Raw genomic sequence first — 72,089 nt, forward strand, 5'->3', positions numbered from 1 at the left:
TTTCAGAATTCGTTGAAACCATATTAACATTCTCATTCCGAGGATTTACTTCAGTATTACTCGGTAGCTTTCCTTGTTCCCTCTCACTCATCATGCTAGCAAGAGTACCTACGTGTTTTTCTAGATTCAAAATGGAAGCTTGTTGAGTTCTTAATGACTGATCAAATCTCTCGTTCGTTTGCGTTTGAGTTTCAATAAATTGTGTTTGAGATTCAACTAGCTTGAATACCACGTCTTCCATATTTGACTTTTTCTCTTCGGTTTGTTGTTGTGGTTTATATAAGCCAGGTCTTTGTTGATTGAAAGTGTTATTTTGAGTTGGTTGGTTATTCGGACCTTGTTGGTTATACCAGTTATTTTCGGGTCCTTTTGGATTGTAAAGAATGTTTTGATTTCGATTGAAGTTTAGCTTTGGCGGTTGATAATTATTTTGATAATTATTTCCAGGCCTTTGGTTCATATAGGAAACATTCTCTCGTTGTTCCAATGTTGGTTCAATGTGACAATCTTTCAATAAGTGTGGTCCACCGCATAGCTCACAACTGATTCGTATTGCGTGAATATCTTTATTCATCTTTTCCATTCGTCTTTCGAAAGCATCTATTTTTGCGAAAACGGAATCAAAGTCATGGCTAGAATCGGCTCTAGCCACTTTAGATGAACGAAAAATATCTTTTTCTTGGTGCCACTCATGCGAGTGGGAGGCTGTGTTATCAATAATTTTGTAAGCTTCAGTTGCGGTTTTCTTCATAATGGAACCACCAGCTGTTATGTCGATGTCTTTTCGTGTGGCGATGTCTACGCCTTTATAGAAGATTTGTACTATTTGAAAAGTATCTAATCCGTGTTGAGGACATCCTCTCAACATCCTTCCGAATCTTGTCCACGCCTCATATAATGTTTCATTTGGATTTTGCGCGAACGTAACAATTTCTCCTTGAAGTCTCACGGCTTTGGATGCCGGAAAGAATCGTTTAAGAAATTTTTCAACTAAAACATCCCATGTGTCAATCGCCCCTTCAGGTAACGATTCTAACCAATCTTTGGCTTCTCCCTTTAAAGTCCAGGGAAATAACATGAGATAGATCTGCTCATCTTCCACTTCTCGGATTTTGAATAGTGTACAAATTCTTTTAAACGTACGAAGGTGTTCGTTAGGATCTTCATTCGGTGCACCACTGAATTGGCATTGGTTAGTTACCATGTGTAGAATTTGTCCTTTGATTTCATAATCTGGCGCATTAACTTCTGGTTTAATAATGGCATGACCTTGGCCCGTGCCTGTGGCTCTCATTCGATCTTCCATACTTAGAGGTTCCGTTACTTCCATAATTGAATTTGTTGAATACGAATCACTAGAGGACTCTGATTTAACGGTTTGTGGTTCAGGAGGAATAATTAGTGGTTCAGGATCTTGGAATTGTCCTTGAATATGCTCCGGGTTCTTAATTGTGAAGTCGGGTTCAAAAGATGGATTATCGGAAATTTAAGTTAGAGTTCTTGGTCGACTAGATGATGATTCTAAAGAAAAATCAACGGCAGCTATATTTGTTAAACGATGTCTTGATCGAGTTACAGGTGGTGAACGTACAAAAGGTGGTGAACGTCTTGCTCGGTGCATTCACTGAATATCCTATTAGTTTTAAAAAGGAAAGAAAAATTATAATAAGTTATCCAACCAATAGACTTTTCTGATTTTGCCCACGTTTCGAATAGCCAAAAGATGCAGCAGAGGGGCAGGATTCGTTTGGTCTCAATATAATTGAGGACTGTTTGGCTCCAATAACCCGGTCCACGTACAAATCCAACTATTACTACGAACCAGAAAATTTTGATGTCTATCAATTTAACCACTTAAAATAAATTTTTGTAATTTTAAGAAATTTAGAGAAGAAGTAGAAAAAATTCTAAGTCCTAAAAACTAGAATGGCGAGAAATAAGAGAGAAAAAGATTGCGCGTCGAAAAGTGTCAAAAAATGAAAAAGACGAAGAGTGGTTTGTAAACACGCGGTTAATCCAACCTTATAACGATCACTATCTTAAAATTAAAACTACAAATAGAGATTACTAATTGGAATTGTAATTGATACATAGGTAAAAGGCGTCGAAAAATAAAAATAAGAAAATAACTATGGCAAAACTAAACTTAATACTAAAAGTTGCGACTATAGTCTAAAAATCTAAAGGTAATAAAACAAAAAAAAACATTTTTTTTTATAGACAAAATTTTAAAAATATATATATTTTTTTTTTAATAATTTTTTTTTTTTTTTTACGTTTTTTTTTTACGTTTTTGTTTTTTTTACGTTTTTTTTTTTTTTTTTTTTTTTTTTTAAATTTTAAAAAAAAAACGATTTTTTTTTTTTTTTTTTACAAATTTTTTTTTTTTTTAAAACGAATTTTTTTTCTTTTAAAAAAAAACGATTTTTTTTTTTACACAAATTTTTTTTTTTTTTTTTTTTTTTAAAAAAAACGATTTTTTTTTTTAATTCATTTACTATTCATGAATAGTAAATGAAAATAAATTAATTAATTTACTATTCACATGAAAGCGACATGATAGCAATTATTAATTATAAGTTACATAATATACCCCTGAAGTATTTAATAAATACGACTTTTTTTTTAAAATTTACGTATATTTTTGATTCATAAATATTATTATATTATTATATTCTATTTCAATATTATTATATTATTATATTCTATTTCAATATTATTATATTATTATATTTTATTTCAATATTATTATAATTAAAAATATAGCGTTTTAGCGCTCCCCGGCAGCGGCGCCAAAAACTTGGTGATGTAGCGTGAGGGTACGAAATAGTTATATTTTTAATACAAAATACTACAAAATATGACACAAGTTTTATTAATTTACGGATGGGATATACCTAAATCTTGCTACAACACTATAGGCAGTGTACCTAATCGTAGAGTAGTGTAGTTTTTAGTAAGTCCGGTTCGTTCCACAGGGAGCTGGTGATACTTACTATATTTTTAACTATATTTATACAAAATATATATAATTATATAAGTAGTAATATTATTATAAAAGGGGGGTTTTACCGTTTAATGACTGGTTTGTCGATTCTATATTTTAAGCGTAAAGATAAATGACGATAATTAAAGTGCGTAAAATAATGACAATAAATAAAATGACAGTAAATAAAATTGCGAGTAATAAAATGACAGTAAATAAAGATACGATGAGAAATATAATAAAAGAATTATGCTTATTTAAACTTCCGTAATCATGATGTTTGACGTGTTGATTTTAATTTATTACCATGGGTTAATTGTCCTTTGTCCTGGTTTATTTGATACGTCTATCTGGTTTTTGTCCATAATAGTCCATCGGTCATAAAAATAAAGTGCGAGTATCCTCGTCAAATTACCCTTATACCCGAAGTCAAATATTCCAACTGATTAAGGATTTAAACTGTGACGCAGTTATCACTTCTGTCAACAATTACACCAGTTATCACTGTATGTAATCCACCCCTGTTTTAATTAGTTTATGAATATTAATTCATCCACTTGATCAGAATGAATAATCAATTACCCAACCCAATTGATTAATTAAATGATTATAACAGATTCCATATGAACATCACTAAATAGGACAACCATAATCATTATTAATTATTAGGTTAATTAATTTGAAGATAGGTTCGACAGACTCCAATGAGTTGTCACTCAATTAGACAATACCCCCCATCTATTAATAGTCAATAGTTCAATTTCCACAAGTGTCGGTCTTTTGCCCAAACCTTAATTATGGTTCAAAGTTCAATAACCCCTTCTTAATATTTTAGCCCAACATCACGATTACTTCGGCTCAAATAAGCATAATAATAACTTAGTTACGGTACATTAATGTAAAAAGGTTGAACATAACTTACAATGATTAAAAATAGCGTAGCGTTACACGGACAGAATTTCGACTTACACACTCAAACGATCTCTATCATAAATCTTATTATTATCATAATTTAAAATTAAAATTAAGATTATTGTTATATCTTATTAAGTTAACATTATGATAGAGATATAGAATATAGATATTGATAATTGATATTGATAAATAAGAAAAAGATAGAAAAAGGTGTGTTTTTACATTACGATTACAAAGCCTTTTATAGGCGAATTTAGAAATTGAATTTTCACTTATGACCCCTGAACTATGCTCAATTAACAACTTTTTATTATTTAATATTATTCTTATTATGAATTATTTAAATATTATATTTTATTCTTGTGCATAGTTGACTCGTAATTTTTACACCGTTGCGTCGAGCGTTGAGAGTTGACTCTGGTCCCGGTTCCGGATTTTCGAACGTCCTTGCGTACAATTTTATATTTTGTACTTTGCGTTTTGTAACTTGTACTCTTGTCATTTTTAGACGTTCCTCATCAATAATTTGAACCTTTTTGATTGTATCTTGTACTTTTGAGCTTTTTGGACCTTTGTGTCTTCAATTCGTCGTTTTCGCCTTTTGTCTTCGCACTTATTTAAAATAAACGAATATTACTTGAAAATGGAACAATTGCAACTAAAATCTTGTCTTTCTTGGGGGATTTTGCTATGAAATATATGTTCCTTTTTAGCCTTATCAGTGGTCAATTGTCTATATGAAACCTATTTCAATTAATCAAGTCTTAACAAGTTTGATTGCTTAACACGTTGGAAACACTTAATCATGTAAATAACAATTTCATTTAATATATATATAAACATGGAAAAGTTCGGGTTACTACAGTACCTACCCGTTAAATAAATTTCGTCCCGAAATTTTAAGCAGTTGGAGGTGTTGACGTATCTTCTGGAAATAAATGCGGGTATTTCTTCTTCATCTGATCTTCACGCTCCCAGGTGAACTCGGGTCCTCTACGAGCATTCCATCGAACCTTAACAATCGGTATCTTGTTTTTTTAAGTCTCTTAACCTCACGATCCATTATTTCGACGGGTTCTTCAATGAATTGAAGTTTTTCATTGATTTGGATTTCGTCCAACGGAATAGTGAGATCTTCTTTAGCAAAACATTTTTTCAAATTTGAGACGTGGAAAGTGTTATGTACAGCCGCGAGTTGTTGAGGTAGCTCCAGTTGGTCAGCTACTGGTCCGACACGATCTATAATCTTGAATGGTCCAATGTACCTTGGATTTAGTTTCCCCCGTTTACCAAATCGAACAACGCCTTTCCAAGGTGAAACCTTAAGCATGACCATTTCTCCAATTTCAAACTCTATATCTTTTCTTTTACTGTCCGCGTAGCTCTTTTGTCGACTCTGGGCGGTTTTCAATCTTTGTTGAATTTGGATGATTTTCTCGGTAGTTTATTGTATTATCTCCGGACCCGTAATCTGTCTATCCCCCACTTCATTCCAACAAATTGGAGACCTGCACTTTCTACCATAAAGTGCCTCAAACGTCGCCATCTCAATACTAGAATGATAACTGTTGTTGTAGGAAAATTCTGCTAACGGTAGGTGTCGATCCCAACTGTTTCCGAAATCAATAACACATGCTCGTAGCATGTCTTCAAGCGTTTGTATCGTCCTTTCGCTCTGCCCATCAGTTTGTGGATGATAGGCAGTACTCATGTCTAGACGAGTTCTCAATGCTTGCTGTAATGTCTGCCAGAATCTTGAAATAAATCTGCCATCCCTATCAGAGATAATAGAGATTGGTATTCCATGTCTGGAGACGACTTCCTTCAAATACAGTCGTGCTAACTTCTCCATCTTGTCATCTTCTCTTATTGGCAGGAAGTGTGCTGACTTGGTGAGACGATCAACTATTACCCAAATAGTATCATAACCACTTGCAGTCCTTGGCAATTTAGTAATGAAATCCATGGTAATGTTTTCCCATTTCCATTCCGGGATTTCAGGTTGTTGTAGTAGACCTGATGGTTTCTGATGTTCAGCTTTGACCTTAGAACACGTCAAACATTCTCCTACATATTTAGCAATATCGGCTTTCATACCTGGCCACCAAAAATGTTTCTTAAGATCCTTGTACATCTTCCCCGTTCCAGGATGTATTGAGTATCTGGTTTTATGAGCTTCTCTAAGTACCATTTCTCTCATATCTCCAAATTTTGGTACCCAAATTCTTTCAGCCCTATACCGGGTTCCGTCTTCCCGAATATTAAGATGCTTCTCCGATCCTTTGGGTATTTTATCCTTTAAATTTCCCTCTTTTAAAACTCCTTGTTGCGCCTCCTTTATTTGAGTAGTAAGGTTATTGTGAATCATTATATTCATAGATTTTACTCGAATGGGTTCTCTGTCCTTCATGCTCAAGGCGTCGGCTACCACATTTGCCTTCCCCGGGTGGTAACGAATCTCAAAGTCGTAATCATTCAACAATTCAATCCACCTACGCTGCCTCATATTCAGTTGTTTCTGATTAAATATGTGTTGAAGACTTTTGTGGTCGGTATATATAATACTTTTGACCCCATATAAGTAGTGCCTCCAAGTCTTTAATGCAAAAACAACCTCGCCTAATTCCAAATCATGCGTCGTATAATTTTGCTCGTGAATCTTCAATTGTCTAGACGCATAAGCAATCACCTTCGTCCGTTGCATTAATACACAACCGAGACCTTGCTTTGATGCGTCACAATAAATCACAAAATCATCATTCCCTTCAGGCAATGACAATATAGGTGCCGTAGTTAGCTTTTTCTTCAATAATTGAAACGCCTTCTCTTGTTCATCCTTCCATTCAAATTTCTTCCCTTTATGCGTTAATGCAGTCAAGGTTTTGCTATTTTGGAGAAATCTTGGATGAATCTTCTGTAGTAACCAGCCAATCCTAAAAATTGACGTATATGCTTCGGAGTTTTTGGGGTTTTCCACTTTTCAACGGTTTCGATCTTTGCCGGGTCCACCTGGATACCTTCTTTGTTCACTATGTGACCGAGGAATTGAACTTCTTCCAACCAAAATGCACACTTTGAAAACTTAGCGTACAGTTTTTCTTTCCTCAATACTTCTAGCACTTTTCTCAAATGTTCTTCGTGCTCTTGATCATTCTTTGAGTAAATAAGTATGTCATCGATGAAAACAATGACAAACTTGCTAAGATATGGCCCACACACTCGGTTCATAAGTTCCATGAACACAGCTGGTGCGTTAGTCAATCCAAACGGCATAACCATAAACTCGTAGTGACCATAACGCGTCCTAAAAGCAGTTTTTGGAATATCATCCTCCTTTACTCGCATTTGATGATATCCAGAACGTAAATCGATCTTCGAATAAGCCGACGAGCCTTGTAGTTGATCAAATAAGTCGTCAATTCTCGGCAGTGGATAACGGTTTTTTTGATGGTAAGTTTGTTCAACTCTCTGTAGTCAATACACAACCTAAATGTACCATCCTTATTCTTGACAAACAAAACAGGAGCTCCACATGGTGATGTGCTTGGTCGAATGAAACCACGTTCTAATAGTTCTTGCAGTTGGCTTTGTAGTTCTTTCATCTCTGGGTGCGAGTCTTTAAGGAGCACGAGCTATTGGTGCAGCTCCTGGTACAAGATCTATTTGAAATTCAACAGATCGATGTGGAGGTAGTCCCGGTAATTCTTTCAGAAATATATCGGGAAATTCTTTTGCGACGGGAACATCATTGATGCTCTTTTCTTCAGTTTGTACTTTCTCGACATGTGCTAGAACAGCATAGCAACCTTTTCTTATTAGTTTTTATGCCTTCAAATTACTAATAAGATGTAGCTTCATGTTGCCCTTTTCTCCGTACACCATTAAGGGTTCTCCTTCTTCTCGTACAATGCGAATTGCATTTTTATAACATACGATCTCTGCTTTCACCTTCTTCAGCCAGTCCATGCCAACTATTACATCAAAACTCCCTAACTCTACTGGTATCAAATCAATCTTAAATATTTCGCTAACCAGTTTAATTTCTCGATTCCGACATATATTATCTGCTGAAATTAATTTACCATTTGCTAATTCGAGTAAAAATTTACTATCCAAATGCGTCAATGGACAACTTAATTTAGCACAAAAATCTCTACTCATATAGCTTCTATCCGCACCCGAATCAAATAAAACGTAAGCAGATTTATTGTCAATAAGAAACGTACCCGTAACAAGCTCCGGGTCTTCATGTGCCTCTGCCGCATTAATATTGAAAACTCTTCCACGGCCTTGTCCATTCGTGTTCTCCTGGTTCGGGCAATTTCTAATAATGTGGCCCGGTTTTCCACATTTATAACAAACTACATTAGCACTACTTGCTCCGCCATTACTCGTTCTGACACCATTTGTTCCTTTCGTTCTGTTAACCCCTGGTCCGTAGACCTCACACTTCGCCACGCTATGACCATTTCTTTTACACTTGTTGCAAAATTTGGTGCAGAACCCCGAGTGATACTTTTCACACCTTTGGCATAGCTGCTTCTGATTGTTGTTGTTGTTGCAGTTATTATTGTTGTTGGGATGATTGTTGTAGTTGCTGTTGTTGTAGTTACTGTTGTTGTTGTTGGGCCTTTTGTTGTAGTTGCGATTGATGTTGCGATTGTTGGGATAGTTGTTGCGATTATTGTTGTAATTACTGTTGTTGTTGTATTGGTGATTCTTATCACCGTTTTCCTCCCACTTTCTTTTGACTTGCTTCACATTGGCCTCTTCAGCAGTCTGTTCTTTAATTCTTTCTTCAATCTGGTTCACTAGTTTGTGAGCCATTCTACATGCCTGTTGTATGGAGGCGGGCTCGTGTGAACTTATATCTTCTTGGATTCTTTCCGGTAATCCTTTCACAAACGCGTCGATCTTCTATTCCTTATCTTCGAACGCTCCCGGACACAATAGGCATAATTCTGTGAATCGTCTTTCGTACGTGGTAATATCAAATCCTTGGGTTCGTAACCCTCTAAGTTCTGTCTTGAGCTTATTGACCTCGGTTCTGGGACGGTACTTCTCGTTCATCAAGTGCTTGAATGCTGACCACGGTAGTGCGTACGCATCATCTTGTCCCACTTGCTCTAGATAGGTATTCCACCATGTTAACGCAGAACCTGTGAAGGTATGCGTAGCGTACTTCACTTTGTCCTCTTCAGTACACTTACTTATGGCAAACACCGATTCGACCTTCTCGGTCCACCGTTTCAATCCGATCGGTCCTTCGGTTCCATCAAATTCCAAAGGTTTGCAGGCAGTGAATTCTTTGTAGGTGCATCCTACACTATTTCCTGTACTGCTAGATCCAAGGTTATTGTTGGTATGTAGCGCAGCCTGTACTGCGGCTATGTTTGAAGCTAGAAAAGTACGGAATTCCTCTTCATTCATATTCACGGTGTGTCGAGTAGTCGGTGCCATTTCCTTCAAAATAGTCAAATGGAACAAGTTAATCATACAGAATATTAAGAGTAGTTAATAGTATTTCGTAGCATAATATGAACTCATTTATAAAAGCTTTTTCTTCATATTAGCGTTTTATAAGTTTAAATTCGGGTAGTACCTACCCGTTAAGTTCATACTTAGTAGCTAATATACAATTCAACTACTACAATTCTATATGAAAAACTGATTATAATAATATTTCGCGTTCAAACTTTTATACAATATTTTACAAACTTACAATACCGCTTATTTTACATAAAGCATGAAATATAGCACACAATAACTTTGATACAAGATAGTTGTGAAGATAATTCTAGCTAGTACACAAGTCGTTCAGCAAAGGCAATAAAGACACGTAATTCATACGTCCAGAAACAAGTCATGCATTCTGGTTTTACTAGGACTACTTCCCATCCTTGGTCTTGTGGATCATAACCGTTATGGCCGTTGATAAGACAGTGTGTTGTAACGTCGTCAAAGGGACGAGGGTTACGTAATGACCAACAGTCTCGTAATAACCTAAAAACCTCATTTCTTACCCCAATTACTGACTCCGTCACTTGTGGGAACGTTTTGTGTAATAGTTGTAGCCCGATATTCTTTTTCTCACTTTGGTGAGAAGCGAACATTACTAACCTGTAAGCATAGCATGCTTCTTTATGTTGCATGTTAGCCGCTTTTTCTAAATCACGAAGTCCTATATTCGGATACATTGAGTCAAAATAATTTGTTAACCCGTTGCGTAAAATAGCATTTGGGTTCCCCGCAATATATGCGTCAAAGTAAACACATCGTAACTTATGGGTTTCCCAATGTGATATCCCCCATCTTTCAAACGAAAGTCTCTTATAAACCAAGACATTCTTGGAACGTTCTTCGAATGTCTTACAAACTGATTTCGCCGTAAATAGTTATGCCGAAGAATTCTGACCGACTCTAGACAAGATTTCATCAATCATGTCTCCGGGTAGGTCTCTTAAAATATTGGGTTGTCTATCCATTTTGTGTTTTTATACTGTAAAATAGATAAGAGTTAGATTCATAAAAAAAAAATACTTATTAATACAAGCAATTTTTACATATATCATAAAGCATAAGCACACTATATTACATATATTACACCACACGAATACAACTATCTTATTCCAACTCGCTCGTTTCTTCTTCTTCAGTTTTGGTTCGTTTTGCCAAGTTTCTAGGGATATATGATGTTCTCCTAATACGAGCCGTCGTTTTCCACATTAGTCTAGAAAAACCTGGTGGTTTAGAGGTTCCCGGGTTATTGTTACAACTTAAGAAATACGGGTGTTGACGATACATATAAAGTTCATCGGGGTTGGAATCAGATTTCTCTATTTTTATGCCCTTTCCCTTATTGTTCTCTTTTGCTTTTTTAATTTCAGTTGGGGTAATTTCTATAACATCATCAGAATCCTCGTCGGGATCCGATTCATCGGAGAATTGGTAATCCTCCCAATATTTTGCTTCCTTGGCGGAAACACCGTTGACCATAATTAACCTTGGTCGGTTGGTTGAGGATTTTCTTTTACTTAACCGTTTTATTATTTCCCCCACCGGTTCTATTTCTTCTTCCGGTTCCTCCTCCTCCGGTTCCGATTCTTCTTCCGGTTCCGATTCTTCTTCCGGTTCTTCTTCGGGAACTTGTGAATCAGTCCACGAATCATTCCAAATTACATTTGACTCTTCATTATTATTAGGTGAGTCAATGGGACTTGTATTAGAGGTAGACATCTATCACATAATATCAAACACGTTAAGAGATTAATATATCACATAATATTCACATGTTAAAAATATATAGTTTCCAACAAAATTTGTTAAGCAATCATTTTTCAAGTAAACACGGTCGAAGTCCAGACTCACTAATGCATCCTAACAAACTCGATAAGACACACTAATGCAAAATTCTGGTTCTCTAAGACCAACGCTCGGATACCAACTGAAATGTCCCGTTCTTATTGATTAAAAACGTTCCATATTAATTGATTTCGTTGCGAGGTTTTGACCTCTATATGAGACGTTTTTCAAAGACTGCATTCATTTTTAAAACAAACCATAACCTTTTATTTCATAAATAAAGGTTTAAAAAGCTTTACGTAGATTATCAAATAATGATCATCTAAAATATCCTGTTTACACACGACCATTACATAATGGTTTACAATACAAATATGTTACATCGAAATCAGTTTCTTGAATGCAGTTTTTACACAATATCATACAAACATGGACTTCAAATCTTGTCCTTATTTTAGTATGCAACAGCGGAAGCTCTTAGTATTCACCTGAGAATAAACATGCTTTAAACGTCAACAAAAATGTTGGTGAGTTATAGGTTTAACCTATATATATCAAATCGTAACAATAGACCACAAGATTTCATATTTCAATATACATCCCATACATAGAGATAAAAATCATTCATATGGTGAACACCTGGTAACCGACATTAACAAGATGCATATATAAGAATATCCCCATCATTCCGGGACACCCTTCGGATATGATATAAATTTCGAAGTACTAAAGCATCCGGTACTTTGGATGAGGTTTGTTAGGCCCAATAGATCTATCTTTAGGATTCGCGTCAATTAGGGTGTCTGTTCCCTAATTCTTAGATTACCAGACTTAATAAAAAGGGGCATATTCGATTTCAATAATTCAACCATAGAATGTAGTTTCACGTACTTGTGTCTATTTTGTAAATCATTTATAAAACCTGCATGTATTCTCATCCCAAAAATATTAGATTTTAAAAGTGGGACTATAACTCACTTTCACAGATTTTTACTTCGTCGGGAAGTAAGACTTGGCCACTGGTTGATTCACGAACCTATAACAATATATACATATATATTAAAGTATGTTCAAAATATATTTACAATACTTTTAATACATTTTGATGTTTTAAGTTTATTAAGTCAGCTGTCCTCGTTAGTAACCTACAACTAGTTGTCCACAGTTAGATGTACAGAAATAAATCGATAAATATTATCTTGAATTAATCCACGACCCAGTGCATACGTATCTCAGTATTGATCACAACTCAAACTATATATATATTTTGGAATCAACCTCAACCCTGTATAGCTAACTCCAACATTCACATATAGAGTGTCTATGGTTGTTCCGCAATATATATATATATAGATGGGTCGACATGATAGGTCGAAACATTGTATACGTGTCTATGGTATCTCAAGATTACATAATATACAATATAAGTTGATTAGGTTATGGTTGGAATAGATTTATTACTAACTTTCACGTAGGTAAAATGAGTAGTTTTTATCAATCTTGTTTTACTCGCCATTTCTTCGTTTCTAATCCGTTTTGAGTGATTCCAGTGGCCACGGTTTCATATTGAACTTAACTTTGTGAATCTAAATAGAAAAAGTATAAGTTTATAGTCGGAAATACAAGTTACAAGTTGTTTTTGAAAGAGGTAGTCATTTCCGTCGAAAGAACGACATCTTGATGACCATTTTGAAAAACATACTTTCACTTTGAGTTTAACCATGATTTTTGGATTTAGTTTCATGTTCATAAGAAAAATCATTTTTACAGAAGTATAGATTTTAAATCAAAGTTCTTCTTAGCTTTTAATTATCCCAACCAAAACAGCCTCCGGTTTTACTACGACGGCGTATATCCAGTTTTATGGTGTTTATCGTGTTTTTGGGTTTTAAATCATTAAGTTAGCATATCATATAGATATAGAACATGTGTTTAGTTGATTTTAAAAGTCTAGTTAGAAGGATTAACTTTATTTGTGAACAAGTTTAGAATTAACTAAACTATGTTCTAGTGATTACAAGTTTATAACGTTGAATAAGACAGCTTTTTATGTATGAATCGAATGATGTTATGAACATCATTACTACCTCAAGTTCCTTGGATAAACCTACTGGAAATGATAAAAATGAATCTAGCTTCAAAGGATCCTTGGATGGCTTGAAAGTTCTTGAAGCAGAATCATGACACGAAAACAATTTCAAGTAAGATTTCCACTCGAAATAAGATTGTTATAGTTATAGAAATTGAATTAAAGTTTGAATATGATTATTACCTTGTATTAGAAAGATAACCTACTATAATTAATAAAGGTTTCTTGATCTTAGATGATTACTTGGAATGGATTTAGAAAACTTGGAAGTAAACTTGCAATCTTGGAAGTATTCTTGATTTTATGAAACTAGAACTTTTGGAATTTATGAAGAACACTTAGAACTTGAAGATAGAACTTGAGAGAGATCAATTAAATGAATAAAATTGAAGAATGAAAGTGTTTGTAGGTGTTTTTGGTCGTTGGTGTATGGATTAGATATAAAGGATATGTAATTTTGTTTTCATGTAAATAAGTCATGAATGATTACTCATATTTTTATAATTTTATGAGATATTTCATGCTAGTTGCCAAATGATGGTTCTCACATGTGTTAGGTGACTCACATGGGCTGCTAAGAGCTGATAATTGGAGTGTATATACCAATAGTACATACATCTAAAAGCTGTGTATTGTACGAGTACGAATACGGGTGCATACGAGTAGATTTGTTGATGAAACTGAACGAGGATGTAATTGTAAGCATTTTTGTTAAGTAGAAGTATTTTGATAAGTGTCTTGAAGTCTTTCAAAAGTGTATGAATACATATTAAAACACTACATGTATATACATTTTAACTGAGTCGTTAAGTCATCGTTAGTCGTTACATGTAAATGTTGTTTTGGAACCTTTAGGTTAACGATCTTGTTGAATGTTGTTAACCTATTGTTTATTATAACAAATGAGATGTTAAATTGTTATATTATCATAATATTATGATATATAATATATCTTAGTATGATATATATACAGTTAAATGTCGTTACAACGATAATCGTTACGTATATGTCTCGTTTCGAAATCATTAAGTTAGTAGTCTTATTTTTACATATGTATTTCATTGTTAATACACTTAATAATATATTTACTTATCATTTAAAATAATTAACCAAGTGTATCAATATCTTATGTAGCGACCCGACCAAATCATGTTTGACGGCGCCGTCTACTTAGGTCCCGTTACGTGGTCATAAGTCTTTAAAACAACGTTTGACCAAAAGTATGTCGCATTTATTTCAAAAGTAAAGATGTTTCAAGGTTTACAAAGTAGTTCGACAACTAGATACATAACAAAGTTTAAAGTACAATTGAAACATATGCGACACAATTTAAAAGTAGCCAAAAGACGCTCCACGTATGCATGTATACTCGATATCCAAGCAAAGCATCAAAAGAAATGAGCGGAAGCATGTATCACAAAACGTTCAAGGACCTGAGAAAAACATAGAATCTGTCAACGAAAACGTTGGTGAAATCATAGGTTTAAGTAAGTAAGTACAAATGAACCACAAGATTTGTAACATTGATATAATAGTAATACATTCCAAAAGTTTGTTTCACGAGCACCCAATTATCAATGCTTAACTTTCCTTCCATAGAACCCCATCACAATAGTGTTAGAACATACACTGTTTCACGAAAATATATTTCATTCGTAAACGGTAGCGAACCGTTTGAATGAGGGTTTGTCAAACCCATATGGATCCATACAACATAAGTTCTCGCTTACACCCGGCAAGTGTAACTAATGATAATCGAATTGAGGATTTTGTTCTAAACTCGTATGTAGAATGTTTGTTTTCCTGTACTTGTGTTCACTTAGTAAAAGAAATGTTTATGTTTTCTCATCCCAAATGTAAGTTCAAAAAGAGTAAAAGTGGGACTATGATCTCACCTTGAGTGCACGTATGAAAAGTACTTCACAAAGTAACGTGTGCGAAGGATAGTGCTAGTCTTAACCTAAACAAATAGGTCGTATCAATAACGGTAAACACGATAGGTCAAAGATGTTCAATTAGTCCTACGGCTCGTTAAGACTCGATTATGTAGCATGTGAAATCAAATTGTCAAGTTTCATGCAAGATACAAGTATATAAACAAGTTAGGAAGGTTGCATAATCATTTGGTTAAGTTTGACAAAAAGTCAAACTTTGGTCGGTCAAAGTCAACGAAAAAGTCAACACGTTATGGTCGGGTCCCGAACTATTTTTCTGAGGTTTTTAATCATGTATGAGCATGTTAGAACAAGTTACGTGTGAATCGGAGGTGCGTAGCATAGCAAACATTATTCGAAAATTGACAAAGTTGGACATACCACTTTGGCGCGCCGCGCGGGTATATGGCGCGCCGCGCCATTACCTGTACAGAGAAATCTGGCAGTTTTTAAGTTTTATGCACGAACCTAACTTCAAATAATCATCATTTATGACCCGCAAACAACCAAAACATGTATCTTATATCATTGGAAAGGTATTTTGACAAGGAAAACAACTAAACACATTTCAACAATCACATTTACTTTAACAACAACCAAAATCACATTCAAGGCTCCTCATTAAATGCATTCAAGTTCATAAATGAAATTTGATGATTCGGCAACCAATTTACATGAATGATATGCCGTTTCGAAGGTGATCAAGCATACAATACAACCTAACACTTACAAATAACATTTCATGTCATTCAAAGCATTAAATGTTTACATTAAATTCTATCAAACCCTAACCAACAACATCAAAATCACTAATCATGTTTATGAAGTTTTCTAAAACAACCTACACATCAAATTGAAGCTAGTGATACTAGGAACACATTTAATACATGCATTTATCACTTTTAACAACATTCAAACAACCAAATCACCAAATCAAACACACCAAAGTTCATATTCAAACTAGTTACTTCAAATAACGAAATCGAACATATAAATCATATATTCATGTTAGACTTGAGCAATAGACACTAATTAACAACTTTATAAGTTAAAAACATCAAGAACACAAAATCTAGTGATTTTAGAAAGTTATCCAAACTTGATGAAATCGGTATGGAATCGAAGAGGAAGATGAGAGGATTCCGAATATGCAATTTGTTTAGATGGATGCTTGCTCGATTTGATTTGGATGATGAATCCTTGAAGTGGTGTTTGAGAGATTTGGTGAAAGTGTTAGAGAAAAAGGAAAAAAAAAAAGAATTAATGAATGGATGAGAGTGAAGGGTTGACTAGTTGACCTAGTCACCTCTTTGCTCTCTTGGCAACAATGGTCCCTCTAGTTCGGTTGCGGGTGCGTGAATTACCTAAACGAGATATTTTAAACGCGTATTAACGAGGGATGTCATAATCATATAACGGACTTTAAATAGTTAAACGGAAAAGTAAACAGAAAAAGGCGGGATGTTACATTACCTACTCCTTAAAAGAAATTTCGTCCCGAAATTTAAGTAGGCGTAGTAGTTGTTGTTTCTTCCTCGACATTTTGCGTTTCCGGAATCGGGAATAAGTGAGGGTATTTCTTTTGCATTTGATCTTGCCTTTACCAAGTAAACTCGGGGCCTCTTTTGGCATTCCAACGAACCTTGACAATTGGGATTCGACTTTGTTTCAATGTCTTGACGGAGGTGTCCACAATTTCAACCGGTTCCTCCGCAAAATGAAGTTTGTCATCAATAGTAAGTTCTTCGAGAGGGATGATGATATCGGGTTCGGCAAGACACTTTTTCAAGTTAGATACATGGAAGGTAGGATGAACGGAGTTCAGTTGAGGCGGAAGATCTAAACGATAAGCAACGGTTCCAATACACTCCAAGATTTCGAAAGGACCAATATACAGCGGATTTAGCTTCCCGCGTTTCCCAAAACGAATTACACCTTTCCAAGGTGCGACCTTTAACATTACTCGGTCACCGACTTGAAATTCGAGGTCGTTGCGTCGTTTGTCGGTATAACTCTTTTGACGACTCCGGGCCGTCCGAAGCCTATCTCGGATTTGTACGATCTTCTCGGTGGTTTCGTGAATGAGTTCGGGTCCGGTGATTTGCACGTCGCCTACCTCGGCCCAACAAAGAGGTGAACGACATTTTCGGCCATATAGCGCTTCAAAAGGTGCGGCTTTAATACTCGCGTGATAACTATTGTTGTAAGAGAACTCGGCGAGAGGTAAGTGCTTGTCCCAAGCTTTTCCAAAATCAACCACGCAAGCTCGTAACATGTCCTCTAAGGTTTGAATTGTACGTTCGCTTTGTCCATCGGTTTGAGGATGATATGCGGTGCTCATGTCTAAACGCGTTCCCAACACTTCTTGCAATGTACGCCAAAATCTAGAAACGAAACGGCCATCTCGGTCGGAGATAATCGATAAAGGTACACCGTGTCGGGCTACGATCTCCTTAATGTAAAGTTGTGCAAGTTTCTCCATTTTGTCCGTTTCTTTCATGGCAAGGAAGTGTGCGGATTTGGTGAGACGGTCAACAATAACCCAAATGGTATCATAAACGCCCGTCGTTTTTGGTAGCTTGGTGATAAAATCCATCGTTATCCTTTCCCACTTCCATTGCGGGATCTCGGGTTGTTGAAGTAGTCCGGACGGTCTTTGGTGTTCGGCTTTGACTTTGGAACATGTCAAACACTTGGAAACATAAGTAGCTACGTCCCTTTTGATGTTAGGCCACCAATATAGTTGTTTAAGGTCGTGGTACATCTTATTGGCACCGGGGTGAATCGAGTATCGTGACTTATGAGCTTCATCTAAAATAAGGCTTCGTAGGTCCCCATAACTAGGCACCCAAATCCTTCCGGCGTAATATCGGAGTCCGGTCTCCCTAATTTCGAATCGAGAGACGAGAATGTTCAAGAGCTCGTGTGAAAGGTTTTCATCCTTGAGAGCCTCATCTTGGGCTACCCGAATTTGGCTATTAAGGTTTATGTGGATGGTGATGTTTAAGGCTCGGACACGAAGAGGCACCGCTCTTTCTTTTCGACTTAAGGCATCGGTTACTACGTTTGCCTTCCCGGGATGGTAACGAAGCTCGCAATTGTAATCGTTCAAAGTTTCAATCCACCGTCGTTGTCTCATGTTTAGTTGCTTTTGATCGAAGATGTGTTGAAGGCTCTTGTGATCGGTGAAGATAGTACTCTTGGTTCCATAAAGATAGTGTCTCCACATTTTAAGTGCAAGGACAACGGCTCCGAGTTCGAGATCATGAGTCGTGTAATTCCGTTCATGAATTTTTAGTTGTCGAGAGGCATAAGCAATGACTTTCTTCCGTTGCATCAATACACACCCAAAACCATGTTTCGAGGCATCGCAATATACAACAAAATCATCGTTGCCTTCGGGAAGTGACAAGATAGGAGCGGTGGTTAGCTTTGTCTTCAAGATTTAAAACGCAGATTCTTGCTCGGTCGCCCAAATGAATTTCTTTCCCTTGTGAGTTAATGCGGTTAGAGGACGTGCAACCAAAGAGAAGTTTTTGATGAATCTACGATAGTACCCGGCGAGACCTAAGAATTGACGAATGTGAGTAGGAGTAGTAGGAGTCTCCCATTTACTAATGGCTTCGATTTTCGTGGGATCGACTTTAATACCTTGATCACTTACAACATGACCAAGAAATTGTACTTCCTTCAACCAAAATTCACACTTGGAGAATTTGGCATAAAGTCGTTCTTGTCTCCAGAGTTCAAGCACAAGTCAGAGATGTTGTTCGTGCTCTTCTTCATTTTTAGAATAGATCAATATGTCATCGATGAACACAATAACGAATTTATCGAGATACGGTTTGCACACGCGGTTCATAAGATCCATGAACACTGCCGGTGCGTTAGTGAGACCAAATGGCATGACAAGGAATTCATAACTACCATAACGAGTCCGGAAAGCGGTTTTGGAGACATCTTCCCCCTTAACCCTCAATTGATGATAACCCGAGCGGAGATCGATTTTTGAATATACACAAGACCCTTGTAATTGATCAAAGAGGTCATCGATGCGAGGAAGAGGATATCGGTTCTTAACCGTCAATTTGTTTAGTTCACGATAGTCAATGCACATTCGTAGGGATCCGTCTTTCTTTTTAACAAACAAAATCGGAGCGCCCCAAGGTGAATGGCTAGGTTGGATAAAACCACGATCAAGTAGTTCTTGGATTTGACTTTGCAATTCTTGCATTTCGGATGGAGCGAGTCTATATGGTGCACGTGCTACGGGTGCGGCTCCCGGAATAAGATCGATTTGGAATTCAACCGGTCGATGAGGTGGAAGACCCGGCAATTCATCGGGAAATACATCGGAATAGTCACTAACAATTGGCACATCATCGATGTGCTTCTCATCGGATTCGACTTTCTTAACGTGAGCAAGGATCGCAAAACAACCCTTACGGAGTAGTTTTCTAACTTTAATACACGAAACGAGGTTGAGTCCGGTGCAACACTTATCGCCATAGACGATCAAAGGTTCACCATTCTCGATAGGGATTCGGATTGCGTTAAGATCACAAAGGATGTGAGATTTCGTTTTAGCTAGCCAATTCATACCGATTATTACATCGAAGCTCCCTAGTTCCATGGGTATCAAGTCAATTTCAAACTCATTACCCAAAATGTTTAACGTACACCCCCGGTAATATGTGTCGGCACTCAATAGTTTTCCGTTGGCCACTTTAATGGTATAAGTGGTATCTAGTGGACGTGGTGGAGTATTAAAAGAATGAGTCAAAGTCTTGGATACAAAACTCTTATCGGCACCCGAATCGAATAAACAAGTAACATAAGTGTTGTTGAGAAGAAACGTACCCGTGACTAATTCATTATCATCTCGGGCTTCCTCGGTGTTGATGTTGAAAGCTCGGCCGCGCGTATTGGGGTTATCTTTCCTCTTCGGGCATGCATTTCTATAATGGCCCGTTTGGCCACATTCGTAACAAGTGACCGTTTTTGGAGGATTGGGCCCCTTTCGAGCGATGGGGGCGGCGCTTGTGCAATTGTTGGCCTTATGACCAACTCCTTGGCACCGGTGGCAAATTAGCTTGCCGCATTCACCCGAGTGGTGCTTGTGACATTTGTTGCAAAAAGGTTGAGTTCCGGCATAACCTTTCTTGCCGTCGTTGTTGAAAGGCTTTTTGGTGAAGGTATTGTTGTTGTAGTTTCTTGATGGAGTGGCTTCCCATTTTCTTTTGTTGTTACCCGACTTGTCCTCGGCTTTAGGTGCCGGTACTACGATTTCGTCCACCGTCTCTATCAATTTACGGGCCATGTTTAAAGCTTCTTGATGATTGGGGGGTTTGGATGACATTACTCCGTGTTTGATGCTCTTTGGAAGACCATCCATGTAAAGTTCAACCCTTAAAGACTCGGGGTTCACAAGGTTTGGGCACATCAAGGCTAGTTCAGAAAATCGTTGATTATAGGCCTTGAGATAGTTTCCGACCGCTTTTAGAGTTCTTAGCTCATGTTCGAGCTTTCGGGTTTCCTCGCGCGGAAAGTATTCGGTGATCATCATTCCTTTCAAATCGGACCAAGAGAGAGCGTGGGCTTCATCGGTACCCACCGATTGTACATAGGTGTTCCACCAAGTGAGAGTGACGCCGGAGAAAGTGTGAGTGGAGTACTTGACCTTATCTTGGTCCCGACAACCGCTTATGCTGAAAACGGCTTCCGTTTGCTCAAACCATCGAGTGAGAGCAACCGGTCCTCCGGTTCCATCGAAAGTGTGAGGTTTGCACCCCATGAAAGCTTTATAGGAGCATCCCTCATTTGAGTTACCGGCTCCATTGTTGTTGTTGTTGTTGGATGAGTGACCGGCCATGGCCGCATCTACGGCGGTGGCTATCATGCGTTGTAGAGCTTGTTCGGGAGTTTCACGGCGTGGCGCACGACGAAGAGGCATTGTTCCTTCAAGACACAAGAATATCGTTGGTTAGTATTCTCAATAATACCAACCGTGATATGGAATAAGGATAAAGATAAAATTTCCTTAACCCGCCTTAAATTCTTTATGTCATAATGTCGGAACGTCCATGTGAACCACCGTAATATAATCCCGGAAATTATATTACCCTGATTCACATGTGCATTTAACACTACTTCATAAAGTCAAGGTGGCGTGTCAATCAAATTTAACAACGTGATATCAAGATCGAATAAGAGTTAGATATGATAGGAGAGTTCGAGTATAATGCACAAATAGTCAAGTAGTTCCTACTTCAGTCTATATGCCGGTTGTAGTCTAGATTCACTAATGTACCCTATGACTCGGGGTCGACACCAATAAACTCTAAATCCCTACAACCAACGCTCTGATACCATCTGTAGCGACCCGACCAAATCATGTTTGACGGCGCCGTCTACTTAGGTCCCGTTACGTGGTCATAAGTCTTTAAAACAACGTTTGACCAAAAGTATGTCGCATTTATTTCAAAAGTAAAGATGTTTCAAGGTTTACAAAGTAGTTCGACAACTAGATACATAACAAAGTTTAAAGTACAATTGAAACATATGCGACACAATTTAAAAGTAGCCAAAAGACGCTCCACGTATGCATGTATACTCGATATCCAAGCAAAGCATCAAAAGAAATGAGCGGAAGCATGTATCACAAAACGTTCAAGGACCTGAGAAAAACATAGAATCTGTCAACGAAAACGTTGGTGAAATCATAGGTTTAAGTAAGTAAGTACAAATGAACCACAAGATTTGTAACATTGATATAATAGTAATACATTCCAAAAGTTTGTTTCACGAGCACCCAATTATCAATGCTTAACTTTCCTTCCATAGAACCCCATCACAATAGTGTTAGAACATACACTGTTTCACGAAAATATATTTCATTCGTAAACGGTAGCGAACCGTTTGAATGAGGGTTTGTCAAACCCATATGGATCCATACAACATAAGTTCTCGCTTACACCCGGCAAGTGTAACTAATGATAATCGAATTGAGGATTTTGTTCTAAACTCGTATGTAGAATGTTTGTTTTCCTGTACTTGTGTTCACTTAGTAAAAGAAATGTTTATGTTTTCTCATCCCAAATGTAAGTTCAAAAAGAGTAAAAGTGGGACTATGATCTCACCTTGAGTGCACGTATGAAAAGTACTTCACAAAGTAACGTGTGCGAAGGATAGTGCTAGTCTTGACCTAAACAAATAGGTCGTATCAATAACGGTAAACACGATAGGTCAAAGATGTTCAATTAGTCCTACGGCTCGTTACGACTCGATTATGTAGCATGTGAATTCAAATTGTCAAGTTTCATGCAAGATACAAGTATATAAACAAGTTAGGAAGGTTGCATAATCATTTGGTTAAGTTTGACAAAAAGTCAAACTTTGGTCGGTCAAAGTCAACGAAAAAGTCAACACGTTCGGGTCGGGTCCCGAACTATTTTTCTGAGGTTTTTAATCATGTATGAGCATGTTAGAACAAGTTACGTGTGAATCGGAGGTGCGTAGCATAGTAAACGTTATTCGAAAATTGACAAAGTTGGACAGACCACTTTGGCGCGCCGCGCGGGTATATGGCGCGCCGCGCCATTACCTGTACAGAGAAATCTGGCAGTTTTTAAGTTTTATGCACGAACCTAACTTCAAACAATCACCATTTATGACCCGCAAACAACCAAAACATGTATCTTATATCATCGGAAAGGTATTTTGACAAGGAAAACAACTAAACACATTTCAACAATCACATTTACTTTAACAACAACCAAAATCACATTCAAGGCTCCTCATTAAATGCATTCAAGTTCATAAATGAAATTTGATGATTCGGCAACCAATTTACATGAATGATATGCCGTTTCGAAGGTGATCAAGCATACAATACAACCTAACACTTACAAATAACATTTCATGTCATTCAAAGCATTAAATGTTTACATTAAATTCTATCAAACCCTAACCAACAACATCAAAATCACTAATCATGTTTATGAAGTTTTCTAAAACAACCTACACATCAAATTGAAGCTAGTGATACTAGGAACACATTTAATACATGCATTTATCACTTTTAACAACATTCAAACAACCAAATCACCAAATCAAACACACAAAAGTTCATATTCAAACTAGTTACTTCAAATAACGAAATCGAACATATAAATCATATATTCATGTTAGACTTGAGCCATAGACACTAATTAACAACTTTATAAGTTAAAAACATCAAGAACACAAAATCTAGTGATTTTAGAAAGTTACCCAAACTTGATGAAATCGGTATGGAATCAAAGAGGAAGATGAGAGGATTCCGAATATGCAATTTGTTTAGATGGATGCTTGCTCGATTTGATTTGGATGATGAATCCTTGAAGTGGTGTTTGAGAGATTTGGTGAAAGTGTTAGAGAAAAAGGAAAAAGAAAAAGAATTAATGAATGGATGAGAGTGAAGGGTTGACTAGTTGACCTAGTCACCTCTTTGCTCTCTTGGCAACAATGGTCCCTCTAGTTCGGTTGCGGGTGCGTGAATTACCTAAACGAGATATTTTAAACGCGTATTAACGAGGGATGTCATAATCATATAACGGACTTTAAATAGTTAAACGGAAAAGTAAACGGAAAAAGGCGGGATGTTACATCTTAATATGATTCATATGTACCTAGTAAGACGTTGTTATAACGATAATCGTTATATATATCGTTTTCGAGTTTCTTAAATTAATAGTCTCATTTTTATGTATATAACTCATTGTTAAAATACCTAATGAGATACATACTTATAATAAAATCATGTTAACTATATATATATAACCATATATATGTCATCGTATAGTTTTTACAAGTTTTAACGTTCGTGAATCACCGGTCAACTTGGGTGGTCAATTGTCTATATGAAACCTATTTCAATTAATCAAGTCTTAACAAGTTTGATTGCTTAACATGTTGGAAGCACTTAATCATGTAAATAACAATTTCATTTAATATATATATAAACATGGAAAAGTTCGGGTCACTACATTACCCACTGTAGTTTTCTTAACCACAGGTCTATACATCATCTTCTGTTTTAGATTTCCCATATCAAATCCTTGGTGCTGCTTTTGATTAATTTTTCCACTAACATTACCTTTAGCTTTATTTGCAACCAATCGAAACCCATCATCATCCACTTTATCCTCAACAATTATTTCCTTCACATTCTTTGGGCATTGAGCATCACAATGACCAAAAACTTCACAAAACGAACACCTCGGAGGCTTCCATTCGTATTCAATACGAACCACATCCATAGTTTTTCCTTTTCCATCAACCCTAGGCGTGGCTACTTTCAACGAATCTTTGAGCTCAACATTAGCCGACACCTCAATCATTGCCCTTGCGTATGTTGGTCTACCCCATGACTCCATGCACATAGTAATTGTATACGCATCCAACATCATAGGTGTCCCAATTTTTGAAGCAATAGCACTTAAACCATCTTCGGTAAAGCCCGTTAGAGGTATATCATACAGTTTTACCCACACCGGAACCTTTGCAAGGTCCTCTTTGGTAAGTGATATATTAGGAGACCAACGATTTAAGATTATGGGCGTATTTCTGATCATCCATGGACCATTTTCTAAAACATCCAACATTTCCTTTTCAGTAACAAATTTAAAGAAAAAGAAGCCTTTTGAATTCATCATAGTTTTCTCAATACCATATTTTCTCCACACATTATTAACATAATTTTGAACTACGGGAAACGCAACTCTTTTGCCAATAAAGTGACCGTATAATGTGTTTTGATACCTCTCTGTAGCTTCTTTTACTGATGCAATCGGAATCACCACATCAATGCCATCTTCTAGCTCTCCATCTTGTTCCAGTAACCTAAAGTTTATTTTTCTATTCACCTTACTGTTATTTGTAGCATTCAGATACGAAGAGGGTGCAATAACAGTGTCCTTCACCTGCACAACACTTGGAAGAGGGGGAGATCATCTTCATGTTTGTTACCATGGCCTTCATCCAATAATACATGATCTGCGTCATCTTCAGATTAAGACGAAGCACTGTCATCTTGATCATTAGGGGATTGAACTCTATATAAGATTCATAGTGATGGTTAAGTCCATAATCAATTTGACCCATTAATATCTGACCCACAATAACTTTCCGGAGTCCCATAACCACAAATATGGATGGACCTTCTAGAATCTCAATCAATCATGTTATTGCTGAAAAGACTTTCCTCATTCCTAAAAGTATTGTGGCTACACCCAATTCGTCCGGTTTTGTCCATAAATAAAAAATTCTACTCTTTATTCTTAATTGTCATTGATATTTCAATAAAGTCGATATTTATGTTTTATAATTAATTCAACAGAAATTTAAAAGTTAAATATGATATACTTAAATATATAATTAAAGGACTACATTTGTCATTCTTCTCTTAAAAAAAAATTACACATCTAGATATTATACAAATGAATGAAATTAAAAATCATTCGTTGCAATAACTAGACATTGATCACCTTATATAATATATATTATACGGTGTATATTATTTTTTGAACAACAATGCAAGTAATAAAATTGGTTTTAGAGAAAAAGTAGAAGTAAAGATCTAATGGTCATGATAATGCCCAGGTTCAGATGATGCCCAACACCTTGCGTGCTCAAATCCATTTTCAAAATTCTCAAAATCATTAATCGTTTGGTCAATCTCTTCTTGCGTGTTCATCACAAACGGGCCCAACTGAACGACGGGTTGACCAATCGGCTCACCGCCAACTAGAATGAACCTTAACATTTTAGATGATAAGTTCCATGCTTCGACCCCGTATCCAGGACCCAAAAGTAAAATATGATGACTCGTTGAAGATTTTCTTGAATTCCCAAATACTCCTTCGCCTTCTAAAACGTATACGAATGCATTCCATGATTCTGGGATTGGTTGTTCCAATTGGGCTCCCGGTTCGAGTGTAAAATCAAGAAACATGGTAGGCGTTCTTGTGTTAACTGGTGACCTGATTCCTAAACTTTCACCTGCTATAACTTTAACCGTGACCCCATCTTTGCTAGCTTTTGCAATATTCGCGCTCCTCATTTCTTGGTACTTAGGCTCAATCCTGTTTATTTATCATTATAACTAAAGTAATTATTAAGGGCATACCTTTTATATAAATGAATTTGATTTTTGATGATAATGCAATATATATATACAATGATTATATGGAGATGAAATCAATAAATAGTAGAGTAATAAAAACGGCAAGGTGTTGGTGCATTGGGTGGTAACTCGACATTACAATAAGGGAGGTAAGGGGTTCGACTCTCATGTGGTACAAAAATATTTTCCTTGGTTACCCGACATTTCATGGACCCCGGAGGTTTTCAGACGTCTATACGTATAAGCCTCACCCGAAAAGGTTTTACCAAATGGGACGCCCGGATTCGTCATGGGGTTTCCTCCTGATGGGCGGTAGGACGGTAACCTTCGTCCTGGGAAATGATCGGATGGGTGGATTCCGACATTGTGTTTGGACCCCGTAGATAACTCTAACCGCTATTAAAAAATATAGTAGAGTAATTAAGGTTACATTTTGTCTCTAGATGAGAGGTTGATCCATAATTGCAAGCCTTTTTGAGTGCCATGAGAAGCAGGCATTTCTGAATGCACCATCCCTTTTCCAGCAGTCATCCATTGCACATCACCTGCTCCAATATTCCCTTTATGTCCTTCAAAGTCTTCATGGGTTAAAGCTCCCTGCACCAGTGTTTGACCTCAATTATCACTAATCCACTTCCTTAAGTAACCCCACTAAAAACCCATATCATGGACAACATTATTATATATACTTAGTATATACGTATATATTACAAGTATAAATATATTAGGTATTAGGACACAAAATATAGTCGTAAAATGTGTTGACTTGTTGCTAGCACCTAATAGTAAAGCGAGTTGATATTTCCACTTTGATTATCAAAGTGGATTGATCACTACTCAATTGTAAAGGATATGGACTATTGGCCTATAAATAGTCACTTACACTCATTGGATATGATTCACGTTCCTAGTCATTGTTCAAGAGAGCTTGTCGAAAGTCTCATTTTCAGTGTTAGGTTTCTCTCTTTAGGTTCATCACCTCCACCTCACTTTCTTGCTCTAGAAATCGAATCTCTAAATTATAATCAAATCATGTGAATTTGTAAGCATTAACATTAGAAGTATTTTAAAAAATTTTGTATAAATTGGGAGTATAGATAATTTTGGCCGTTAAAAAAACATACAAGTATAAATTAAGTATCTAAAGTCAACTCTAATTATAAATTAAGTATCTAAAGTCAACGCTACTTATAGATACCATTCTCTAGAAACCGAATCTCTAAATTGTAAATTTGTAATCAAATTATGTGAATTTGTAAGCATTAACATTAGGAGTATTTAAATTTTTTTTTGTATAAATAGAGTATAAATAATTTTGGCCGTTAAAGAAAACATTATGAGTGTAAGTTAAGTATCTAAAGTCAACTCTACTTATAAATACCATTTCTTAGAATTTTTTATTGAACAACATAAAAGGAGTCACTGACGGGGGCATTAAGCTACCTACCCGATCATATCCGGTTTACGTGTCAGGAGAAAACCCAACTAGCTACACAAATATATGCAGAATTAGGAAAACGCCATGAGAAGACATCATATACTAGCTGCACGAATATATGGAGAATATTGAATGGCCCTCGCGGGAAACACACATGGGTCGATTCCAACCCAGATAATAATCTGGGGTACTGTTCGACTATTACCTACTCGATTTTTTTTAGAAAGTTACATCCCAACACTAACGTTTTTACGAATATATATATATATATATATATATATATATATATATATATATATATATATATATATATATATATATATATATATATATATCACTATCAACTTTAACCTAACCTCTAAGTCATCCCGATAATGCTAGATCAATGACCTTAGATATTATCCATATATACACCAAAAAAAAAAAAAAACAACTTCAATGTTAAAGTGTTTATCCCAAAGTGTTTATCCCGGTGGTATAAGGAGGTGGCATTCATGTTTTTAAGCGAAGTAATTCTTACACCATCATTTTTAGCTATATATCATTAAATTTATTTCTAAATATTTGTATAGTACAATGTTTTACGGAGTAATATATGTTTGATGGTTGATGACTAAAACATGATGGTATAAGGATCATCACCATACTTTTTTTTAATTTTATTTAGTAGAAATGGATTGTATAGCAACAATTTTGAATCCAGATGACCAGAAAGCTTTACAACTAGATCCAATCCAAATCTAAAGCTTTACAACTAGACCGAAATCTAAACTGTATCTAGAAGGTCAACGATACTAAAATACAAATATCTTTGTAAGAATACTATAAATAAAAGCACATCAAAAGAAACACCCATTTGGGGTAGCACTAAGCAACAAGTGCAGTTTTTCACTTAAGCACTAAAGTGACACTAACACAAACTAGTTTTCATTCATCTGTGTATAATTTGTGTGGTTTGACTTTTTAGGCAAAGTGCTACAATAAGGTTGGTGAGTTGTAAACTCATGACATACAAGCATCGTATCTACATTATCTATTATCTATGATTGTATATAACCTAACCGAATGTACGCATGAAGTTAATTAAGGCTCCATTTGATTAAATTCTGAATGATTTAAAAGTTCGAGTAAACTTGCTTTTAAATAACAATAACATGTTTTCTAATCATTCTAAATAAAAATTATGAATAACAACAAGAATATACCGAATTAACTTCTTACATGAAAAAAAAACCGTAGTTGTTTAATAAGTTGTGGGTAAAAAAGTGTAAAAGGTAGAAGATTTTTTTATGTCCGGGTTATCCGGAAGAGTGAGTAATTCGACCACACTCTTATATATGTAGCTCATCAGGAATACTTCTGACTGTTTCCAACCCTCTCCTGCCCACGACAAATATTCGTACTAGAGAGGATTTAAACATAATACCTTTTGCAAGAAATTCGGGGCTTCAACCACTTAGCTATTTTGTGATGATGTTTTATAATAAGTTGTGGGTATTAAAAAATAATTAAGATGTCGAATAGCTTAAGAAGGTATTTCAACTCTTAATGTTTCAATACACATTTTTTGTCGTACAACATCATTTGACATTCACAATTTACAAACAAACGAACATCGTGCTGGATACTTAATGGCATTCGGTGCTCATTCATTTCATTCAATTGTAAATAAACAAACTAATACTCTTACATAAAGGTACGTTGAAATATTAAATATACCTGTAACATGTACGTGACAGTCTCAAATCCTGTTTACAAAAAAATATTACAAAAATAAATTAAAAAAAATATATCAGAATTATGAACCCCGGAGCTCTAATGAAGGAATGCTACTAGCTATATAAATTAAAATTAATTAAACAAATTACCTCTATGTGGATGATCAGGAAATCCAGCAGGGGCAGTTACTGCAAATTACAATTACAGTCATGATCGTAATCGTAATCGTAATTATAAAAAAAGAAAAATATAATAATAAAGAAAACTATTAATTACTAAACTTTAACAATAAAATTAAAAACAGAGACATACTCACCCGAGAATTCATCCAACACAAGGAATGGGTCAAAGGTTTTAAGCTCAAACCTGCTCATATTCGAATTTACAAAATTACACACAAATGTTTGAAGTATTTATAATTACTAATTACCAGTACGTAATTACCTAAATTGAAACTTAAACTAACCTTCCAATGCTTCTTCTAACAACAGCTCCAGCACCTTCATGTTGAGGTCTGGCTAAAAGCTTTCTAACTACGTTACGAAGATGATCACTCGACATTTTTATTTTGATTATATTTATACTATTTCTAGTTTTTCAATTTATTTAATTTGTGTGTTTCTTGTGCAAGTATTTATACACACAAATGGAAGGGATGAAAGAAGGTCAAAAAACACGAATTTTTGGTGAGCGGCTCAAAAGGGGACCCACGTGACAACTCGGAACTATCGGAAATAAGTTAGTTCCAAATCTAGGTGTTATTAATGTATTTGCATGACGTTTTTATACTATCATGGTGACGTACTACTAAATTGCATTCACGATTCGGTATGCCTGACGTGGTACCCCATGCTCTTCAAAATTACTTCTCCGTCATGTTCCAATTTGGAAGGTACGTGGAAAAGATTAAAGGAGAAAAGTTTAAAAAAAAACAGAAAATATAATACTTTCATGATATTATCATAAATTGTGTATTTTTTTTATGGACAATTAATATGAAATGGAGAAAATATATTTTAACCACTTCATGTGTTTCGAATGTTATAGTTAAGGTTATGTTTGAAACACAAGTTTATGAGAATTTAAGCTTATTTTTATAATAAATTCAAGGAAAAAACTTTGTTTGGGTGACAACAATTTTAGAGTTTATAGAATAAGTTAACCCCTAGAAAATAAAGATGGTCTAACTAGCTTATAATATGAGATGGGAAATTGCACAATTACCCTTCATATAATGAAATATCATAACTTTTATTATTTTTTTCCATCAAATTACAACTATAAGCTTTCGGCTCCAGTTATTTTGTCAAACACTTATAAAAAAACAAACTTCAGCTTCCAACTTAAAAATAAGTTTCAGCTTCCAATTTAAAAAATAAGTCTCAGCTCTAACTTGTTTCATCAAACACATTCCAAGTCAAATGAACAAAGATAATATCTTATTAGATTAGATATGAATTTGTTGGATTGAACACTTTATTAATTATCGTGTTCGATAAAATTGAATTAATAATTATCGCGTTTGATAAAATTGAATTAATAATTGTTGAATAGTTTAAGATCTAAGTATTTCAAAGGTTCTAATTGTACTTAATTCTCAGCGGTAATAAATTATTTCATGATTATTCAGAATGAATTATGTTAATGATGTAAAATTAAACTATTGACCATTCAAATAAATAATATAATCATTTGATAAATGTTCGAATACAATTTAAGAATGATATTAAAGAGAATGGAGATGTTCAAAGGGTAGAATTGTATCTTAACTCTGAATGATTCAGCATAATTTGTTATTCAAATGCCATTAATAAACGCACATAATAATGAACTGTTTAACATTCAATATTCAATCATTCAGTTAAGAGTCTATCACAGGTACTCTAACTTTCCAATTTGGATTGTAAGAACTCCGAACTAAAGTTGCCCATCTCAACAACCTTTTGTTAATTAACATGGACGACATCTCTTCTCACGGGCGGATCAAAGAAGGGGCAGGGTGGGGCGCTCGCCTCCAGCGGATTTGCAATTTTTATGCAAATTTTTTCGGTTTTTCGATTTTGCCCTCGGTTAATTTTTTTTTTTTGCCCCAAACCCTTCATATTTTGCCCAAAAACCTCCATATTCTGCCGCAAAACCTTCGTATCTTGCTCAAAAAATCTACAAATTTTGCTTAAAAAACTCTATATTTTGCCAAAAAAAATCCCTACATTTTTTAAAAAAAATTCGCCCCCGATAGAAAAATTTCCTAGGTCTGTCTCTTCTAATTGCTTTCCTTAATATTAATTGATCTGTATGGTTTTTCCCTTTCTTTTTGCTTCTTTATATGTATAAACGTTCATATTTCCATATACCTAGTAATCCGGTTTATATGATTCTTATTATTTTTATATATTTCTTTATTAAATAAATACGTAGTATATAAAAACAGCTCCTGCACGCAATTTAGCGTAATTATCATTATGTAAATAGTCAGAGTTTCATATTTGTTTACTCTCTTTTGATGATTGACTTTGTATTTTGTTTGTTTTTATTCTTTGAGTAACTATCCATCTTAACATACGTACCCAAATTCAAAGGAGATAACAGATTAAGGTAGGGTTTGGTCGGGATATGTCATCGTGACCATTGACTGACGTCTTCTAGCTAATTAAATTATACTCTCTGGTACTTTTTTTTTTTTTTTTTCCTTTAGAATATTTTGTTTATCAAAAATTTGCAATTAGCATCCCCGTCTAACTTCCGTTAAATAAATTCATTAAGTCATGATATATGCATTGCATGTGAGGGTAAATTCGTCTTTTGCCCATTATCTTCATCGACATCTTCATCTTCATCTTCATCGCTAACACATGGTAAACCTTAAAAGGCAAACATAAAAAAAAAAAAAAAAAAAAAAAAAAAATCCAATCCAAAACCCCTAAATCCAAATACATATTTCTTTTTCAAATTTGTACCTACAATATTAAATACATAAATCTGTTGTAAAGGATCATAAACCATAATTTAACAAAATCCATCAAAAACACAAAATTAAAAAAACTCAAATTTCTAAAAAGAATACACAAGTATAGTTTAAATTCAAAACTCACCATTCATTTCAAATTCAAAACCCATATAGTATAATTGCTCCAACAATTTTGATTATTATAGAATTTTTTGTTATTATAAAATTTTTGGTTCGATATGAGTCTTTGAATCTTGAATCTTTATTGATGATCTATGTTCATATTACTCTCTGATATTCTTTGTGGTTCATATACAGCTCATTTGATCGCCATTGCCGATACTTATACCGCCGCAAGTCCAAATTGAGGGTGTTCATAATAATTTATTATTTTTTTAGTAAATAATAAAATATATCATTCTATGTAGTAGAATTTTAGTTATAATGAAATCACGTATGTCTTTTTAGTGCCCTTACGATTTCGTCTTGTGTTCTTGTTGTCTCAATTAAACAAGGGTTGTACTTGTACACCGCACTTCGTTACCCATATATCATATTACTCTGTATCATTTTATCTATGTGTCTTATACATAAATATGTTAGACTTAATTGAAATGTATTGTAAACCCCATGAAGATCACTTTGGGTCAAATCTGTTATCTAACAAAATAAAGTTAGCACAGCCTTCATAATATATCAGTCCATTTCTTTACATTATATTTAGTTTTAAATCATAATTATTACAGTATATATATTGTGACCAGATTGAATATCTATATTGATATTTAGGGTTGTTTGTTCGATTCTTAGCTCAATTCGAATATATAACTCGTTACCAGCTTTGAATAAAATTTTGTTTTTTGGTGAAGAGGAGAAAACCAAAGTTTCTGAAAACTATTTAGCAGTCCACATGCTTTATTGTGCAATACTCAAGAAAAAAAATATATAATTATAAGAATTTTTTGCGCCGATAGTCTCTCGTTTTTAGTGAAGAAAAGAATAAAAAACGAATTTACCCTTACATGCAAGTCACTTGTCAAGGGTTAACGGATCTTTTTAACGGGAATTTAGACGTAGGGATGCTAATTGCAAGTTTTAAAAAAATAAAGGATTCTAAAGGCAAAAAAAAAATCTCGAGGACGTTGTTAGCAATATAAGGTATAATACAGGGACCAACGAAACTAAAAATCTTTTTAACGGCTATTTCGGCATCACCCAGAGGGGAATGAACCACCTTCATGATCATTGCCACCCATGCAAGCTACGGAGGAAACCCACCCAAAAAGCAGGAAGTGAAAACCCCCGAGAAGATACCCAGAGTTTGTCTCTCCTAGTATTCGAACCCGGGACATGTTAGAAAATAGGGTATGTAAACAGATAATCCGGATATTTCTAGAATCGTGAAACACTTTTCTAATTGAATATTCCAACCCTCCTTGTCTCGGGTTACACAAAATTTCAATTGGGATAAGACTAGAAATGCAAATCGTTTCCAGACAAGAAGAACGCGATTTAGTGTATAGATTTTTGTGTATGTTTCTATGTGAAATTGAAAGAGTGTATGTAAAAGCAGTTTTCAAACTGATCATATAAAACAGTTTAAAACAGGCGGTTATAATTCGAATGTTATGACTGTTGAAAGGAGCGGGAAAAATGTTTTCTTTAAACGTTTCATTAAAACGTATCACTCAAAACGTTTTTGTTTCGGGGCGCTGCCTGTAGTAACCCGTCCTAATCCATCTGGACGAATACAATACATTTGGTTACATCGCGAGGTACTTGACATCTATATGATACATTTTACAAACATTGCATTTGTTTTTAAAAGACAAACTTTCATTTCATCGAACGTTGACGGCATGCATACCATTTCATAATATATTCAAACTATAAATGACTTGATAATAATCTTGATGAACTCAATGACTCGAATGCAACGTCTTTTGAAATATGTCATGAATGACTCCAAGTAATGTATCTAAAATGAGCAAATGTACAGCGAAAGATTTCTTTCATACATGAGAATAAACATGCTTTCAAGTGTCAAACAAAAGGTTGGTGAGTTCATTAGTTTATCATAAACATTCATTTCCATCATTTTAATAGACCACAAGAATTTCATTTCCATTTCTCATAAATATACGTCCCATGCATAGAGACAAAAATCATTCATATGGTGAACACCTGGTAACCGACATTAACAAGATGCATATAAGAATATCTCCTATCATTCCGGGAAATCCTTCGGACATGATAAAAACGAATTCGAAGTACTAAAGCATCTGGTACTTTGGATGGGGTTCGTTAGGCCCAATAGATCTATCTTTAGGATTCGCGTCAATTAGTAGATCGGTTTACTAATTCTTAGGCTACCAAGCAAAAGGGGCATATTCAGCTTCGATCATTCACCCATATAATGTAGTTTCAATTACTTGTGTCTATTTCGTAAAACATTTATAAAAGCGCGTGTATTCTCAGTCCCAAAAATATATATTGCAAAAACATTTAAAAAGGGAGTAATGAAACTCACAGTACGATATTTTGTAGTAAAAATATGCATACAACGATACTGAACAATGCAGGGTTGGCCTCGGATTCACGAACCTATATCATATATGTATATATTAACACATATAATTGTAATCGAACAAATTTATATATATTATAATTAATACTATACTTGTTATATTGTGTTTTATTTAGATAAATTTAATATATTTACTTCATATATTTTATATACCAAATTTATCAGTATAACATATTAATAATAATAATTTATATTAAGGTTTATATATGATGAATATATATTTATATATTAATTGATATATTTTATATGTAACTTATTTAATATCATTTTTTTTTATAAAAATATAGTGATATGTAATATTAGTATAATTGTAATGTATTTACATAAAAATATCTATTTGTAATGATACTAATAATGATAAGAATGATAATAATAATGATAGTAGTAATGTGATAACATTAATAATAATAATAATTTTTTACCAAAAATGATGTTTTTAAAATAATGATAAAAGGATAGTTTTTAATAATAATGATTCTTTTAATAATAATAATAATAATAATAATAATAATAATAATATTAATAATAATAATAATAATAATAATAATAATAATAATAACTTTATTAATAATGATAATACTAATAATAATAATAATAATAATAATAATAATAATAATAATAATAATAATAATAATAATAATAATAATAATAATAATAATAATAATAATAATAATAATAATAATAATAGTAAAAAAATGTTCTTTCAATGATAATACTAGTTTTAACAAAAATGACAGATTTAAAGATAATGTTACTTTTAGTATAAATGTAAAAATAATCATACTAATACTGATAACAATAATAACTATAATAATTTTACCGCTAATGATAATAGTGATAATAATTATAAATATGATATTAATACTAATTTTAATGATAATGATAATAATAATAATAATCATTTTTGTAACTATAATCCTAATAATAATAAATGTTAATTAATACGTGTGTTAGTAATAATAATAATAATAATAATAATAATAATAATAATAATACTTATAACACTAATAACAATAATAACAATAATATAATAATAATAATAATAATGAGAATGAAAATATAAAAGTGTATACCCTTTTTAAAAGCTTTTCTAAAAAGAATTGCCCACGACGGGGCTCGAACTCAAGACCTCTCGGTTAACACAAACACCCTTAAACCAATACTCCATCTATTCTTTTTTCTAATTTCCTTAGTGGATTAATAGATTATAACCCATCATTTTATGTGATGATCAATATCATCTTGTTACATTTCAATCCACAAGTCTTTGTTCTAGTTCGGCCCAACAGAAAACTGAATATTATCTTGGCCCAACTGAAATTCCAACAATTTATACGGCCCAACAGAAGGAGGAGGATGTCGGCCAGCAGATCCATGACTTAACCCGTTATATTTTAGTTTCCTTCGGTTCTAAGTGTTTTAACAGCTTAAAGGCATGGGTCCGGTTCTATTGTAGCTTCCTGTCGCCATCCCTTTTATAACTATAGATAATATAATTAATTTTACTTAGGCAAAATCCTAGGCATGCCTGTAACTTTATCTTTTTTTTTTTTAAACCGACAGCAATAGAGAAAAATTGGTATGGTTTATCGTAGACATGAACAAAAAAATCGAAGCAGCATAAGTTGTCCATCTGGGTTGTGTTTGGGTCTAGATCGAAGGCTTTAACAGGAAAGAAAGAAAAAAATAAATGGGTTTCATTTACAGCAAAAAAAAACGGAGGTGATGGTTCTTGATGATTGAACTAGATTGTTGGGCTGTATCACGTATTATCTTCATTATTTTTCCTCGTTCACAGTTTCGTAATATAGAAACAAAGACTGCAATAGAAGCGAACAATAATAATATTAAACATAAGATGGTGTTTGCAGGTGGGGGTATTGGTGTTCGATGGTTAATAGAAGCAACAAGCAGGAGTTACAGTAGCACAAACAACAACAAGGAAGCGAGTTTTCTATGATTTATGTGTATTCGTATATATATATTTATATATCTTGAATATGTGAATATGTATACGTGTATATATATGATATATGGATGTAGGTGGCTTGCGAAAATAGAAAGAACATTAGTAGTAGTAACAGCGATTTGTGGTGATGGGTTGTTAATGTAGGTTCGAAGGGTGACGATGATTTGCTAATTCGAAACAGAAATAACGAATAATATGCAGCTGCAGTAATTAATCTGTGGTGGTTTTATCAGCTGTTTATGAATGAAACAAGAAGAATGATATGAGTTATCGAGCTAAAGGTTGTTGTAATTATGATTATGGTTTGATGATAAAAGGTGGTGGTGATTTGATTAAATAGCAAAAAAATACAGAATTGGAAATGGGTTTATGGTGTTTGCTCTCGGTTATAGAAACAGAAAAAGAATGCAGCACAATGGTGGTGATTCAAATGGGTTTGTTGTTGTCGATGGTTATGGAAAACATGAATTAATGGTGGTGTGTGGTGATGGTTCCTCAAGGAAGCAAGAAATAAAGAAAGAGAGAATTGTGTGAGTGGTTCTCGTGGTTGTACATGATATGTTGTAGTGGCTCGAAGGTGAGTTGAGTAGGGTGGCGGTTAGGGTGATCGGTGAAGAGGTGGTTCAACGGAGGTGGTGGTAGTGTTTTGGTCGAAATGTGTACGCTCACGATGATAGAAGAAGGAGACAAGTTTTTGTGTCATCTCTTATGCACCATGTAATGTTATATATATAAATATAGAATATAGATTATGAGTAAAATAACAATAGTAATAGTCACTGTAATAATCTAGTTCACGGATTGAAATGGATCAAGTGGGGTGATGTGTTTGATCAATTACTCCCATATGTAAATATATATCAATAAAATATTAATATATTATAATAATAATTCATATAATAATCAGAGAAAGAAACGCGTGGAAATAGTTAGCAGCCATTCATTTGGCTTATTCTACCGACAGTTTTATTAGGAATAGTAATTTCGTACCCCGTTGTTAATCAGGGGAGGATAAAAGTTCACAGAAAAATTCCAAAATTTTACAATAATTATATTTATTTATTTTAGTCACTATGGTATAAAATTTGATTATCAACTACTAAATAAAAATTACATCATTGTCCGTGCTCGATTCGAGGTAAAATATGAAAAGTATTCAAATTTAACAATTAGCTCATAAATACATTTTTAATAAGCCTATAATTTATATAACTCATTTTCAGATCACTGTTTATTTTAAAATTACATAAGTTTGAATTTATCTTGCTTAATATCAATCGAAACATCAAACGAGTATTACAATCATTAATATTTATTTTTAATATACTTTATTTATATATAGAGATATATTTTAAATAATAATTATTATAATATCCTATTTTTATTTTATTTTATTTTAATAACAGCAACATATAATACTTCAAATTATATTTCGAATTATTATTTATATATACATATACACATATCTATTTATAATTAATTATTCGTGAATCGTCGAGAGCAGTCGAAGGTCAATTGAATATATGAACATCGTTTCAAAATTTTCCAGACTCAACATTACATACTTTGCTTATCGTATCAAAATCATATAAAGATTAAGTTTAAATTTAGTCGGAAATTCTCGGGTCATCACAGTACCTACCCGTTAAAGAAATTTCGTCCCGAAATTTGAGTGGGATCATCATGGCTGACAATAAGTATGTTTTCATGATGCATACGAGTTAGAAATTAGAGTTTTATCATCATTGGGTAATATGGATAAAATAATTCGATTACGCGAAGAGTATAAGTGAAGCTATCACAAAAGAGTGAAATGAGAAAATAATGTTTCGTCATATCCTTTGACGTAGATATGGTTGATTTTTCAAGTTCAAGAGATTTGGAGAAAATCTTTGTAACAAGATTTGATTCTTCGGAAATTAAGGGAATTAGGATCCGTTTTAAATGTGATCATCTGTTTTGATTTCTCTGTCGGATATTTTACTATAAATCCACCCCCTTCGTTTTCTTACAACTCACACCTTCTTATTCTTTCTCCTCAATTCATATTTTAAAGCATTCATCAATATGATTCATCCAGTTCTACTTCTTGATATATTCCTCACTTTCATATCTGTCATTCTTCTTTTTCACTTACCGCCGGAAGAATCTATTTACTTTTACTATACTCTTGGGTTTATAGTGTTTCTAGTTCTTCCTTGTCTTTACATTGCCATATGCATCGATATATACGGTTTATAGTTTCTGGGTTTTTGTTGGGTTTTAGATCTTCCCTTATATTTCGATGTCCCTGCTTTTGTTTTCTATAATCATTGTCATCCACAATTAATGCTCTCTTTTATTTGCTGCGATTTATACTCCAATTTCTGTTTCGGAGCTTTGTCCTTTTGTTTCTTCTTCTTGCGATTAAGCACCGCTTGTAATGGTCCAGAATTTGCAGATATAAATTTTGAAATGAACATTGTTAATGTTCTAAGAAGGAAATGGTAATGGTACGATCTTGATTTGTTAAATTACCAGAATACCCTAGAAAAGACCGAATTAACAAGAAATATTTTCTTGATATTTTAGAGATTAAATAGAATACAAGAGTCGTGTAACATGACCCATGTTGACATTATAATCTATGAATCATCACGTTCCATTTTAGAAACTCAGCATGAACTACTGTAATATATTCACGTTGATCAAGTGTCATTATATTATACTAACTCATGCATCAATTCCCAACACTACTTCAAAAACATTCATAATTTGAACTCGAATTTTAAAGAAATTTAGAAACTAAAGTAGTTTCCTTTATGATGTAATATAGATAGCATGAAGAGATAAATAATTTCGGACTAGAATATTTATGAAAATATCTTCAGAAATATCGAAGATATTTATGATGATATTTTGGAATTTCTAAGTTCGAAGGTTGATGAAGAAAGATTTTTCGCAAGATTTTAACATGAGTACGGAGCAAGATATTGTTTGAAGGTTTCATCGGATCCAGAATTACCTGGGTTCTTTGAATATATGGTATGGTCCTTGTATTTGGCCTTGGTCTCCTTCATGGTTTGCTCAATCTGTTTTTCAGTACCAAATTTTCTATCGAGCGTTCCTAACACTCCCTTCATTATTATCAAACTTTTGGCCGTTTAGACCATCTACGATTTTTTTGTTTCCTCTGCATTTAATGTTACGATATCTGAATCATCGGTTATCAATCTGAGGTGGTTTAAGGAGAATTATGTTTTCAGATGATTAAACGCTAATGGTATAATGGTGGAACATAAAAGCTTCACCGGTAACAATAAAAGAGCACGAATATATATCAAGGTTATAATAAGGTTGTTTCGAACAAAAAGTCAAAGTTGACTTGCTGGAGCTGTGACAAAATTGGCTACTTTGGAAAGGGATTGCAAGGTTATTTTCGGTAATAACAACGCCAAAGAAGCTAGTACAGATATGTGTTAGACGTTTACTTAGGTTCCGAGTGTTTTCAGGTGCATAATTATATGTATCAATCTTTTCTTCCGTAGATGAAGTGCGGTTGGTTCATCTTCTCGATTGAGGCATTTTCAAAAATTATGAAAGATTTGAACGCAGATTGTAATCGTCAAGATACAAATGAGGTTTAAGATGAAATCAAGTGGCAAACTTGAAGAATTGTTTAGTTTCATATGTTATAATCAATATTTTAATTCATTTTAATTGTCCAATGTTGGTAGTTCACAGTTAGCAGTCCACAGTTACTAATTCAATAATTCATATATAGTTTATAATATTCGAATTAATTAATACGTATCGTGACCCGTGTACATGTCTCAAAGTATATATATTATTTAAAATCAACCTCAACCCTGTATAGCTAACTCAAGCATTACTGCATATAGAGTGTCTATGGTGATTCCAAATAATATATATAGATGCGTCGATATGATATGTCAAAACCATGTATACGTGTCCCGATATTTAAAGTGCGTAAAATAAATAACAGAAATTAAATGACGATAAATAAAATTGCGAGAATATAAATTGCGATAAATAAATTGCGATAAATAAAATGTAATCAGTTAGCTAGGAACAGTTAGCTAGGAACAGTTAGCTAGGAATAGTTAGCGTGAATTCTTAACAAAATTTTTCATAGTTAATTTGTTTATTTCTAACAAATTTTATTTTGTCAAATGTTTTCTTCATTATGCCACTTGTTAGATTCTGATAGGTTAAAATCCAAATACAAAATTGAATGAAAATGGTTATTCTGTGATGAACGGATTCGTATATCTGTGGATGTAAGTAGGATAGTAAATGACCGTTGAATCAGATTCGAAGAATGTACAGTGTAACTTATTAATGTGAAATCTAAATATTCCTCGGGTATTACCTACCCGTTAAAATATTTTCACCGTTAACAGTTTGCACAAAAGAACTTTTAATTACAATCTTTATGAAAATATATATACATATATATTTTCTTCAGATGTAATCATAGATTTAATGAGTTAATATGATATTAATCTCATTTGATTCATTGTTAGAATAAGAATATATAATCTCTAAAACATTAAAGATTATATAATCGCCATGTCGAACGAAGATAAATAATGTAGAATGATTCGTGGAACGATGATTATATTCGAGGTACATAATGAGATGTTGAGGTGTGTGATGTTGAACTTGGGTTGTTGGTGGTACTGGTATTGATGTTGGTGATGGTGATGTTGCTGAAGCTGGTAAATTTTGCATCATATTCTCCAAATTGATTACTCGAGCGCGAAGTTCGTTGACTTCTTTTATTATTCCGGGATGATTGTCAGTCGGAACGAGCGGATGAATAAGGTTTAGGATTTTAGATAGAATATAATCGTGGCGAGATATTCGAGAAATGAGAGTGAAAATGGTGTTTCGGATTGGTTCGCTATGCTTCAAGTTCTTCGCCCAGCGGACAATATGGTGGATGAAAGGGATCGCTTCTTCTTGTCTCCAATGATTAAGTAGACTACAAACCCATTCCCAATTCTGAAAGGACCCGTCCTAATCCATCCGGACAAAGTCCATATCGATTATAAACGATTCACAACAGTTGATTTCATCGCGAGGTACTTGACCTCTATATGATACATTTTACAAACATTGCATTCGTTTTTGGAAAAGACAATCTTGCATTTCATCGAAAGATAACGACATGCATACCATTTCATAATATATCTAACTATAATTGACTAAATACTAATCTTGATGAACTCAATGACTCGAATGCAATGTCTTTTGAAATATGTCATGAATGACTCCAAGTAATATCTTGAAAATGAGCAAATGCACAGCGGAAGATTTCTTTCATACCTGAGAATAAACATGCTTTAAAGTGTCAACCAAAAGGTTGGTGAGTTCATTAGTTTAACATAACAATCATTTCAATATTTTAATAGACCACAAGATTTCATATTTCAATACACATCCCATACATAGAGATAAAAATCATTCATATGTATTGAACACCTGGTAACCGACATTCACAATATACATATTAGAATATCCCCATCATTCCGGGATTCTCCTTCGGACATGATATAAATTTCGAAGTACTAAAGCATCCGGTACTTTGGATGGGGCTTGTTGGGCCCGATAGATCTATCTTTAGAGTTCGCGTCAATTAGGGTGTCTGTTCCCTAATTCTTAGATTACCAGACTTAATAAAAAGGGGCATATTCGATTTCGATAATTCAACCATAGAATGTAGTTTCACATACTTGTGTCTATTTCGTAAAACATTTATAAAAGCATTTCATGTATTCACAGTTCAAAATGTATATCAAAAGCATTTAATAAAGCAGTTGTAAAAGTAGCGCATGTATTCTCAGTCCCAAAAATGTAAAGAGTAAAAGGGAATCAAATGAACTCACGCATATAAATATTGTAAAACAGTTAATAAAGCATTTGCATGTATTCTCAGCCCAAAAATGTAATGAGTAAAAAGAGAGTAAATGAACTCACCATACAATATTTTGTAGTAAAAATATTCATACGACAGAACTGAACAATGCAGGGTTGACCTTGGATTCACGAACCTATATCATTTATATGTATATTAACACACATAATTGTAATCGAACAATATATATATTATTAGTGATATAATTGTTATATTTAATAATTTATAGGTTTTATTAATTTATTAAGTACATTTATTTTATCTATACTTTAAATAAATAATTATTATTTATTATAAACATATTAATATATTCATGTTATATGTATTAAATATATTTTTATGTAACTAATATTTGTTTGGTAAAATTACTATTAATAATAAAAGGTTGTATTTTTAAAATAACAATAGTAATAATAATAATAATAACTATTATATCTATAATAATAATACTAATAATAATAAAAATGATATTAATACTAATGAAAATAATAAAAATTTGTATTGCTTTCAAGATAATAATAATAATAATAATCGTTATCATAATCATCATAATAATAATTATATTACCTATGTTAATAATAATAATAATAATAATAATAATAATAATAATAATAATAATAATAATAATAATAATAATAATAATAATAATAATAATAATAATAATAATAATAATCCTAATAATATCAATACTAATAATAATTTTATTACAAAGTAGTAATAATAATAATACTAATAATAATAAAAGTGTACAACCTTTGAAGAAAGGAGCTTAGAAATAAAACGCCCCTGCTCGGGCTCGAACTTGCAACCTCTCGCTTAAATGAAACACCACTAACCACTGCTCCATTCGTTATCTCTTGATTTAATTAGTTCCATAAACTCATTTAACCCATTTTAAATGGAGTCCAAATCCAACTTAGATCAAAACACAATAGCCCATTAGTGGAACCCAATTAAATAAACCCAACCATATACATATAATCTGCATCGATCCAGTGACTTAGATTCCTCATCATCATGATCACGTCATCATCTTCTTATCATTATCAATATCACCGTGGTCATCATACCGCTGTATCATCATTCTCACGATATCATTAACAAAATTACGATCATCATTAACCAATTATCATCGTGTATTATCAATATTATCAACCTTGCATCATCATTATAACTCTTTTATCATCATCATCATAATTTCATGTTATCATCAACAATCGTCATCATCTTCCTGCCTCATTATCATCGTTTCCTTTCTCACTATCTTACCCGTAACTATGACTACCATCATCATTCATGTTCCTCATAATACTCGCTCAATTAAAAGTATAAAACGAATCCCGGTCCCTAATCATCACTAATAGCATGGTCCAAGTCAAACAAAAAAAAGGCAGTCTAAAAGTTTAAGCAAATAACCCATTATTATAATCGACTAGTGCACATCTATAAATCAATTAGAGACAGACCACAAGTTCCACTATCATAAAGTGTGGGTCCTTATGAATGATAGTTGAATCATGAACATACACGCTGAGTAAAATTTGCAGACATGATAATGATCGATTAGTGTTTCGTGACGTGTACTTCCACTTATAACATGCCACTAATATCCTTATAACATAGGCCAATTATATAGTGTCTTCTAACTCTCCATAATATGAATATTTCCTTCATCACATTTAGTCATCACCAATATATAAGAGATAGTGCAGAAGTAGTTGCAGTCGAGCAACATGAGAGACGAAACAGGAGGTTACAGGTGGCGTTTGTGGCGGGGTTGAACGATAAGCAACAAAACAGTCGCAAGGAAAGAAAACGAGTAACTCAAGTTGAAGGTGGATAATAGGGTTTGATGTGGTGATTCATGTTTGGTTGATTGGTGTTCATGGAGATGGTGATGGTGAGTGTAGATTGAAGATGGTAATCGACTAAGTAGTTGGTGATATTATAACGAAGATGATCTTGTTCTTTGTTTAACAAGTGTAACATATACAACATGGTGTAACCAAACTAAAAACAGAAATGAAATAGTAACAGTAGTAGGTTCTTAGCTTGATCGAATGAAAACAGAAAGTAGTTAGCGACGATCACAGCAGTAGGTTGTGGGTGTTCGGACAGGAACAGTAAATAAATAGATAGTGTGATTCGTTGTGTTTTTGATGTTATTGTTTGTTGTCAACAATAATAAGAAGCAAGTGGGTGTTTTGGGTTGGTGAAGTGGGTTGATAGAAGTGGTGATGCAAAAGCTGTAATAGTGGTAATATAGTAGTAGCGGCTGTTTGGTCATAAGTATAGTTGTAGCAAAGTGGCGTTTGCAGTATATAATACATAACTTGCAATTGAATAATCGATGTCGAAACATGAATGGACCAGTGGTTGTTTTATAGTAGAATTATGGGATCGATAGAGTACAATCACGAGAATTGAATTTAATCAGAGAAGAAGAAAAAAAATTAATAAAGACAAAGATGATTGTGATGTTTAACAACTTCATATCATGTAATTGATAATGGTGATGAATTATTCGAATGATTTTAAACAACCCTGGGACAATCGAATGATATGTAGGGTAAGTAGAATATTTAAAATTGATAGTGAGGTTTAACATATTGCTTGATTTTAATCTTTTTTTTTTTAACTTGTAATTATTATTAATAATTAATAAACATTTTAATAATGATAATACTACTTGTAAATACTAATTATCATAATTATAATAGTAATATTGATAATAGCATAACAATTTAAATATATCAAATTTTATATCTAGATTATGTTAAATTAATAATATTCATAATACTGATTTTAACATTGATATTTATTTTAATGATAATAATGAAAGTACTAATAACAATATTAATATAACATAATAACTATATTTTAACTTGTAATTTCATATATTAATATTTCAATTTTAATTATGTAATATTATATAACATATATATATACACACACGTATCTATTTACAATTAATTGTTCGTGAATCGTCAAATCTGGTCGAGGTTAAATGAATGCAAGAAAATAGTTTAAAAATTTTGAGACTCAATATTACAGACTTTGCTTATCGTGTCAGAATCATATAGAGATCAAGTTTAAATTTGGTCGGAAATTTCCGGGTCGTCACAGTACCTACCCGTTAAAGAAATTTCGTCCCGAAATTTGATTGGGATTATCATGCCTGACAATAAATATGTTTTCATGACTCATATGAGCTGATAAATAGAGTTTTATTACCATTGAGTAATAAGGATAAAATAATTCGTTTATGTGAAGAGTACGAGTGCAGCTATCACAAAAGAGTGAAATGAGGAAATAAAGATTCGCCTTAGCTTTTGACGTAGTCACGTTTGAATTTAGAAAATAAGGTGCTTCTTTACTTTTGACGTTGTCTTGGTTAAATTCCGGAATTTAAGGGATTTAAAAGAACATCTTGGAAATCTATAAGATCCGATTCTTCGAGATTTAAGGAAATTAGGATCTCTTTAATAAAATACAGTGATCTGCCTCGATTATTCCGTCTGATATTCCCATTATAAATTTAAACTCTTCCGTTCTATTATTCTCACTACTTCTATACCTTCTTTCTCAGTTCATATATCAAAAGATTATAATAATGCTTAATCCGGTTCTAATCCTTGTTCTCATTTGGACTATCGCAATGATCGTCCTTCTTTTCCAACTCCCACCGGAAGAATTTGTTTATTTCTACTATGCTCTAGTGATTATTGTATTTATAATCCTCCCGTGTCTTTATATTGCTATACGCACTGATATCCACGGTTTGTAATTTCGGTGCTGTTGTTGGGCTTTGTATTTTCCCTTATATATCGAAGTTTCATGCTCTTGTCTTCTTTTATGACTTTAAGTCAAGCGAATAATGGTCCAGAATTCGTAGATATAGAGTTCTGAATGATTATAATGTTCCAAGCAGGAAGGAACGTGATAGCACGATTTGATTTTCAAATTTATCGACATCAAGGAAAATAGAACCGTCAAGAATACATTTTCTTGATATGTTCAGAAGTTAAATAGAATGAAAGAGTTATGTAACATGGCACATGATGACGTTATTGAAATGTCCCGTTCTTATTGATTAAAAACGTTCCATATTAATTGATTTCGTTGCGAGGTTTTGACCTCTATATGAGACGTTTTTCAAAGACTGCATTCATTTTAAAACAAACCATAACCTTTATTTCATCAATAAAGGTTTAAAAAGCTTTACGTAGATTATCAAATTATGATAATCTAAAATATCCTGTTTACACACGACCATTACATAATGGTTTACAATACAAATATGTTACAACAAAATAAGTTTCTTGAATGCAGTTTTTACACAATATCATACAAGCATGGACTCCAAATCTCGTCCTTTTTTAAGTATGCGACAGCGGAAGCTCCTAATAATCACCTGAGAATAAACATGCTTAAAACGTCAACAAAAATGTTGGTGAGTTATAGGTTTAACCTATATATATCAAATCATAATAATAGACCACAAGATTTCATATTTCAATACACATCCCATACATAGAGATAAAAATCATTCATATGGTGAACACCTGGTAACCGACATTAACAAGATGCATATATAAGAATATCCCCATCATTCCGGGACACCCTTCGGATATGATATAAATTTCGAAGTACTAAAGCATCCGGTACTTTGGATGGGGCTTGTTGGGCCCGATAGATCTATCTTTAGGATTCGCGTCAATTAGGGTGTCCGTTCCCTAATTCTTAGATTACCAGACTTAATAAAAAGGGGCATATTCGATTTCGATAATTCAACCATAGAATGTAGTTTCACGTACTTGTGTCTATTTTGTAAATCATTTATAAAACCTGCATGTATTCTCATCCCAAAAATATTAGATTTTAAAAGTGGGACTATAACTCACTTTCACTGATTTTTACTTCGTCGGGAAGTAAGACTTGGCCACTGGTTGATTCACGAACCTATAACAATATATACATATATATCAAAGTATGTTCAAAATATATTTACAACACTTTTAATATATTTTGATGTTTTAAGTTTATTAAGTCAGCTGTCCTCGTTAGTAACCTACAACTAGTTGTCCACAGTTAGATGTACAGAAATAAATCGATAAATATTATCTTGAATCAATCCACGATCCAGTGTATACGTATCTCAGTATTGATCACAACTCAAACTATATATATTTTGGAATCAACCTCAACCCTGTATAGCTAACTCCAACATTCACATATAGAGTGTCTATGGTTGTTCCGAAATATATATAGATGTGTCGACATGATAGGTCGAAACATTGTATACGTGTCTATGGTATCTCAAGATTGCATAATATACAATACAAGTTGATTAAGTTATGGTTGGAATAGATTTGTTACCAATTTTCACGTAGCTAAAATGAGAAAAATTATCCAATCTTGTTTTACCCATAACTTCTTCATTTTAAATCCGTTTTGAGTGAATCAAATTGCTATGGTTTCATATTGAGCTCTATTTTATGAATCTAAACAGAAAAAGTATAGGTTTATAGTTGGAAAAATAAGTTACAAGTCGTTTTTTGTAAAGGTAGTCATTTCAGTCGAAAGAACGACGTCTAGATGACCATTTTAGAAAACATACTTCCACTTTGAGTTTAACCATAATTTTTGGATATAGTTTCATGTTCATAATAAAAATCATTTTCTCAGAATAACAACTTTTAAATCAAAGTTTATCATAGTTTTTAATTAACTAACCCAAAACAGCCCGCGGTGTTACTACGACGGCGTAAATCCGGTTTTACGGTGTTTTTCGTGTTTCCAGGTTTTAAATCATTAAGTTAGCATATCATACAGATATAGAACATGTGTTTAGTTGATTTTAAAAGTCAAGTTAGAAGGATTAACTTTTGTTTGCGAACAAGTTTAGAATTAACTAAACTATGTTCTAGTGATTACAAGTTTAAACCTTCGAATAAGATAGCTTTATATGTATGAATCAAATGATGTTATGAACATCATTACTACCTTAAGTTCCTTGGATAAAACTACTGGAAAAGAGAAAAATGGATCTAGCTTCAATGGATCCTTGGATGGCTCGAAGTTCTTGAAGCAGAATCATGACACGAAAACAAGTTCAAGTAAGATCATCACTTGAAATAAGATTGTTATAGTTATAGAAATTGAACCAAAGTTTGAATATGATTATTACCTTGTATTAGAATGATAACCTACTGTAAGAAACAAAGATTTCTTGAGGTTGGATGATCACCTTACAAGATTGGAAGTGAGCTAGCAAACTTGAAAGTATTCTTGATTTTATGAAACTAGAACTTTTGGAATTTATGAAGAACACTTAGAACTTGAAGATAGAACTTGAGAGAGATCAATTAGATGAAGAAAATTGAAGAATGAAAGTGTTTGTAGGTGTTTTTGGTCGTTGGTGTATGGATTTGATATAAAGGATATGTAATTTTGTTTTTATGTAAATAAGTCATGAATGATTACTCATATTTTTGTAATTTTATGAGATATTTCATGCTAGTTGCCAAATGATGGTTCCCACATGTGTTAGGTGACTCACATGGGCTGCTAAGAGCTGATCATTGGAGTGTATATACCAATAGTACATACATCTAAAAGCTGTGTATTGTACGAGTACGAATACGGGTGCATACGAGTAGAATTATTGATGAAACTGAACGAGGATGTAATTGTAAGCATTTTTGTTAAGTAGAAGTATTTTGATAAGTGTATTGAAGTCTTTCAAAAGTGTATAAATACATATTAAAACACTACATGTATATACATTTTAACTGAGTCGTTAAGTCATCGTTAGTCGTTACATGTAAGTGTTGTTTTGAAACCTTTAGGTTAACGATCTTGTTAAATGTTGTTAACCCAATGTTTATAATATCAAATGAGATTTTAAATTATTATATTATCATGATATTATCATGTATGAATATCTCTTAATATGATATATATATACATTAAATGTCTTTACAACGATAATCGTTACATATATGTCTCGTTTAAAAATCATTAAGTTAGTAGTCTTGTTTTTACATATGTAGTTCATTGTTAATATACTTAATGATATGTTTACTTATCATAGTATCATGTTAACTATATATATATATATATATATATATATATATATATATATATATATATATATATATATATATATATATATATATATATATATATATATATATATATATATATATATATATATATCCATATATATGTCATCATATAGTTTTTACAAGTTTTAACGTTCGTGAATCACCGGTCAACTTGGGTGGTCAATTGTCTATATGAAACCTATTTCAATTAATCAAGTCTTAACAAGTTTGATTGCTTAACATGTTGGAAACATTTAATCATGTAAATATCAATCTCAATTAATATATATAAACATGGAAAAGTTCGGGTCACTACAGTACCTACCCGTTAAATAAATTTCGTCCCGAAATTTTAAGCTGTTGAAGGTGTTGACGAATCTTCTGGAAATAGATGCGGGTATTTCTTCTTCATCTGATCTTCACGCTCCCAGGTGAACTCGGGTCCCCTACGAGCATTCCATCGAACCTTAACAATTGGTATCTTGTTTTACTTAAGTCTTTTAACCTCACGATCCATTATTTCGACGGGTTCTTCGATGAATTGAAGTTTTTCGTTGATTTGGATTTCATCTAACGGAATAGTGAGATCTTCTTTAGCAAAACATTTCTTCAAATTCGAGACGTGGAAAGTGTTATGTACAACCGCGAGTTGTTGAGGTAACTCAAGTCGGTAAGCTACTGGTCCGACACGATCAATAATCTTGAATGGTCCAATATACCTTGGATTTAATTTCCCTCGTTTACCAAATCGAACAACGCCTTTCCAAGGTGCAACTTTAAGCATGACCATCTCTCCAATTTCAAATTCTATATCTTTTCTTTTAATGTCAGCGTAGCTCTTTTGTCGACTTTGGGCGGTTTTCAACCGTTGTTGAATTTGGATGATCTTCTCGGTAGTTTCTTGTATAATCTCCGGACCCGTAATCTGTCTATCCCCCACTTCACTCCAACAAATCGGAGACCTGCACTTTCTACCATAAAGTGCTTCAAACGGCGCCATCTCAATGCTTGAATGGTAGCTGTTGTTGTAGGAAAATTCTGCTAACGGTAGATGTCGATCCCAACTGTTTCCGAAATCAATAACACATGCTCGTAGCATGTCTTCAAGCGTTTGTATCGTCCTTTCACTCTGCCCATCAGTTTGTGGATGATAGGCAGTACTCATGTCTAGACGAGTTCCTAATGCTTGCTGTAATGTCTGCCAGAATCTTGAAATAAATCTGCCATCCCTATCAGAGATAATAGAGATTGGTATTCCATGTCTGGAGATGACTTCCTTCAAATACAGTCGTGCTAACTTCTCCATCTTGTCATCTTCTCTTATTGGCAGGAAGTGTGCGGATTTGGTGAGACGATCAACTATTACCCAAATAGTATCAAAACCACTTGCAGTCCTTGGCAATTTAGTGATGAAATCCATGGTAATGTTTTCCCATTTCCATTCTGGGATTTCGGGTTGTTGAAGTAGACCTGATGGTTTCTGATGCTCAGCTTTGACCTTAGAACACGTCAAACATTCTCCTACGTATTTAGCAACATCGGCTTTCATACCCGGCCACCAAAAATGTTTCTTGAGATCCTTGTACATCTTCCCCGTTCCAGGATGTATTGAGTATCTGGTTTTATGAGCTTCTCTAAGTACCATTTCTCTCATATCTCCAAATTTTGGTACCCAAATTCTTTCAGCCCTATACCGGGTTCCGTCTTCCCGAATATTAAGATGCTGCTCCGATCCTTTGGGTATTTCATCCTTTAAATTTCCCTCTTTTAAAACTCATTGTTGCGCCTCCTTTATTTGAGTAGTAAGGTTATTATGAATCATTATATTCATAGATTTTACTCGAATGGGTTCTCTGTCCTTCCTGCTCAAGGCATCGGCTACCACATTTGCCTTCCCCGGGTGGTAACGAATCTCAAAGTCGTAATCATTCAACAATTTAATCCACCTACGCTGCCTCATATTCAGTTGTTTCTGATTAAATATGTGTTGAAGACTTTTGTGGTCGGTATATATAATACTTTTGACCCCATATAAGTAGTGCCTCCAAGTCTTTAATGCAAAAACAACCGCGCCTAATTCCAAATCATGCGTTGTATAATTTTGTTTGTGAATCTTCAATTGTCTAGACGCATAAGCAATCACCTTCGTTCGTTGCATTAATACACAACCGAGACCTTGCTTTGATGCATCACAATAAATCACAAAATCATCATTCCCTTCAGGCAATGACAATATAGGTGCCGTAGTTAGCTTTTTCTTCAATAACTGAAACGCTTTCTCTTGTTCATCATTCCATTCAAATTTCTTCCCTTTATGCGTTAATGCAGTCAAGGGTTTTGCTATTCTGGAAAAGTCTTGGATGAACCTCCTGTAGTAACTAGCTAGTCCTAAAAACTGGCGTATGTGTTTCGGAGTTTTCGGGGTTTCCCACTTTTCAACAGTTTCTATCTTTGCCGGATCCACCTTAATACCTTCTTTGTTCACTATGTGACCGAGGAATTGAACTTCTTCCAACCAAAATGCACACTTTGAAAACTTAGCGTACAATTCTTCCTTCCTCAATACTTCTAACACCTTTCTCAAATGTTCACCGTGTTCTTGGTCATTCTTTGAGTAAATAAGTATGTCATCAATGAAAACAATGACAAACTTGTCAAGGTATGGTCCACACACTCGGTTCATAAGGTCCATGAACACAGCTGGTGCATTAGTTAAACCAAATGGCATGACCATAAACTCGTAATGACTGTAACGTGTTCTGAAAGCAGTCTTTGGAATATCATCTTCTTTCACCCGCATTTGATGATACCCGGAACGTAAGTCAATCTTTGAATAAACAGACGAGCCTTGTAGTTGATCAAATAAGTCGTCGATTCTCGGTAGTGGGTAGCGATTCTTGATGGTAAGTTTGTTCAACTCTCGGTAGTCGATACACAACCTGAATGTACCATCTTTCTTCTTGACAAACAAAACAGGAGCTCCCCACGGTGATGTGCTTGGTCGAATGAAACCACGCTCTAAAAGTTCTTGTAATTGGCTTTGCAGTTCTTTCATCTCGCTGGGTGCGAGTCTGTAAGGAGCACGAGCTATTGGTGCAGCTCCTGGTACAAGATCTATTTGAAATTCAACGGATCGATGTGGGGGTAATCCCGGTAATTCTTTCGGAAATACATCGGGAAATTCTTTTGCGACGGGAACATCATTGATGCTCTTTTCTTCAGTTTGTACTTTCTCGACGTGTGCTAGAACAGCATAGCAACCTTTTCTTATTAGTTTTTGTGCCTTCAAATTACTAATAAGATGTAGCTTCGTGTTGCCCTTTTCTCCGTACACCATTAAGGGTTTTCCTTTTTCTCGTATAATGCGAATTGCATTTTTGTAACAAACGATCTCTGCTTTCACTTCTTTCAACCAGTCCATACCGATTATCACATCAAAACTCCCTAACTCTACTGGTATCAAATCAATCTTAAATGTTTCGCTAACCAGTTTAATTTCTCGATTCCGACATATATTATCTGCTGAAATTAATTTACCATTTGCTAATTCGAGTAAAAATTTACTATCCAAAGGCGTCAATGGACAACTTAATTTAGCACAAAAATCTCTACTCATATAGCTTCTATCCGCACCCGAATCAAATAAAACGTAAGCAGATTTATTGTCAATAAGAAACGTACCCGTAACAAGCTCCGGGTCTTCCTGTGCCTCTGCCGCATTAATATTAAAAACTCTTCCGCGGCCTTGTCCATTCGTGTTCTCCTGGTTCGGGCAATTTCTAATAATGTGGCCCGGTTTTCCACATTTATAACAAACTACATTGGCGTAACTTGCTCCGACACTACTTGCTCCGCCATTACTCGTTCCGACACCATTTGTTCCTTTCGTTCTATTAACCCCTGGTCCGTAAACCTCACACTTCGCCGCGCTATGACCATTTCTTTTACACTTGTTGCAAAATTTGGTGCAGAACCCCGAGTGATACTTTTCACACCTTTGGCATAGCTGCTTCTGATTGTTGTTGTTGTTGCGGTTATTATTGTTGTTGGGATGATTGTTGTAGTTGCTGTTGTTGTTGTTGTTGTTGTTGTTGTTGTTGGGTTGTTTGTTGTAGTTACGATTGATGTTGCGATTGTTGGGATAATTGTTGCGATTATTGTTGTAATTGCTGTTGTTGTTGTATTGGTGATTCTTATCACCGTTTTCCTCCCACTTTCTTTTGACTTGCTTCACATTGGCCTCTTCAGTAGTCTGTTCTTTAATTCTTTCTTCAATCTGGTTCACTAGTTTGTGAGCCATTCTACATGCCTGTTGTATGGAGGCGGGCTCGTGTGAACTTATATCTTCTTGGATTCTTTCCGGTAATCCTTTCACAAACGCGTCGATCTTCTCTTCCTCATCTTCGAACGCTCCCGGACACAATAGGCATAATTCTTTGAATCGTCTTTCGTACGTGGTAATATCAAATCCTTGGGTTCGTAACCCTCTAAGTTCTGTCTTGAGCTTATTGACCTCAGTTCTGGGACGGTACTTCTCGTTCATTAAGTGCTTGAATGATGACCACGGTAGTGCGTAAGCATCATCTTGTCCCACTTGCTCTAGATAGGTATTCCACCATGTTAACGCAGAACCTGTGAAGGTATGCGTAGCGTACTTCACTTTGTCCTCTTCAGTACACTTACTTATGGCAAACACCGATTCGACCTTCTCGGTCCACCGTTTCAATCCGATCGGTCCTTCGGTTCCATCAAATTCCAAAAGTTTGCAGGCAGTAAATTCTTTGTAGGTGCATCCTACACGATTTCCTGTACTGCTAGATCCAAGGTTATTGTTGGTATGTAGCGTGTAGCGACCCGACCAAATCGTCATTGACGGCGCCGTCTACTTAGGTCCCGTTACGTGGTCATAAGTCTTTAAAACAACGTTTGACCAAAAGATATGTCGCATTCATTTCAAATGTAAAGGTTGTTCAAGTTTTACAAGAATAGTTCCACCACAAGTTACGATACCAAGTTTTAAGTACAAATGAAACTTATGCGACACAATTTAAAAGTATCCAAAAGACGCTCCATGTATGCATGTATACTCGACATCCAATGCAAGTATCAAAATAATGAGCGGAAGCATGTATCATGTATCGTTCAAGGACCTGAGAAAAACATAGAAATCTGTCAACGAAAACGTTGGTGAAATCATAGGTTTAAGTAAGTAAGTACAAGTGAACCACAAGATTTGCATCAATGAAATAATAGTAATACATTCCAAAAGTTTGTTTCACGAGCACCCAATTATCAATGCTTAACATTTCCTTCCATTGAACCCCATCACTTAGTGCTAGAACATACACTGTTTCTCGAAAATATATTTCATTCGTAAACGGTAGCGAACCGTTTGAATGAGGGTTTGTCAAACCCATATGGCCATATAACATAAGTTCTCGCTTACACCCGGCAAGTGTAACTAATGATAATCGAATTGAGGATTTTTGTTCAAACTCGTATGTAGAATGTTTGTTTTCCTGTACTTGTGTTCACTTAGTAAAAAGAAACGTTTATGTTTTCTCATCCCAAATGTAAGTTCAAAAGAGTAAAAGTGGGACTATGATCTCACCTTGAGTGCACGAGTAGTAAAGTACTTCAACAAGTAAACGTGTGCAAAGAACAATGCTAGTCTTGACCTAAACAATAGGTTTGTATCAATAACGGTAAACACGATAGGTCAAAGATGTTCAATTAGTCCTATGGCTCGTTAAGACTCGATCCTAATAGCATGTGAATCAGATTGTCATGTTTCATGCAAGGTACAAGTATAAAAACATGTTAGAACGATTGCACAATTATTTGGTTAAGTTTGATTAAAAGTCAACTTGGTCGGGTCAAAGTCAACAGAAAAGTCAACGGGGTCGGGTTGGATATCCGACAATTTTTCTAAGTTATATAATCATATATGAGCATGTTGGCCAAGTTTCATGTTAATCGGAGGTCCGTAGCATAGCAAACATTTTCATGTCAAATGACCAAAGCAAACAGCCAGTTTTAGCCAAATGGGACGGCGTCCCAAATGGCTAGACGGCGTCTCGATTAAAAGAGTGGGACGGCGTCCCCAATTCCTAGACGGCGTCTAGGTTAGAAAAGTGGGACGTCGTCCTGTGTATCTGGACGGCGTCCTGAGGTGTTTCCAGGCCCTGGTTGCTGAAACTCCTAAGTGCACGAATCAAAACTCAACCCAACACAATTTACAAACCGCAAACATTCAAGGCATGCATTTTATATCACCGGAAAGGTATTTTGACAAAGAACGCAACTATGCACTTTTTATCAATCAACTTTCATTTACAACAACCAAAAACCGCAATCAATGCTCCTCATTCAATGCATACAAGTCATAAACGCCATTTAATGATTCGATAGCCAAATTACATGAACAATATGCCGTTTCGAAGGTAATTAAGCATACAACACAACCTAACACTTACAATTAACATTTCATGTCATTTAATGCATCAAAAATCCATTCCTAGTTCATGAAACCCTAACCAAAAATCACCAAATTTCATAATCAAGTTTAAGAGGTTTCTTAGATCAATCTTTACATCCAAATGAAGCTAATGATACTAGTAACACTTTTAAAACATGCACATTAACAATCTAATAACCTTTGATCATCCAAAATCAAGGATTTAGCAAGAAATTTTCATAATGAACTAGTTACACCAAAAACAACAAATCGAGCATACAAATTACATACACGACATCACAATGAGCCATAGACACTAATTAACATACTTTTAAGTCAAGAACACAAATTTAAAGAAAACTAGTGTTTTAGAAATGTTACCCAAACGAGATGAAGTTGGTACCAAAATGAAGAGGATGAAGAGAGGATCACGAATATGTAATTTATTTTGTTGTAAGCCTCCTAAATCGAATTTAGATGATGATTGAATGAATTTGGAAATTGGGTGTGTTCTTGCTAGAGAGGAAGAGAGAGAGAGAGATGGTTGAATGGTGGTGATTGGGGTGGACTAGGTGACCTAGTCAACTAGTTTGCCCCGTGTCGATTTTAGTCCCTCGAGTTTGTAGTCGGGTGCGGAAAATACCTAAACGGAATATTTTAAAACGCGTATTAACGGGAGATGTTATAAACATATAACGGAGTTTAAATTAGTATAACGGAAAAGAAAACGGAAAAAGGCGGGATGTTACATTACCTACTCCTTAAAAGAAATTTCGTCCCGAAATTTAAGTAGGCATAGTAGTCGTTGTTTCTTCCTCGAGATCTTGCGTTTCCGAATTCACGAATAGATGAGGATACTTCCTTTGCATTTGATCTTGTCTTTCCCAAGTAAACTCGGGTCCCCTTTTGGCGTTCCAATGGACTTTAACAATCGGGATTCGGCTTTGTTTCAATGTCTTGACGGAGGTGTCCACAATTTCAACCGGTTCCTCCACAAAATGAAGTTTGTCATCCATAGTAAGTTCTTCGAGAGGGATGACGATATCGGGTTCGGCAAGACACTTTTTCAAGTTAGATACATGGAAGGTAGGATGAACGGAGTTCAATTGAGGCGGAAGATCTAAACGATAAGCAACGGTTCCAATACGCTCCAAGATTTCGAAAGGACCAATATACCTCGGATTTAGCTTCCCGCGTTTCCCAAAACGGATTACACCCTTCCAAGGTACGACTTTTAACATTACTCGGTCACCGACTTGAAATTCAAGATCGTTGCATCGTTTGTCGGTATAGCTCTTTTGACGACTTCGGGCCGTTCTAAGCCTATCTCGGATTTGAACGATTTTCTCGGTGGTTTCGTGAATGAGTTCGGGTCCGGTGATTTGCACGTCGCCTACCTCGGCCCAACAAAGAGGTGAACGACATTTGCGGCCGTATAGCGCTTCAAAAGGTGCGGCTTTAATACTCGCGTGATAACTATTGTTGTAAGAGAACTCGGCGAGAGGTAAGTGCTTGTCCCAAGCTTTTCCGAAATCAACCACGCAAGCTCGTAACATGTCCTCTAAGGTTTGAATTGTACGTTCGCTTTGTCCATCAGTTTGAGGATGATATGCGGTGCTCATGTCTAAACGTGTTCCCAACGCTTCTTGCAATGTACGTCAAAATCTAGAAACGAAACGGCCATCTCGGTCGGAGATAATCGATAAAGGTACACCGTGTCGGGCTACGATCTCCTTAATGTAAAGTTGTGCAAGTTTCTCCATTTTGTCCGTTTCTTTCATGGCCAGGAAGTGTGCGGATTTGGTAAGACGGTCAACAATAACCCAAATGGTATCATAACCGCCCGTCGTTTTTGGTAGTTTGGTGATAAAATCCATCGTTATCCTTTCCCACTTCCATTGCGGGATCTCGGGTTGTCGAAGTAGTCCGGACGGTCTTTGGTGTTCGGCTTTGACTTTGGAACATGTCAAACACTTGGAAACATAAGTAGCTACGTCCCTTTTGATGTTCGGCCACCAATATAGCTGTTTAAGGTCGTGGTACATCTTATTGGCACCGGGGTGAATCGAGTATCGTGACTTATGGGCTTCATCTAAAATAAGGCTTCGTAGGTCCCCATAACTAGGCACCCAAATCCTTCCGGCGAAATATCGGAGTCCGGTTTCTTTAACTTCGAATCGAGAGGTGAGGACGTTCAAGTGTTCGAGAGAGATGTTTTCATCCTTGAGAGCCTCATCTTGGGCTACCCGAATTTGGCTATTAAGGTTTGTGTGGATGGTGATGTTTAAGGCTCGGACACGAAGAGGCACCACTCTTTCTTTTCGACTTAAGGCATCGGCTACTACATTTGCCTTCCCGGGATGGTAACGAAGCTCGCAATCGTAATCGTTTAAGGTTTCAATCCACCTTCGTTGTCTCATGTTTAGTTGCTTTTGATCGAAAATGTGTTGGAGACTTTTGTGGTCGGTAAAGATAGTACTCTTGGTTCCATAAAGATAGTGTCTCCACATTTTAAGTGCAAAGACAACGGCTCCGAGTTCGAGATCATGTGTCGTATAGTTTCGTTCATGAATTTTGAGTTGTCGAGAAGCATAAGCAATGACTTTCGTTCGTTGCATCAATACACACCCAAAACCATGTTTTGAGGCATCGCAATATACAACAAAGTCATCATTGCCTTCGGGAAGTGACAAGATAGGAGCGGTGGTTAGCTTCGTTTTCAAGATTTGGAATGCGGATTCATGTTCGGTCGCCCAAATGAATTTCTTTCCCTTGTGAGTCAATGCGGTTAGAGGACGTGCAACCAAAGAGAAATTTTCGATGAATCTACGATAGTACCCGGCGAGACCCAAAAATTGACGAATGTGAGTAGGAGTAGTAGGAGTCTCCCATTTGCTAATGGCTTCGATTTTCGTTGGATCGACTTTAATACCTTGGTCACTTACAACATGACCAAGAAATTGAACTTCCTTTAACCAAAATTCACACTTGGAGAATTTGGCATAGAGTTGTTCTTGTCTTAAAAGTTCAAGCACGAGTTGGAGATGTTGTTCGTGCTCTTCTTCATTTTTAGAATAGATCAATATGTCATCGATGAACACAATAACGAATTTATCGAGATACGGTTTGCACACGCGGTTCATAAGATCCATGAACACCGCCGGTGCGTTAGTGAGACCAAATGGCATGACAAGGAATTCATAACTACCATAACGAGTTCGGAAAGCGGTTTTGGAGACATCTTCCCCCTTAACCCTCAATTGATGATAACCCGAGCGGAGATCGATTTTCGAATATACACAAGACCCTTGTAGTTGATCAAAGAGGTCATCGATGCGAGGAAGAGGATATCGGTTCTTAACCGTCAATTTATTTAGTTCACGATAATCAATGCACATTCGTAGGGATCCGTCTTTCTTTTTAACAAACAAAATCGGAGCGCCCCAAGGTGAATGGCTAGGTTGGATAAAACCTCGATCAAGTAGTTCTTGGATTTGACTTTGCAATTCTTGCATTTCAGATGGAGCGAGTCTATATGGTGCACGTGCTACGGGTGCGGCTCCCGGAATAAGATCGATTTGGAATTCAACCGGTCGATGAGGCGGAAGACCCGGCAATTCGTCGGGAAATACATCGGAATAGTCACTAACAATTGGCACATCATCGATGTGCTTCTCATCGGACTCGACTTTCTTAACGTGGGCAAGGATCGCAAAACAACCCTTACGGAGTAGTTTTCTAACTTTAAGGCACGAAACGAGGTTGAGTCTGGTGCAACTCTTATCGCCATAAACAATCAAAGGTTCACCATTCTCGATAGGAATTCGGATTGTGTTAAGATCACAAAGAATGTGAGATTTCGTTTTGACTAACCAATTCATACCGATTATTACATAAAAGCTTCCTAGTTCCATGGGTATCAAGTCAATTTCAAATTCCCTACCCAAAATGTTTAACGTACACCCCCGGTAATATGTGTCGGCACTTAATAGTTTTCCGTTAGCCACTTCAATGGTATAAGTGGTATCTAATGGAAGATGTGGAGTGCTAAAAGAATGAGTCAAAGTCTTGGATACAAAGCATTTATCGGCACCCGAATCGAATAAGCAAGAGACATAAGAATTGTTGAGAAGAAACGTACCCGTGACTAGTTCAGTGTCATCCCGGGCTTCCTCGGTGTTTATGTTGAAAGCTCGGCCGCGCGTATTGGGGTTATCTTTCCTCTTCGGGCATGCATTTCTATAATGGCCCGTTTGGCCACATTCATAACAAGTGCCCGTCTTTGGTGCATTGGGCCATTTTCGAGCGACGGGAGTGGCACTTTTACAATCGTTGGCCTTATGACCAATTCCTTGGCACCGGTGGCAAATTAACTTACTACATTCGCCAAAGTGATGTTTGTTGCATTTGTTGCAAAGAGGTAGGTTCCCGGCATAACCTTTCTTGCCGTCGGAGGTGTAAGGCTTCTTAGCAAAGTTGTTGTTGCTTGATTGGGAGGGTTCCCACTTTCTTTTGTTGCCGCCCGATTTATCCTCGGCCTTAGGTGCCGGAACTACGATTTCGTCAACCATTTCAATTAGTTGGCGAGCCATGTTCATAGCGGCTTGATGAGTAGTGGGTTTGGATGACATCACCCCTTGTTTGATGCTTTTTGGAAGACCGAGCATGTAGAGCTCAATCCTTTGAGATTCGGGGTTAACAAGATTAGGACACATCAAGGATAGTTCGGCGAAGTGTTGATTATAAGCTTTAAGATCGTTTCCGACCGCTTTCAAAGCTCTTAGTTCTTCCTCAAGCTTTCGGGTTTCTTCGCGCGGAAAATATTCAACAATCATCTTTTCCTTTAGATCGGCCCAAGAGAGGGCATGAGCTTCATCGGTACCCACCGATTGAACATAGGTGTTCCACCATGTTAGAGCAATTCCGGAGAAAGTGTGAGTGGAGTATTTGACCTTGTCTTGGTCCCGACAACCGCTTATGCTAAAGACGGCTTCCGTTTGCTCAAACCATCGGGTGAGCACGACCGGTCCCCCGGTTCCATCAAAAGTGTGAGGTTTGCACCCCATGAAAGCTTTATAGGAGCATCCCTCGTTTGAGTTTCCGGCTCCATTGTTGTTGTTGTTGTTGTTGTTGTTGTTGTGGTTGTTATTATTATTGTTGTTGGATGAGTGACCGGCCATGGCCGCATCTACGGCGGTAGCTATCATCCGTTCGAGAGCTTGTTCGGGAGTTTCATTGCGGCGTACACGACGAGGAGCCATTGTTCCTTCAAGACACAAGAATATCATTGATTAGTATTCTCAATAATACTAACCGTGATATAGAATAAAGATAAAGAGAAGTTTTTCCTCGACTCGCCTTAAATTCTTTATGCCATAATGTCGGAACGTTCATATGAGTCACCGTAATATAATCCCGGAAATTATATTACCCTGATTCATATGTGCATTCGACATTATTCTATAAAGTCAAGGTGGCGTGTCAATCAAATTAAACAACGTGAGATTAAGATGAACTAAGAGTAGATATGAGTAGAAGCGTTCGAGTATAAATGCACAAGTAGTCAAGTAATTCCTACTTCAAGTCTATATGCCGGTTGTAGTCTAGACTCATCAATGTACCCTATGACTCGGGGTTGACACTAATGAACTCTAAATCCCTACAACCAACGCTCTGATACCATCTGTAGCGACCCGACCAAATCGTCATTGACGGCGCCGTCTACTTAGGTCCCGTTACGTGGTCATAAGTCTTTAAAACAACGTTTGACCAAAAGATATGTCGCATTCATTTCAAATGTAAAGGTTGTTCAAGTTTTACAAGAATAGTTCCACCACAAGTTACGATACCAAGTTTTAAGTACAAATGAAACTTATGCGACACAATTTAAAAGTATCCAAAAGACGCTCCATGTATGCATGTATACTCGACATCCAATGCAAGTATCAAAATAATGAGCGGAAGCATGTATCATGTATCGTTCAAGGACCTGAGAAAAACATAGAAATCTGTCAACGAAAACGTTGGTGAAATCATAGGTTTAAGTAAGTAAGTACAAGTGAACCACAAGATTTGCATCAATGAAATAATAGTAATACATTCCAAAAGTTTGTTTCACGAGCACCCAATTATCAATGCTTAACATTTCCTTCCATTGAACCCCATCACTTAGTGCTAGAACATACACTGTTTCTCGAAAATATATTTCATTCGTAAACGGTAGCGAACCGTTTGAATGAGGGTTTGTCAAACCCATATGGCCATATAACATAAGTTCTCGCTTACACCCGGCAAGTGTAACTAATGATAATCGAATTGAGGATTTTTGTTCAAACTCGTATGTAGAATGTTTGTTTTCCTGTACTTGTGTTCACTTAGTAAAAAGAAACGTTTATGTTTTCTCATCCCAAATGTAAGTTCAAAAGAGTAAAAGTGGGACTATGATCTCACCTTGAGTGCACGAGTAGTAAAGTACTTCAACAAGTAAACGTGTGCAAAGAACAATGCTAGTCTTGACCTAAACAATAGGTTTGTATCAATAACGGTAAACACGATAGGTCAAAGATGTTCAATTAGTCCTATGGCTCGTTAAGACTCGATCCTAATAGCATGTGAATCAGATTGTCATGTTTCATGCAAGGTACAAGTATAAAAACATGTTAGAACGATTGCACAATTATTTGGTTAAGTTTGATTAAAAGTCAACTTGGTCGGGTCAAAGTCAACAGAAAAGTCAACGGGGTCGGGTTGGATATCCGACAATTTTTCTAAGTTATATAATCATATATGAGCATGTTGGCCAAGTTTCATGTTAATCGGAGGTCCGTAGCATAGCAAACATTTTCATGTCAAATGACCAAAGCAAACAGCCAGTTTTAGCCAAATGGGACGGCGTCCCAAATGGCTAGACGGCGTCTCGATTAAAAGAGTGGGACGGCGTCCCCAATTCCTAGACGGCGTCTAGGTTAGAAAAGTGGGACATCGTCCTGTGTATCTGGACGGCGTCCTGAGGTGTTTCCAGGCCCTGGTTGCTGAAACTCCTAAGTGCACGAATCAAAACTCAACCCAACACAATTTACAAACCGCAAACATTCAAGGCATGCATTTTATATCACCGGAAAGGTATTTTGACAAGGAACGCAACTATGCACTTTTTATCAATCAACTTTCATTTACAACAACCAAAAACCGCAATCAATGCTCCTCATTCAATGCATACAAGTCATAAACGCCATTTAATGATTCGATAGCCAAATTACATGAACAATATGCCGTTTCGAAGGTAATTAAGCATACAACACAACCTAACACTTACAATTAACATTTCATGTCATTTAATGCATCAAAAATCCATTCCTAGTTCATGAAACCCTAACCAAAAATCACCAAATTTCATAATCAAGTTTAAGAGGTTTCTTAGATCAATCTTTACATCCAAATGAAGCTAATGATACTAGTAACACTTTTAAAACATGCACATTAACAATCTAATAACCTTTGATCATCCAAAATCAAGGATTTAGCAAGAAATTTTCATAATGAACTAGTTACACCAAAAACAACAAATCGAGCATACAAATTACATACACGACATCACAATGAGCCATAGACACTAATTAACATACTTTTAAGTCAAGAACACAAATTTAAAGAAAACTAGTGTTTTAGAAATGTTACCCAAACGAGATGAAGTTGGTACCAAAATGAAGAGGATGAAGAGAGGATCACGAATATGTAATTTATTTTGTTGTAAGCCTCCTAAATCGAATTTAGATGATGATTGAATGAATTTGGAAATTGGGTGTGTTCTTGCTAGAGAGGAAGAGAGAGAGAGAGAGATGGTTGAATGGTGGTGATTGGGGTGGACTAGGTGACCTAGTCAACTAGTTTGCCCCGTGTCGATTTTAGTCCCTCGAGTTTGTAGTCGGGTGCGGAAAATACCTAAACGGAATATTTTAAAACGCGTATTAACGGGAGATGTTATAAACATATAACGGAGTTTAAATTAGTATAACGGAAAAGAAAACGGAAAAAGGCGGGATGTTACATAGCGCAGCCTGTACTGCGGCTATGTTTGAAGCTAGAAAAGTACGGAATTCCTCTTCATTCATATTCACGGTATGTCGAGTAGTCGGTGCCATTTCCTTCAAAATAGTCAAATGGAACAAGTTAATCATACAGAATATTAAGAGTAGTTAATAGTATTTCGTAGCATAATATGAACTCATTTATAAAAGCTTTTCTTCATATTAGCGTTTTATAAGTTTAAATTCGGGTAGTACCTACCCGTTAAGTTCATACTTAGTAGCTAATATACAATTCAACTACTACAATTCTATATGAAAAACTGATTATAATAATATTTCGCGTTCAAACTTTTACACAATATTTTACAAACTTACAATACCGCTTATTTTACATATAGCATGAAATATAGCACACAATAAATTTGATACAAGATGGTTGTGAAGATAATTCTAGCTAGTACACAAGTCGTTCAGCAAAGGCAATAAAGACACGTAATTCATACGTCCAGAAACAAGTCATGCATTTTGGTTTTACTAGGATTACTTCCCATCCTTGGTCTTGTGGAACATAACCGTTATGGTCGTTGATAAGACAGCGTGTTGTAACGTCATCAAAGGGACGAGGGTTACGTAATGTCCAACAGTCCCGTAACAATCTAAAAACCTCATTTCTTACCCCAATTACCGACTCCGTCACTTGTGGGAACGTTTTGTTTAATAGTTGTAGCCCGATGTTCTTGTTCTCACTTTGGTGAGAAGCGAACATTACTAATCCGTAAGCATAACATGCTTCTTTATGTTGCATGTTAGCCGCTTTTTCTAAATCACGAAGTCCAATATTCGGATATATTGAGTCAAAATAATTTCTTAACCCATTGCGTAAAATAGCATTTGGGTTCCCCGCAATATATGCGTCAAAGTAAACACATCGTAATTTATGGATTTCCCAATGTGATATCCCCCATCTTTCGAACGAAAGCCTTTTATAAACCAAGGCATTCTTGGAACGTTCTTCGAATGTCTTACAAACTGATCTCGCCTTAAATAGTTGTGTCGAAGAATTCTGACCGACTCTAGACAAGATTTCATCAATCATGTCTCCGGGTAAGTCTCTTAAAATATTGGGTTGTCTATCCATTTTGTGTTTTTATACTGTAAAATAGACAAGAGTTAGATTCATAAAAAAAAAATACTTATTAATACAAGCAATTTTTACATATATCATAAAGCATAAGCACACTATATTACATATATTACACCACACGAATACAACTATCTTATTCCAACTCGCTTGTTTCTTCTTCTTCGGTTTTGGTTCGTTTTGCCAACTTTCTAGGGATATATGATGTTTCCCTAATACTAGCTGTTATTTTCCACATTGGTTTAGAAAAACCTGGTGGTTTAGAGGTTCCCGGGTCATTGTTACAACTTAAGGACTTCGGGGGTTGACGATACATATAAAGTTCATCGGGGTTGGAATTAGATTTATCTATTTTTATGCCCTTTCCCTTATTATTTTCTTTTGCCTTTTTAAATTAAGTTGGGGTAATTTCTATAACATCATCGGAATTCTCGTCGGAATCCGATTCATCGGAGAATTGGTAATCCTCCCAATATTTTGCTTCCTTGGCGGAAACACCATTGACCATAATTAACCTTGGTCGGTTGGTTGAGGATTTTCTTTTACTTAACCGTTTTATTATTTCCCCCGCCGGTTCTATTTCTTCATCCGGTTTCGATTCTTCTTCCGGTTCCGATTCTTCTTCCGGTTCCGACTCTTCTTCCGGTTCCTCTTCGGGAACTTGTGAATCAGTCCACGAATCATTCCAATTTACATTTGACTCTTCATTATTATTAGGTGAGTCAATGGGACTTGTTCTAGAGGTAGACATCTATCACATAATATCAAACGCGTTAAGAGATTAATATATCACATAATATTCACATGTTAAAAATATATAGTTTCCAACAAAATTTGTTAAGCAATCATTTTTCAAGTAAACACGGTCGAAGTCCAGACTCACTAATGCATCCTAACAAACTCGATAAGACACACTAATGCAAAATTCTGGTTTTCTAAGACCAACGCTCTGATGCCAACTGAAATGTCCCGTTCTTATTGATTAAAAACGTTCCATATTAATTGATTTCGTTGCGAGGTTTTGACCTCTATATGAGACGTTTTTCAAAGACTGCATTCATTTTAAAACAAACCATAACCTTTATTTCATCAATAAAGGTTTAAAAAGCTTTACGTAGATTATCAAATTATGATAATCTAAAATATCCTGTTTACACACGACCATTACATAATGGTTTACAATACAAATATGTTACAACAAAATAAGTTTCTTGAATGCAGTTTTTACACAATATCATACAAGCATGGACTCCAAATCTCGTCCTTTTTTAAGTATGCGACAGCGGAAGCTCTTAATAATCACCTGAGAATAAACATGCTTAAAACGTCAACAAAAATGTTGGTGAGTTATAGGTTTAACCTATATATATCAAATCATAATAATAGACCACAAGATTTCATATTTCAATACACATCCCATACATAGAGATAAAAATCATTCATATGGTGAACACCTGGTAACCGACATTAACAAGATGCATATATAAGAATATCCCCATCATTCCGGGACACCCTTCGGATATGATATAAATTTCGAAGTACTAAAGCATCCGGTACTTTGGATGGGGCTTGTTGGGCCCGATAGATCTATCTTTAGGATTCGCGTCAATTAGGGTGTCTGTTCCCTAATTCTTAGATTACCAGACTTAATAAAAAGGGGCATATTCGATTTCGATAATTCAACCATAGAATGTAGTTTCACGTACTTGTGTCTATTTTGTAAATCATTTATAAAACCTACATGTATTCTCATCCCAAAAATATTAGATTTTAAAAGTGGGACTATAACTCACTTTCACTGATTTTTACTTCGTCGGGAAGTAAGACTTGGCCACTGGTTAATTCACGAACCTATAACAATATATACATATATATCAAAGTATGTTCAAAATATATTTACAACACTTTTAATATATTTTGATGTTTTAAGTTTATTAAGTCAGCTGTCCTCGTTAGTAACCTACAACTAGTTGTCCACAGTTAGATGTACAGAAATAAATCGATAAATATTATCTTGAATCAATCCACGATCCAGTGTATACGTATCTCAGTATTGATCACAACTCAAACTATATATATTTTGGAATCAACCTCAACCCTGTATAGCTAACTCCAACATTCACATATAGAGTGTCTATGGTTGTTCCGAAATATATATAGATGTGTCGACATGATAGGTCGAAACATTGTATACGTGTCTATGGTATCTCAAGATTACATAATATACAATACAAGTTGATTAAGTTATGGTTGGAATAGATTTGTTACCAATTTTCACGTAGCTAAAATGAGAAAAATTATCCAATCTTGTTTTACCCATAACTTCTTCATTTTAAATCCGTTTTGAGTGAATCAAATTGCTATGGTTTCATATTGAACTCTATTTTATGAATCTAAACAGAAAAAGTATAGGTTTATAGTCGGAAAAATAAGTTACAAGTCGTTTTTGTAAAGGTAGTCATTTCAGTCGAAAGAACTACGTCTAGATGACCATTTTAGAAAACATACTTCCACTTTGAGTTTAACCATAATTTTTGGATATAGTTTCATGTTCATAATAAAAATCATTTTCTCAGAATAACAACTTTTAAATCAAAGTTTATCATAGTTTTTAATTAACTAACCCAAAACAGCCCGCGGTGTTACTACGACGGCGTAAATCCGGTTTTACGGTATTTTTCGTGTTTCCAGGTTTTAAATCATTAAGTTAGCATATCATACAGATATAGAACATGTGTTTAGTTGATTTTAAAAGTCAAGTTAGAAGGATTAACTTTTGTTTGCGAACAAGTTTAGAATTAACTAAACTATGTTCTAGTGATTACAAGTTTAAACCTTCGAATAAGATAGCTTTATATGTATGAATCAAATGATGTTATGAACATCATTACTACCTTAAGTTCCTTGGATAAACCTACTGGAAAAGAGAAAAATGGATCTAGCTTCAATGGATCCTTGGATGGCTCGAAGTTCTTGAAGCAGAATCATGACACGAAAACAAGTTCAAGTAAGATCATCACTTGAAATAAGATTGTTATAGTTATAGAAATTGAACCAAAGTTTGAATATGATTATTACCATGTATTAGAATGATAACCTACTGTAAGAAACAAAGATTTCTTGAGGTTGGATGATCACCTTACAAGATTGGAAAGTAGCTAGCAAACTTGAAAGTATTCTTGATTTTATGAAACTAGAACTTTTGGAATTTATGAAGAACACTTAGAACTTGAAGATAGAACTTGAGAGAGATCAATTAGATGAAGAAAATTGAAGAATGAAAGTGTTTGTAGGTGTTTTTGGTCGTTGGTGTATGGATTAGATATAAAGGATATGTAATTTTGTTTTCATGTAAATAAGTCATGAATGATTACTCATATTTTTGTAATTTTATGAGATATTTCATGCTAGTTGCCAAATGATGGTTCCCACATGTGTTAAGTGACTCACATGGGCTGCTAAGAGCTGATCATTGGAGTGTATATACCAATAGTACATACATCTAAAAGCTGTGTATTGTACGAGTACGAATACGGGTGCATACGAGTAGAATTGTTGATGAAACTGAACGAGGATGTAATTGTAAGCATTTTTGTTAAGTAGAAGTATTTTGATAAGTGTATTGAAGTCTTTCAAAAGTGTATAAATACATATTAAAACACTACATGTATATACATTTTAACTGAGTCGTTAAGTCATCGTTAGTCGTTACATGTAAGTGTTGTTTTGAAACCTTTAGGTTAACGATCTTGTTAAATGTTGTTAACTCAATGTTTATAATATCAAATGAGATTTTAAATTATTATATTATCATGATATTATCATGTATGAATATCTCTTAATATGATATATATACATTAAATGTCTTTACAACGATAATCGTTACATATATGTCTCGTTTAATAATCATTAAGTTAGTAGTCTTGTTTTTACATATGTAGTTCATTGTTAATATACTTAATGATATGTTTACTTATCATAGTATCATGTTAACTATATATATATATCCATATATATGTCATCATATAGTTTTTACAAGTTTTAACGTTCGTGAATCACCGGTCAACTTGGGTGGTCAATTTTCTATATGAAACCTATTTCAATTAATCAAGTCTTAACAAGTTTGATTGCTTAACATGTTGGAAACATTTAATCATGTAAATATCAATCTCAATTAATATATATAAACATGGAAAAGTTCGGGTCACTACAGTTATGATCTGTGAATCATCATGTCCCATTAGAAACTCAGCATGACTTACTGTAATATAATCACGTTGGTCGGGCGTCATTATATTATACTAACCCATGCTTCAATTCTCAACACTTCTCCACAATTCATTCATAATTTATACTTAGATTTTACAGAAGTTTTCAATATAATGAAATACAGAAAACACGAAGAGGTAGATAATTTCGGACAAGAATATTTATGAAAATATCCTCAGAAATATCGAAGATATTTATGATGATATTTTGGAATTTCTAAGTTCGAAGGTTGATGAAAAAAAATTTCTGCAAGATCTTAACATGACTTCGGAGCAAGATATTCTCTAAAGATTTCATCGGATCCAGAATTACCTGGATTATTTGAATATAGGGTTTGGTCCCTGTATTTGTCCTTGGTCTCCTTCATGGTTAGCTCAATCTGTTTTTCAGTACCAAATTTTCTATCGAGTGTTCCTAACACTCCTTTCTTTATCATCAAACTTTTGGCCGTTTAGACCATCTACCATTTTTCCGTTTCCTCTGCATTTAATGCTACGATATCTGAATCATTGGTTATCAATCCGAGGTGGTTTCAGGATAATTGCGTTTTTAGATGATTAAACGCTGATGGTAGTATGGTGAAATATAAAAGGTTCCCCGGTAACAATAAAAGAGCACACATATATATCAAGGTTATAATAAGGTTGTTTTAAATGAAAAGTCAAAATTGACTTGCTGGAGCTGTGACAAAATTAGCTAATTTGGAAAGAGATTGCAAAGTTATTTTTGGTAATAACAACGTTAAAGGAATTAGTACAGCTATGTGTTAAACGTTTACTCAGGTTCCGAGAGTTTTCAAGTGCATAACTATATGCATCAATCTCTTCTTACGTAGATGAAGTGCGATTGGTTCATCCTCTCGATTTGAGGTGTTTTCAAGAATCACGAAAGGTTTGAACGCAGATTGTAATCGTCGAGATACAATGAGGTTTAAGATGAGATCAAGTGGAAACTTGAAGAATTGTTTAGTTTCATAGATTATAATCAATATTTTAATTCATTTTAATTGTCCAATGTTTTTAGTCCACAGTCGATAGTCCATAGTTGACAGTCCAATAATTCATATATAGTTTAATATATAATATTCAAATTAATTAATACGTATCGTGACCCGTATTCGTCTCAGACTCGATCACAACTCAAACTGTATATATTATTTTAGAATCAACCTCAACCCTGTATAGAGAACTCGATCATTACTGCATATAGAGTGTCTATGGTGATTCCAAATAATATATATAGATGCGTCGATATGATATGTCAAAACCTTGTATACGTGTCCCGATATTTAAAGTGCGTAAAATAAATAACAGGAATTAAATGACGATAAATTAAATGCTATAAATAAATTGCGATAAATAAAAGGTAATACGGAATTAACAGTTAGCTAGGAACAGTTAGCTAGGAACAGTTAGCGTGAATTCTTAACAAAATTTCTCATAATTAATTTGTTTGTTTCTAACAAATTTTATTTTGTCCGATGTTTTCTTCATTATGCCACTTGTTGGATTATGATAGGTCAAAACCAAAATATGAAATTGAATGAAAATAGTTATTCTGTGGTGAACGAATACGTATATCGGTGGATGTAAGTAGGATAGTAAATGACTGTTGAATTAGATTTGAAAGAATGTACAGTGTACTTATTAATGTGAAATCTCATTATTCCTCGGGTATTACCTACCCGTTAAAATATTTTCACCATTAACAGTTTGTACAGAAGAATTTTTAATTACAATCTTTATGAAAACATATATACATATATATTTTCTTCAGATGTAATCATGGATTTAATGAGTTAATGTGATATTAATCTCATTTGATCTATCGTTAGAACTAGAATACATAATCTCTAAAACATTAGAGATTACATAATCGTCAGGTAGAACGAAGATAAATGATGTAGAACGATATGTAGAACGTTGATTATACTCGAGGTACATAATGAGATGTTGAGGCGTGTGATGTTGATGGTACTGGTGCTATTACCGATGGTACTGTTGGTGCCGGTGATGTTGTTGAAGCTGGTAAATTTTGCACCATATTCTCCGAATTTATTACTCGAGCGCGAAGCTCGTTGACTTCTTCCATTACTCCAGGATGATTGTCGGTCGGA

General features: G+C 34.7%; 1 protein-coding gene across 1 annotated transcript; it reads right to left on the minus strand.

Annotated features, from left to right (window-relative positions):
- Positions 1 to 25,709: 25,709 nt before the first annotated feature.
- Positions 25,710 to 30,140, minus strand: LOC139885834 (pirin-like protein). The gene is made up of 6 exons (XM_071869587.1): positions 30,014 to 30,140; positions 29,864 to 29,913; positions 29,697 to 29,735; positions 29,548 to 29,576; positions 26,821 to 26,987; positions 25,710 to 26,349 (listed from the first exon to the last, which is right to left on the minus strand). Exons 1-6 carry the CDS (start codon positions 30,106 to 30,108, stop codon positions 25,845 to 25,847), a joined length of 885 nt encoding a protein of 294 aa, XP_071725688.1. The 5' UTR covers positions 30,109 to 30,140; the 3' UTR covers positions 25,710 to 25,844.
- Between the last annotated feature and the right edge of the window lie 41,949 nt (positions 30,141 to 72,089).

The sequence above is a fragment of the Rutidosis leptorrhynchoides genome, chromosome 1 (genome assembly GCF_046630445.1).
Source record: "Rutidosis leptorrhynchoides isolate AG116_Rl617_1_P2 chromosome 1, CSIRO_AGI_Rlap_v1, whole genome shotgun sequence".
NCBI classification, from domain to species: Eukaryota; Viridiplantae; Streptophyta; class Magnoliopsida; order Asterales; family Asteraceae; genus Rutidosis; species Rutidosis leptorrhynchoides.

Excerpts from the sequence above, each read along its gene's own strand:
- LOC139885834 (XM_071869587.1), bottom strand. The coding sequence starts at position 30,108 with ATGTCGAGTGATCATCTTCGTAACGTAGTTAGAAAGCTTTTAGCCAGA. Across the intron at positions 29,914-30,013 it reads GTTAGAAGAAGCATTGGAAG|GTTTGAGCTTAAAACCTTTG; the intron begins GTTAGTTTAAGT and ends GAATATGAGCAG. Across the intron at positions 26,350-26,820 it reads CTCTCATCTAGAGACAAAAT|GATTGAGCCTAAGTACCAAG; the intron begins GTAACCTTAATT and ends ATAAATAAACAG.